At 47.0% G+C, this 71805-nt stretch overlaps 2 protein-coding genes across 6 annotated transcripts; one reads left to right on the top strand and one right to left on the bottom strand.

Annotated features, from left to right (window-relative positions):
* The first annotated feature begins 29021 nt into the window (after positions 1 to 29021).
* Positions 29022 to 34252, top strand: LOC119313060 (nucleolin-like). Of its 2 annotated transcripts, XM_037588880.1 has the most exons (14): positions 29022 to 29168; positions 29299 to 29406; positions 29505 to 29624; positions 29715 to 30661; positions 30780 to 30869; positions 30952 to 31194; positions 31494 to 31718; positions 31815 to 31926; positions 32013 to 32189; positions 32265 to 32449; positions 32538 to 32682; positions 32773 to 32900; positions 32989 to 33071; positions 33160 to 33483. In XM_037588880.1, the coding sequence occupies exons 1-13, from the start codon at positions 29066 to 29068 to the stop codon at positions 33058 to 33060; spliced, it is 2655 nt and encodes an 884-aa protein (XP_037444777.1). In that variant the 5' UTR covers positions 29022 to 29065; the 3' UTR covers positions 33061 to 33071; positions 33160 to 33483. The 2 variants fall into 2 exon arrangements, with proteins under 2 accessions (XP_037444777.1, XP_037444775.1); XM_037588878.1 differs by having other exon boundaries at positions 32989 to 34252.
* A 134-nt stretch (positions 34253 to 34386) lies between these two features.
* Positions 34387 to 38095, bottom strand: LOC119313061 (luc7-like protein 3). 4 transcript variants are annotated; one of them, XR_005151497.1, is made up of 7 exons: positions 37716 to 38095; positions 37521 to 37596; positions 37230 to 37430; positions 36906 to 37115; positions 36446 to 36806; positions 36293 to 36356; positions 34387 to 34557 (listed from the first exon to the last, which is right to left on the bottom strand). XR_005151497.1 is itself a non-coding variant. In XM_037588883.1 (6 exons), exons 1-5 carry the CDS (start codon positions 37925 to 37927, stop codon positions 36474 to 36476), a joined length of 1032 nt encoding a protein of 343 aa, XP_037444780.1. In that variant the 5' UTR covers positions 37928 to 38095; the 3' UTR covers positions 34387 to 34557; positions 36446 to 36473. The 4 variants fall into 4 exon arrangements, 3 of the variants coding, with proteins under 3 accessions (XP_037444780.1, XP_037444779.1, XP_037444778.1); XM_037588883.1 differs by lacking the exon at positions 36293 to 36356; XM_037588882.1 differs by lacking the exon at positions 34387 to 34557 and having other exon boundaries at positions 36160 to 36356.
* Between the last annotated feature and the right edge of the window lie 33710 nt (positions 38096 to 71805).

Here is a 71805-nt window from a genome sequence, read left to right as displayed (position 1 = left end):
CAGGGTGTGGGCCCCCTGGCCTTCATCTTTTGCCAATATTTTTTATATTTTCCAAAAGTTATCTCCGTGGATTTTCAGGTCATTCCGAGAACTTTTGTTTTCTGCACAATAAACAACACCATGGCGGTTTTGCTGAAAACAGCGTCAATCCAGGTTAGTTTCATTCAAATAATGCAAGTTAGAGTCCAAAACAAGGGCAAAAGTGTTTGGAAAAGTAGATATGTTGGAGACGTATCAGTGATGACCAGTCAATGCCATTCAAAGCTTGGAATTCAGCTTCATCATCAATAAGTTCGGACGGGTAAACTTTCAGGAGCAAAGGTGTGCTTACGAATTGGGGGAATGAGATCCAACACTTTATAAGACGGTGTAGGCAGCTTCTGATTTTCCAAGTCATAAGCCGGTTGGTATCTGGAAAGATCCATCTCATTGGCAATTAGACTTGCCAGGGGACGTATTTCCTTTACACAGGCGGCAAAGTCTTTTTTATCAAACGGAGTGCCATCTTATTTCAAGGCGGGGTACCCGGTAGAGATATCGGTCGGGTCTAGCTCTGGTAGCCATGGTTTGGCCCGGCTAAAAGTAGTCACAATGCCGGATCTCGCGGATGATTGCTTCATCTCATTAAACCGCTCAGGCGGAACATAAAGCTTCCTCAAGACATCCACCAAGAGAGTCGGTGCTTGATTAGCTGGAGAAATTGTGGCCAGTGCGCACTGGGTCCCAGTATAGAGCTGCTCAACAAGTGTATAAATGGCCTTCAGCTTCACAAGCATATCTTGGTTAAGATTGGTGCTCCTCGGACCTGAATAATAATCATGGATGGATTAGAGGCGGTTTATATCATCAAGAGGGAAATCTAAAATTAATATTAGCGAGGCGACTTACCAAAGATAGCAGAAACCATCTCAGACACATGGTGTTTTAAGCCGGTAAGTTCAGTGGTCGCCTCCTGAAGAGTCGCCTCCGCTTTCTCACCTTGTTGTGTCAAGTTCGTCTTCTTTTCAGCCCAAACATTTCTTTCCACTTCAAAACTAGTTTTCAGTTTCTCTGCTTCAGTCACGCTAAACTGGAATTTTGAGTCGGCCTTCCGGGTCTCCGATTCTTGCTGCTCCAGCCGAGCTTTCACATCAGTTAATTGTGATGCAAGTTGAGCAGTGGTGGCCTGCACATACACCGGTTCAAAATCATGATTCAGATTTGGATTACAAACATGAAGTCCCAAGCCTTTTGCAAGCAACAATACTTGGCACTTGGGGGCTAATGTCTGTCGAAAAAATTACCCATGCAACGGCTTATGTGAATAAGTCCCAAGTACTTTGCGAGCAAGAGTACTTGGCACTTGGGGGCTAATGCATATTGTTTGTCTTTTTGCTACTTTATGGTGACCTGGTTGTGCCGCAAACGGTCACAGCCGGCTCATGAGGGCTACACAAGTAAGGCTGATGCGTGGCTGCCTTTTAGTTTTCGGTTGGTGTTACGAACCAGGACTAAAGATCCTCCTCCCTAGGCGCCCTACAACGGCCACGTGACACACCTTTAGTCCCGGTTCGTAACACAACCGGGAATAAAAGTGGGTGGCTTTAGTCCCAAGTTGATTAGTCTCGGTTGCAGAACCGGGACTAAAGGCCCTCTGGAACCGAGACTGATGGCCCGTTTCCTACTATGTTGACGGTTCACTAAGGGGCCATCTCAAGGAGGCCCATGCTACATAGAAGCATGTTTCTCGTGACTTGCGCATACTCCAAGGCTTAGAAATCGTTGCTTGCTCCCATAGGAGTGGTTGGGATCCCCAGGTGTAATGGTGATGTAGCCTAGAAGCAAGTACTTTCCTCAATCAGAGAACCAAGATTATTAATCCAGTACGAGTTTCTCCCAACGAAAAAAGTAAGCAGCAAACGTGCACACATCACAAACACGCTTGTCCCCAACACGACAAGAGGATTATCAATCCCCTTGTCTTGCTAGTCACAAGATTAAACACAAATGATATAGATAATTGGTAACAAAAACAAAATAGGGCAACAAGGTGAATAATTGTTTTCAGTAAATGAGAATATACCCAAGGAGTATAAGTTCATTAGTGACATCTCTCTTAAGTACAAAGTTGCCATGAGTGATTGTTAGTTTGTTTTAAAGCAAGAGTGATTGCAAAAAGGTAAATAGTAATAAAGATTTCTAAATTGTCTTTGCTTTGGTGTTGTTGCTCTCCCCACGACGCCTCACCTGATTCGTCTAAAACTCGGTCTTACATTTATTTATAACAAACATTTTTACTTATTTATGATTTATTTCGGCAATATATGGTTTTAGTTAACATTTTTTCTTATACTTAGCACAATCTGCAACATATCGATTTTGATAAAATCTACAATACAATGTTATTTGTTACAACTTTTGTCATGTATTTGCTAATACGTTCGTAACAATTGAAATTATATTTTGTGTTAAGAGCTACATTCGCTTTTTCTTTAGGTCCTTGTCTGAGATATTGCTAAGAAAAACATTTTGACTAAATTGGACCCCTTGGATCTTAAAAACATTTTTTGATAGTTAATATGTATCATCAAATTTGTTATGGTGCATTCCATGTGTTCACAACTATTTTAATATCCTTAAATATCTTTGTATAAAGCTCCGGAACATGCGTGTCAAGCAAATCCCTTGAATAGTAAGCCAACAACATGGTGGTGGTAGGGGCGGGTGATGGGCTAAAGTTGGAGAAGTCACTAGAACATCCATCTCTTCTATGTTGGTTAGTCTTGCCTCTCGGGAAAAGACATGACACCCTCGTCATGTGATCGAAAGTGTGATGATATAGAATAACATGTATAATGATAAAAATATATAATTTTGCAACATTAAAAGCATGCTCTTCTGTGTTATTGTATATGAAATTTTGACCACTCATCTTTGTGATAGTGGTACCATGTTTACAAAAAGTTGCATGATATAAAGTACTACCTAAGAACTTGGAAGGAATCCCTAGCTAAAGCTTGACAAGTTTGACTTGGCATCCAATAAAACCTTCTTTTGAAAAGCATAATGAGTATGTATCATTTGGTTTCACTAAGACTAACATAACAACCATGAGTACCACTAGAAGAAAAAAAGTGGGTTACATGGCCACGAGTATCGTAGAAAGGCACACTAAACTAGCATAAGTGACATAAATTTTATCCCCACACCGACACATCATCGCCATGCTTTGCAGTCTTGTATTAATCCAATAAATTCAATAAGTATAATAAATAATATTGTTAACTGAGCATAGCTCAGATGTGTTAGGCTACTTGTGATGAAAGAAGCCCATCAAGATTCAAGTTACTTATGTTTAGAATCTGGAAGGTGCTCAAGGGTATCTGAGGGAGTCCTGGATTAGGGGGTGTCCGGATGGCCGGACTATGACCTTTGGTCGGACTCCCAGACTCTGAAGATACAAGATTGAAGACTTCGTCCTGTGTCTGGGTAGGACTTTCCTTGGCGTGGAAGGCAAGCTTGGCGATTCGATATGAAGATCTCCTCCGATTGTAACCGACTCTGTGTAACCCTAGCCCTCTCCGGTGTCTATATAAACTGGAGAGTTTTAGTCCGTAGGACAAACAACAATCATACCATAGGCTAGCTTCTAGGGTTTAGCCTCTCTGATCTCGTGGTAGATCAACTCTTGTACTACCCATATCATCAATATTAATCAAGTAGGAGTAGGGTTTTACCTCCATCGAGAGGGCCCGAACCTGGGTAAAAACATCGTGTCCCTTGTCTCCTGTTACCATCCGCCTAGACGCACAGTTCGGGACCCCCTACCCGAGATCCGCCGGTTTTGACACCGACATTGGTGCTTTCACTGAGAGTTCCTCTGTGTCGTCACCATCAGGAAGGATGCCGCACCCCGTCTTTAAAGACGGCGCTGTTGCTAAAGGAGCTTTGGCTGTCGGCCAAACTCCCCGGCTAGGCAGTTTTTTGATGACCGCCTGTTCAGCCGCCGCGCCGACGATGACCTCTCGGGCCATCGAAAGCAATCTCTACATCAGCTCGGAACTTGCCGAGCAGTTAGATCCGATGGAGCTCTCTTCCCTAAACGAGCTCTTGGATTGCATCGCCGCCCTGGGAGTCGCTGCAGATTACGGCCAGGTTGGGCTTAAACCCGATCAGAGAGAGATTGACTCTCCCCAGGTCACCCACCACATTGAAGTGGTGGAAGAACAATGCGGCGAATCTTCGCCCATCCTAAGGACCAGATGTGTCCGGATTCCTGATCCCTCCGAGCCAGACATCCGCGGAGGGGAGGACGTCGCCCAAGCCCTGAACCTAAAGTCACGCAGCGGGCCTGATTTATTGAATAACATCCAAGAAAACAAGATTCCGAATTTGGAAATTTCTTGGCCCCTGAGTCTTAGATCGGGCGAGGTTCCTGATTTAAATCCACCCGCCCACTCAAATACAAGGGATCTATCCCAAATTCGGCAAGAGCCCGGGGAAACAGTACACCATTACTGGGCCAGATTCCTCCTGGTTAGAAACAGGATAAAGGACTGCCGCGAGAGAGATGCAATTTCATTCTTCTGTAACAACTGCACGGACATCGGAATCCTCAACGCCATAAGTCACCGCGATATTACACGCTTCGCCGACTTGACATCCATAGTACGAAAGTACTGTGCGACAGAAAGCATTCGAAAAACCGAAACAAAATTCTGGGACAATCCGACCCTGAATACAATCCCAGTCCGAAACAAAAGGGCGCATTATCGCCAGGCACCTGGGCCAAACAGCAAAAAACAAAAACCCTCTATATGGCACCTGGAACCGTACTGGAGGGATGGCTCAATGGACCCTGCAAAATTCATAGTTCAGGGGAAGTCACACCAAGTCATAGCCTTAGAGCATGTTGGATACTCCGGCAGGTGGCCAGAAGTGGCGAGGAGCTTCTAACTCCAGAATCCGCAGAGCCGGGAGAACCTTCTTGGCGGGGCCGGGGGCTCCGCCTGCGGCAAGCTGTCCGAAGGTTCGGGTCCGACAGGCTCTCCCTCGCCGGGCTCGCTCCTTTCGCAGCGCCGCGAGCCGCTGCGCCTCGGCCGACTTCACGCCCTTCCCCTTGTCGGCTTTCGGAGCCATGGCGGAGGTGGTGGGGGAGATCGACGGCGTTGGTGGCGCCGGTGGCGATGGGGGGCAGAGCGCTGCTCTCTTTTGGCTTTGAGAAGAAGGGGGAACGGCGGAGATTTTCGAGAATGGAGTAACAACCGGCGAAGTGGGCAAACTGCCCCTGTTTCCCCTGCTTATAAAGAGGGAAGGGGCGGACGTTTCGCCCTTTCGAATAAAGAAACCACCCACATTCTCTCCCACGATGTCGCATTCAACGCGTGTCGTTCGGGGAGGGCGCGGTGGATACGGAGTAAGATACGGCGTGACCAAGGCCGCGCGTGCCCGTGCCCTGCTTTGGGCCTGGCCCAACAGCGCTCGGCACCGTGCATGGCCCAGGCCTGGGGGATCCTGTCGGTGTACTAGAATAGGGGTACCCTAGTATCCCGAACTTGTGCACGGGCAGTTGCAGCACCCCGCGGCAAGGCTTGTCGGGCGACCGCCAAGGTCCTCCGTGGTTCCCTTGGAGCCGTTCAAGAACAAAGTATTTAAGCCCAGGAGACAAGGCCCCGGCAAGAGGAGCTTGCCGGGAAGGCCAACCAAGGCATTTCAAGGAACTTGCCGCGACGCGCAGCGCGTCCCGGCAAGACCCGGTAAGCGACAAGCTTCCGGACGCGACAAGACAACGGCCGCGGCAAGGCGCTTGCCGTGGCAAGTTATCACTCTGCACCCACGCTCCAGCGCATCCACCAACGTGTCGCCCTGGGGCCTTCCCCGGCGCGCGTGGCAGGAGGCTGAGCAGCCAGCGACGCGAGGTGGAAAACGACGCTGACAAGATTACCATCGTGGCGAACGGTGGCGTCCCTGACGGTCCTTTTCTGCACTGTTTGGGCGACACAGACGGGCATTTAATGCCTTTGTCCCCTGCCGTCAGGGTTAGGTAGGATGCACTGTGCAGGTAGCTGTACCAACCACAACTCCTTTTCCATTTTTACCCTCGTCTGCGTTGCCACCTGTCGGTGACCCCTTGAGTGTATAAAAGGAGGCCCATGCGCAACGTAGAGGGGGTTCGAACCCAGAAAATCACACACGCTCGGTCTCGTTAGCAGCTAGGGTGTACTGTAGCGCTCAGCGCTCTTGAGCAAGAACACAATACAATCAGACAAGCAGCAGTAGGAGTATTATCTCTCCAGAGAGCTCCGAAGCTGGGTAAACTGCTCGTGTGCTTCGCCTCGATCTGCTCTTCGTGCGATCTCCGCCCCCCGCCGAACCGAAAGGGGCTCGGTCCGCCGGTCCCATAGGTGTTCGTGGATCAGTTTCCCCGACACCTTAAGTGCGTACCAAATTCGTGACTTAAATATTCTCCTCCACGATCTGATCGTAAGAACTTTATTTTTTGGCCACGTTGATTCTCTATCTCATTCTGAAATTCCTTGAACCTTTCAAAGGTCTCAAACTTGTGTTTCATCAAGTAAACATACCCATATCTACTTAAGTCATCAGTGAGGGTGAGAACATAATGATAGTCATAGCGAGCCTCAACGCTCATTGGACCGCACACATCAGTATGTATAATTTCCAATAAGTTGGTTGCTTGCTCCATTGTTCCGGAGAATGGAGTCTTGGTCATCTTACTCGAGGCATGGTTCGCACGTGTCAAATGATTCGAAATCAAAAGACTCCAAAAGTCCATCTGTATGGAGCTTCTTTATGCGTTTGACGCCAATGTGACCAAGGCGGCAGTGCCACAAATATGTGGTACTATCATTATCAATCTTACATCTTTTGGTATTCACACTATGAATATGTGTAACATCACATTCGAGATTCATTAAGAATAAACCATTGACCAGCGGGGCATGACCATAAAACATATCTCTCATATAAATAGAACAACCATTATTCTCGGATTTAAATGAGTAGCCATCTCGTATTAAACGAGATCCAGATACAATGTTCATGCTCAAAGCTGGCACTAAATAACAATTATTGAGGTTTAAAACTAATCCCGTAGGTAAATGTAGAGGTAGCGTGCCGAAGGCGATCACATCGACCTTGGAACCATTCCCGACGCGCATCGTCACCTCGTCCTTCGCCAGTCTCCGCTTATTCTGCAGCTCCTGCTTTGAGTTACAAATATGAGCAACGGCACCGGTATCAAATACCCAGGAGCTACTACGAGTACTGGTAAGGTACACATCAATTACATGTATATCACATATACCTTTAGTGTTGCCGGCCTTCTTGTCCGCTAAGTATTTGGGGCAGTTCCGCTTCCAGTGACCCTTCCCTTTGCAATAAAAGCACTCAGTCTCAGGCTTGGGTCCATTCTTTGGCTTCTTCCCGGCAATTGGCTTACCGGGCGCGGCAACTCCCTTGCCGTCCTTCTTGAAGTTCTTCTTACCCTTGCCTTTCTTGAAACTAGTGGTTTTATTGACCATCAACACTTGATGTTCCTTTTTGATTTCCACCTCCGCTGATTTCAGCATTGAAAATACTTCAGGAATAGTTTTCACCGTCCCCTGCATATTGTAGTTCATCACAAAGCTCTTGTAGCTAGGTGGGAGCGACTGAAGGATTCTGTCAATGACCGCCTCGTCCGGGAGGTTAATGTCCAGCTGGGACAAGCGGTTGTGCAACCCAGACATTTTGAGTATGTGCTCACAGACAGAACTATTTTCCTCCATCTTACAACTATAGAACTTGTCGGAGACTTCATATCTCTCGATCCGGGCATGAGCTTGGAAAACCATTTTCAGCTCTTCGAACATCTCATATGCTCCGTGTTGCTCAAAACGCTTTTGGAGCCCCAGTTCTAAGTTGTAAAGCATGCCGCACTCAACGAGGGAGTAATCATCAGCACATGACTGCCAAGCATTCATAACGTCTTGGTTCTCTGGGATGGGTGCTTCACCTAGCGGTGCTTCTAGGACATATGCTTTCTTGGCAGCTATGAGGATGATCCTCAGGTTCCGGACCCAGTCCGTATAGTTGTTGCCATCATCTTTTATCTTGGTTTTCTCTAGGAACGCGTTGAAGTTGAGGTTGACATGAGCGTTGGCCATTTGATCTACAAGACATTTTGCAAAGGTTTTTAGACTAAGTTCATGATAATTAAGTTCATCTAATCAAATTATTTAATGAACTCCCACTCAGATTAGACATCCCTCTAGTCATCTAAGTGATACATGATCCGAGTCAACTAGGCTGTGTCCGATCATCATGTGAGACGGACTAGTCATCATCGGTGAACATCTCCATGTTGATCGTATCTTCCATACGACTCATGTTTGACCTTTCGGTCTCTTGTGTTCCGAGACCATGTCTGCACATGCTAGGCTCGTCAAGTTAACCTAAGTGTTTTGCATGTGTAAATCTATCTTACACCCGTTGTGTGTGGACGTTGGAATCTATCACACCCGATCATCATGTGGTGCTTCGAAACAACGAACTTTCGCAACGGCGCACAGTTAGGGGGGACACTTTCTTGAAATTATTATGAGGGATCATCTTATTTACTACCGTCGTTCTAAGCAAATAAGATGCAAAAACATGATAAACATCACATGCAATCAAATAGTGACATGATATGGCCAATATCATATGGCTCCTTTGATCTCCATCTTCGGGGCGCCATGATCATCTTCGTCACCGGTCATGACACCATGATCTCCATCATCGTGTCTCCATGAAGTTGCTCGCCAACTATTACTTCTACTACTATGGCTAACGGTTTAGCAATAAAGTAAAGTAATTACATGGCATTAAATCATTGACACGCAGGTCATACAATAATTAAGACAACTCCTATGGCTCCTGCCGGTTGTCATACTCATCGACATGCAAGTCGTGATTCCTATTACAAGAACATGATCTCATACATCACATATATATCATTCATCACAACTTTTGGCCATATCACATCACAAGGCATATGCTGCAAAAACAAGTTAGACGTCCTCTAATTGTTGTTGCATGTTTTTACGTGGCTGCAATAGGGTTCTAGCAAGAACGTTTCTTACCTACGTGAAAGCCACAATGTGATATGCCAATTTCTATTTACCCTTCATAAGGACCCTTTTCATCGAATCCGATCCGACTAAAGTGGGAGAGACAGACACCCGCTAGCCACCTTATGCAACTAGTGCATGTCAGTCGGTGGAACCTGTCTCACGTAAGCGTACGTGTAAGGTCGGTCCGGGCCGCTTCATCCCACGATGCCGCCGAAACAAGATAAGACTAGTAGTGGCAAGAAAATTGACAACATCTACGCCCACAACAAATTTGTGTTCTACCCGTGCATAGAAACTACGCATAGACCTAGCTCATGATGCCACTGTTGGGGAATGTTGCAGAAAATAAAAAAATTCTACGCTTCACCAAGATCAATCTATGGAGTCATCTAGCAACGAGAGAGAGGAGTGCATCTACATACCCTTGTAGATCGCGAGCAGAAGCGTTCAAGAGAACGGGGTTGAGGGAGTCGTACTTGTCGTGATCCAAATCACCGAAGATCCTAGTGCTGAACGGACAGCACCGCCGGATTCAAAACACGTACGGTTGGGGAAGACGTCTCCTCCTTCTTGATCCAGCAAGGGGGAAGGATAGGTTGATGGAGATCCAGCAGCACAACGGCGTGGTGGTAGAAGCAGCGGCGATCTCGGCACGGCTTCGCCAAGCTCGGTGAGAGGGAGAGGTGGTACGGGGGGAGAGGGAGGCGCCAGGAACTAGGGTGTGGCTTCCCTCCCTCCCCCCTCTTTATATAGGGGGCCTAGGGGTGCGACGGCCCCTAGAGATCCCATCTCCAAGGGATGGGCGGCGGCCTAGGGGGGGGGACTTGCCCCCCAAGTCAAGTGGGGCGCCCCCCACCCCTAGGGTTTCCAACCCTAGGCGCAGGGGAGGCCCAAGGTGGGTGCACCAGCCCACCAGGGGCTGGTTCCCTTTCCTCTTCAGTCCATGTGGCCCTCCGGGATAAGTGGCCCCACCCGGTGGGCCCCCGGGACCCTTCTGGTGGTCCTCGTACAATATCGGTGACCCCCGAAACTTTCCCGGTGGCCGAAACTGGACTTCCTATATACAATTCTTTACCTCCGGACCATTCTGGAACTCCTCGTGACGTCCGGGATCTCATCCGGGACTCCGAACAACTTTCGGGTTACCGCATACTAATATCTCTACAACCCTAGCGTCACCGAACCTTAAGTGTGTAGACCCTACGGGTTCGGGAATCACGTAGACATGACCGAGACAGCTCTCCGGCCAATAACCAACAGCAGGATATGGATACCCATGTTGGCTCCCACATGTTCCACGATGATCTCATCGGATGAACCACGATGTCGAGGATTCAAGTAATCCCGTATACAATTCCCTTTGTCAATTAGTACGTTACATGCCCGAGATTCGATCGTCGGTATCCCTCTTCGAAATATGCCCTAGTGGCAATAATAAAATGGTTATTATCGTATTTCCTTGTTCATGATATTTGTCTATTGTTCATGCTATAATTGTATTAACTGGAAACCATAATACATGTGTGAATACATAGACCACAACATGTCCCTGGTGAGCCTCTAGTTGACTAGCTCGTTGATCAATAGATGGTTATGGTTTCCTGACCATGGACATAGGATGTCATTGATAACGGGATCACATCATTAGGAGAATGATGTGATGGACAAGACCCAATCCTAAGCATAGCACAAGATTGTGTAGTTCGTTTGCTAAAGCTTTTCTAATGTCAAGTATCATTTCCTTAGACCATGAGATTGTGCAACTCCCGGATACCGTAGGAATGCTTTGGGTGTACCAAACGTCACAACGTAACTGGGTGGCTATAAAGGTGCACTACAGGTATCTCCTAAAGTGTTTGTTGTGTTGGCACGAATCAAGACTGGGATTTGTCACTCCGTATGACGGAGAGGTATCTCTGGGCCCACTCGATAATGCATCATCATAATGAGCTCAATGTGACTAAGTAGTTAGTCACAGGATCATGCACTATGGAACGAGTAAAGTGACTTGCCGGTAACGAGATTGAACGAGGTATTGGGATGCCGACGATCGAATCTCGGGCAAGTAACGTACCAATTGACAAAGAGAATTGCATACGGGATTGCTTGAATCCCCGACATCGTGGTTCATTCGATGAGATCATCGTGGAACACGTGGGAGCCAACATGGGTATCCAGATCCTGCTGTTGGTTATTGGCCGGAGAACGTCTCGGTCATGTCTGCATGGTTCCCGAACCCGTAGGGTCTACACACTTAAGGTTCGGTGACGCTAGAGTTGTTATGGGAAATAGTATGTGGTTACCGAAGGTAGTTCGGAGTCCCGGATGTGATCCCGAACATCACGAGGAGTTCCGAAATGGTTCGGCGGTGAAGATCGATATATTGGACGAAGGGTATTGGAGTCCGGAAGTGTTCCGGGGGTACCAGGCTATGGCCAGCATGACCGAAAGGTGTTTCGGGAGCCCCGACAAGTGTTGGAGGGCCTCATGGGCCAAAGGGGAAGGGGCAAACCAGCCCACTAAGGGGTGATGCGCCCCCCACACCCTTTCCCGCGTTATTTGGGGAGGTGGGGCGCCTCCACCTGGCTTGGGAGGCAATCCTCCACCTGCTTGGCTTGGGGGGGCAAGTCTCCCTAGGATTTTCCCTAGGGAGATCCAATCTTCTTGGCCGCCGCCCCCTAGGGGAAACCCTAGGGCGCCTTCCCCTCTCCCCTTGCCCCTATATATAGTGGAGGGGTGGGAGGGCAGCCGCACCTCTTCCCTGGCGCAGCCCCTCCCTCCTCCAACACCTCCTCCTCCTCCTCCATAGTGCTTGGCAAAGCCCTGCAGGAGAACCACAAGCTCCACCACCACGCCGTCGTGCTGCCGGAGCTCTCCCTCAACTTCTCCTCTCCCCTTGCTGGATCAATAAGGAGGAGACGTCCCCGGGCTGTACGTGTGTTGAACACGGAGGCGCCGTCCATTCGGCGCTTAGATCGGAATCAACCGCGATCTGAATCGCTGCGTGTACGACTCCACCAACCGCATTCTTGTAATGCTTCCGCTTAGTGATCTTCAAGGGTATGAAGATGCTCATCCTCTCCCTCTCTTGTTGCTAGAATCTCCATAGATTGATCTTGGTGATGCGTAGAAAATTTTGAATTTCTGCTACGTTCCCCAACAGTGGCATCATGAGCTAGGTCTATTGCGTAGATTCTATGCACGAGTAGAACACAAGTAGTTGTGGGCGATGGTTTGTACAATTTGCTTACCGTTACTAGTCCTATCTTGATTCGGTGGCATTGTGGGATGAAGCGGCCCGGACCGACCTTACATGTACGCTTACGTGAGACAGGTTCCACCGACTGACATGCACTTGTTGCATAAGGTGGCTAGCTGGTGCCAGTCTCTCTCACTTTAGTCGGGTCGGATTCGATGAAAAGGGTCCGCATGAAGGGCAAATAGCAATTGTCATATCACCGTTGTGGCTTTGCGTAGGTAAGAAATGTTCTTGCCAGAAACCGTAGCAGCCACGTAAAACATGCAACAACAATTAGAGGACGTCTAACTTGTTTTTGCAGGGTATGCTATGTGATGTGATATGGCCCAAAAGAATGTGACGAATGATATATGTGATGTATGAGATTGATCATGTTCTTGTAATAGGAATCACGACTTGCATGTCGATGAGTATGACAACCGGCAGGAGCCATAGGAGTTGTCTTAATTTATTGTATGACCTGCGTGTCATTGATAACGCCATGTAATTACTTTACTTTATTGCTAAACCATTAGCCATAGTAGTAGAAGTAATAGTTGGCGAGACAACTTCATGGAGACACGATGATGGAGATCATGATGATGGAGATCATGGTGTCATGCCGGTGACGATGATGATCATGGCGCCCCGAAGATGGAGATCAAAAGGAGCAAAATGATATTGGCCATATCATGTCACTATTTGATTGCATGAGATGTTTATCATGTTTTTGTATCTTATTTGCTTAGAACGACGGTAACATAAATAAGATGATCCCTCATAAAATTTCAAGAAAGTGTTCCCCCTAATTGTGCACCGTTGCGAAGGTTCGTTGTTTCGAAGCACCACGTGATGATCGGGTGTGATAGATTCTAACATTCGCATACAACGGGTGTAAGCCAGATTTACACATGCAAAACACTTAGATTGACTTGACGAGCCTAGCATGTACAGACATGGCCTTGGAACACAAGAGACCGAAAGGTCGAGCATGAGTCGTATAGTAGATACGATCAACATGAAGATGTTCACCGATGATGACTAGTCCGTCTCACGTGATGATCGGACACGGCCTAGTTGACTCGGGTCATGTATCACTTAGATGACTAGAGGGATGTCTATCTGAGTGGGAGTTCATTAGATGAACTTAATTATCCTGAACATAGTCAAAAGGTCTTTGCAAATTATGTTGTAGCTCGCGTTTTAGTTCTACTGTTTTCGATATGTTCCTAGAGAAAATTTAGTTGAAAGTTGATAGTAGCAATTATGCGGACTGGGTCCGTAAACTGAGGATTGTCCTCATTACTGCGCAGAAGGCTTATGTCCTTAATGCACCACTCAGTGTGCTGAACCTCGAACGTCGTCTGTGGATGTTGCGAACATCTGACATACACGTTTTGATGACTACGTGATAGTTCAGTAATGTTAAACAGTTTAGAATTGAGGCACCGAAGACGATTTTGAAATGTCGCGGAACATATGAGATGTTCCGAGGGCTGAAACTGGGATTTCAGGCTCGTGCCCACGTCAAAAGGGATGAGACCTCTGACGAGTTTCTTAGCCTACAAACTAAGGGAGAAAAGCTCAATCGTTGAGCTTGTACTCAGATTGTCTGGGTACAACAATCACTTGAATCGAGTGGGAGTTAATCTTCCAGATGAGATAGTGATGTTTCTCCAAAGACATTGCCACCAAGCTACTAGAGCTTCGTGATGAACTATGACATATCAGGGATAGATATGATGATCCTTGAAATATTCGTGATGTTTGACACCGCGAAAGTAGAAATCAAGAAGGAGCATCAATTGTTGATGGTTAGTGAAACCACTAGTTTCAAGAAGGGCAAGGGCAAGAAGGGATACTTCATGAAACGGCAAATCAGTTGCTGCTCCAGTGAAGAAACCCAGGGTTGAACTCAAACCCGAGACTAAGTGCTTCTGTAATGAGGGAACGGTCACTGAAGCAGAACTATCCTAGATACTTGGTAGATGAGAAGGCTGGCAAGGTTGACAGAAGTATATTGGATATACATTGTATTAAATGTGTACTTTACTAGTACTCCTAGTAGCACCAGGGTATTAAGATACTGGTTCGGTTGCTAAGTGTTAGTAACTCGAAATAAAAGAGCTATTGAATAAATGGAGACTAGCTAAAGGTGAGATGGCGATGTGTGTTGGAAGTGTTTCCAAGGTTGATGTGATCAAGCATCGCCTGCTCCCTCTACCATCGATATTGGTGTTAAACCTAAATAATTGTTATTTGGTGTTTGCGTTGAGCATAGACATGATTGGATTATGTCTATCGCAATACGGTTATTCATTTAAGGAGAATAATGGTTACTCTGTTTATTTGAATAATACCTTCAATGGTCTTGCACCTAAAATGAATGGTTTATTGAATCTCGATCATAGTGATACACATGTTCATGCCAGAAGATATAAGATAGTAGTGATAGTACCACCTACTTGTGGCACTGCCATTTGAGTCATATTGGTATAAAACGCATGAAGAAGCTCCATGTTGATGGATCTTTGGACTCACTCATTTTTGAAAAGATTAAGACATGCGAACCATGTCTATTGGTATATACGCATGAAGAAACTCCATGCAGATGGATCGTTTGGACTCACTTGATTTTGAATCAATTGAGTCATGCAAATCATACCACATGGGCAAGATGATTAAAAGGCCTCGTTTTCAGCGAAATGGAACAAGAAAGCAACTTGTTGGAAGTAATACATTTTGATGTGTGCAGTCCAATGAGTGCTGAGGCACGCAGTGGATATTGTTATGTTCTTACTTCACAGATGATTTGAGTAGATGCTGAGTATATTTACTTGATGAAATACAAGTCTGAATTATTGAAAGGTTCAAGTAATTTCAGAGTGAAGTTGAAGATCATCATGACAAGAGGATAAAATGTCTATGATATGATCATAGAGATGAATATCTGAGTTACGAGTTTGGTACACAATTAAGACCTTGTGGACATTGTTTCACAACTAATACCGCCTGGAACACCATAGTGTGATGGTGTGTCCGAACATCATAGCTGCACCCTATTGGATATGGTGCATGCCATGATGTCTCTTATCGAATTACCACTATCGTTTATGGGTTAAGCATTAGAGACAACCGCATTCACTTTAAATAGGGCACCACGTAATTCCATTGAGATGACAGCGTATGAACTATGGTTTAGAGAAACCTAAGTTGTCGTTTCTTAAAAGTTTGGGGTTGTGATGCTTATGTGAAAAGGATTCAGCCAGATAAGCTCGAACCCAAAGCGGATAAATGCATCTTCATAGCACACCCAAAACAGTTGGGTATACCTCCTAATTCAGATCCGGAAGCAAAAATGATTGTTTCTAGAAATGGGTCCTTTCTCGAGGAATAGTTTCTCTCGAAAGAATTGAGTGGGAGGATGGTGGAGACTTGATGAGGTTATTGAACCATCACTTCAACCAATGTGTAGCAGGGCACAGGAAGTTGTTCCTGTGGCACATACACCAATTGAAGTGGAAGCTGATGATAGTGATCATGAAACTTCGGATCAAGTCACTACCAAACCTTGTAGGTCGACAAGGATGCATACTACTTCAAAGTGGTACGGTAATCCTGTCTTGGAAGTCATGTTGCTAGACAACAATGAACCTACAAGCTATGGAGAAGCGATGGTGGGCCCGGATTCCGACAAATGGCTAGAGGCCATAAAATCTGAGAGAGGATCCATGTATGAAAACAAAGTGTGGACTTTGGAAGAACTACTTGATGGTCGTAAGGCTGTTGGGTACAGATGGATTTTAAAAGGAAGACGGACAATGATGGTAAGTGTCACCATTAAGAAAGCTCGACTTGTCGCCAAGATGTTTTTCGACAAGTTCAAGGAGTTGACTACGATGAGACTTTCTCATTCGTAGCGATGCTAAAGAGTCTGTTGGAATTATATTAGCAGTTACTGCATTATTTATGAAATCTTGCAGATAGGATGTCAAAACATTGTTTCCTCGACGATTTTCTTGAGGAAAGGTTGTATGTGATACAACCAGAAGGTTTTGACAATCCTGAAAGATGCTAACAAGTATGCAAAGCTCCAGCAATCCTTCTAAGGACTGGAGTAAGCGTCTCGGAGTTGGAATATACGCTTTGATGAGATGATCAAAGATTTGGGGTTTATACAAAGTTTATGAGAAACTTGTATTTCCAAAGAAGTGAGTGGGAGCACTATAGAATTTCTGATGAGTATATGTTATTAACATATTGTTGATCAAAAATGATGTAGAATTTCTAGACATCATATAGGGTTATTTGAAAAGTGTTTTTCAATGGAAAACCTAGATTAAGCTACTTTGAACATTGAGCATCAAGATCTATAATGATAGATCAAAAATGCTTAATAGTACTTTCAAATAAATACATACCGTGACAAGATTTTGAAGGAGTTCAAAATAGATCGGCAAATAAGGAGTTCTTGGTTGTGTTATAAGGTGTGAATATTGAGTAAGACTCAAGACATTACCATGGCAGAAGAGAGAGAAAGGACGAAGGTCGTCCCCTATGCTTCAGACGTAGGCTCTATAGTATGCTATGTTGTGTACCGTACCTGAAGTGTGCCTTGCCATGAGTCAGTCAAGGGTACAAGAGTGATCTAGGAATGGATCACAAGACAGCGGTCAAACTTATCCTTAGTAACTAGTGGACTAAGGAATTTTCTCGATTATGGAGGTGGTAAAAGAGTTACGCCGATGCAAACTTTGACACTAATCCGGATTATTCTGAGTAGTAAACCGGATTCGTATAGTAGAACAGTTATTTGGAATAGCTCCAAATAGAGCGTGGTAGCTGCATCTAGGAGATGACATAGAGATTTGCAAAGCACACACGGATCTGAAAGGTTCAGATCCGTTGACTAATAACCTCTCTCACAAGCGAGATATGATCAAACCCCATGGGTGTTGATTCATTACAATCACATAGTGATGTGAACTAGATTATTGACTCTAGTGCAAGTGGGAGACTGTTGGAAATATGCCCTAGAGACAATAATAAAATGGTTATTATTGTATTTTCTTGTTCATGATATTTGTCTATTGTTCATGCTATAATTGTATTAACTGGAAACCGTAATACATGTGTGAATACATAGACCACAACATGTCCCTAGTGAGCCTCTAGTTGACTAGCTCGTTGATCAATAGATGGTTATGGTTTCCTGACCATGGACATAGGATGTCATTGATAACGGGATCACATCATTAGGAGAATGATGTGATGGACAAGACCCAATCCTAAGCATAGCACAAGATCGTGTAGTTCGTTTGCTAAAGCTTTTCTAATGTCAAGTATCATTTCCTTAGACCATGATATTGTGCAACTCCCGAATACCGTAGGAATGCTTTGGGTGTACCAAATGTCACAACGTAACTGGGTGGCTATAAAGGTGCACTACAGGTATCTCTGAAAGTGTCTGTTGTGTTGGCACGAATCGAGACTGGGATTTGTCACTCCATATGACAGAGAGGTATCTCTGGGCCCACTCGGTAATGCATCATCATAATGAGCTCAATGTGACTAAGTAGTTAGTCAGGGGATCATGCATTATGGAACGAGTAAAGTGACTTGCCGGTAACGAGATTGAACGAGGTATTGGGATACCAACGATCGAATCTCGGGCAAGTAACGTACCGATTGACAAAGGGAATTGCATACGGGATTGCTTGAATCCCCGACATCGTGGTTCATCCGATGAGATCATCGTGGAACATGTGGGAGCCAACATGGGTATCCAGATCCCGCTGTTGGTTATTGGCCGAAGAACGTCTCGGTCATGTCTGCATGGTTCCCGAACCCGTAGGGTCTACACACTTAAGGTTCGGTGACGCTAGAGTTGTTATGGGAAATAGTATGTGGTTACCGAAGGTAGTTTGGAGTCCCGGATGTGATCCCGGACGTCACGAGGAGTTCCGGAATGGTCCGGCGGTGAAGATCGATATATTGGACGAAGGGTATTGGAGTCCGGAAGTGTTCCGGGGGTACCAGGCTATGACCAGCATGACCGAAAGGTGTTTCGGGAGCCCCAGCAAGTGTTGGAGGGCCTCATGGGCCAAAGGGGAAGGGGCAAACCAGCCCACTAAGGGGTGGTGCGCCCCCCACACCCTTTCCCACGTTATTTGGGGAGGTGGGGCGCCTCCACCTGGCTTGGGAGGCAATCCTCCACCTGCTTGGCTTGGGGGGCAAGTCTCCCTAGGATTTTCCCTAGGGAGATCCAATCTGCTTGGCCGCCGCCCCCTAGGGGAAACCCTAGGGCGCCTTCCCCTCTCCCCTTGCCCCTATATATAGTGGAGGGGTGGGAGGGCAGCCGCACCTCTTCCCTGGCGCAGCGCCTCCCTCCTCCAATACCTCCTCCTCCTCCGTAGTGCTTGGCGAAGCCCTGCAGGAGAACCACAAGCTCCACCACCACGTCGTCGTGCTGCCGGAGCTCTCCCTCAACTTCTCCTCTCCCCTTGCTGGATCAAGAAGGAGGAGACGTCCCTGGGCTGTACGTGTGTTGAACGCGGCGGCGCCGTCCATTCGGTGCTTAGATCGGAATCGACCGTGATCTGAATCGCTGCGTGTACGACTCCACCAACCGCGTTCTTGTAACGCTTCCCCTTAGCGATCTTCAAGGGTATGAAGATGCTCATCCTCTCCCTCTCTTGTTGCTAGAATCTCCATAGATTGATCTTGGTGATGCGTAGAAAATTTTGAATTTCTGCTACGTTCACCAACAATCCCAATACCTCGTTCAATCTCGTTACCGGCATGTCACTTTACTCGTACCGTAATGCATGATCCCGTGACCAACTACTTGGTCACATTGAGATCATTATGATGATGCGTTACCGAGTGGGCCCAGAGATACCTCTCCGTCATACAGAGTGACAAATCCCAGTCTCGATCCGTGTCAACCCAACAGATACTTTCGGGGATACCCGTAGTATACCTTTATAGTCACCCAGTTACGTTGTGACGTTTGGTACACCCAAAGCACTCCTACGGTATCCGGGAGTTACACGATCTCATGGCCTAAGGAAAAGATACTTGACATTGGAAAAGCTCTAGCAAACGAATTACACGATCTTGTGCTATGCTTAGGATTGGGTCTTGTCCATCACATCATTCTCCTAATGATGTGATCTCGTTATCAATGACATCCAATGTCCATAGTCAGGAAACCATGACTATCTGTTGATCAACAAGCTAGTCAACTAGAGGCTCACTAGGGACATGTTGTGGTCTATGTATTCACACATGTATTACGATTTCCGGATAACACAATTATAGCATGAATAATAGACAATTATCATGAACAAGGAAATATAATAATAATCCTTTTATTATTGCCTCTAGGGCATATTTCCAACAGCTAGTTCGTCGGGTCCTGCCGTGCAAACGTCGACCTCTTCGGATGTGGGAGTTCAACCCAGAAGGACCGCGAACTATTCAGCACTTCTTCGGCATGACGCTCGAAGGGATGTATCGGTTATTCTTCGGATCACGAATAAAGTGTCCGGACACCACCGAGGATGTGGGCTTGAACTGCAATTGTCCAGATACGCAAGTAAGTAACTCTGCAACCGAACATGTTGTTCATGTTTATCATAACATTATTCTGAAAACTATCCGCGACCAGGATTGGCTAAGTAAGGCGGAGAGGATCAGGTGTCCGGCCCCTCTTCCCGAAGGCTCGCCGAATCCTGCATTAACCAAGATGCTTAAACGCGCACCATATCAAGTGCCATCGGGGAAGGATGAAGGGAAGAGTAGAGAAGCCAAAAGCGAGCTTCATACATTGCACATCCAAACCGGGGGAATTAACGTCTCCACGAAGGAGGATAATCTGGGAGGTGAATCTAAAATTCCCTCACCCCACGGGAAGAAAAGGGCCGCCTCTGAAGACTTGGAAACATAGGTGCCCAAACAAGGGAAGAAACCCTCGCCAGGGAGTCCTGCCCCAGAGGGCGTCCTCACCGCACAGCGCCCGCAAACGGGTCAGCCCTCCACCGAGCTGTAAGTGAAAAAGTACTGTGATAAATATGTCCTGCTTTATCTCTGAGAATAATAACCGAGACCTATCTTGCAGTCCGAATCATAGCCCTTCTCAACAAAGTTCGTCTTCTGGGGATCTTCTTCCGGAGATGATGGAGAGTGAAACGCCTCCTCCTGCCTCCCCGCCCCATGGGGCGGACGACCCCGAGGTGCCGTCACGGAGGATTTCTCCTGATCCACTAAGGCCAGAAGTTAATGCTTCGGCCGCCTGAAGCCCGGAGTATTCGGCTCCCAGGGAGAGCAACAAGAAGAGTCCGGGATTGTCCGGCACCGAGCCGGATACACTGACGGGCCTTCTGGAGCGAGCGACTATATCGGAGGCGCACCGTACTTTAATGAGTACAGTGTTTGAGAGGATTTCATCTGCCAAAAGTGGTTTGAATGAAGCTTTTACGAGCCTGCTCAAAGGCTTTGAGGTACGCAAAGAAATATGTAAACTTTCAGTTGTACCACACACGCTAGGTTTGCCCTGTATAGATAGTAGCCCCTGAGTTGCCAGCCCGAGGCGGCAAACGGAGGATCATACTCCCAAGTAATGATCGTGTTGTGTTATGTGCAGACGGCTAAGTGTCCGGCGATTGACCGGACTGTTGAATTCGCCAAACTAAGGTGACAGCTTGATGTGGCGGATGCCGACATCGCGCTTGTGAACAAGCGGCTTGACGAGGCATAGGGTATGCCGACATTGACCGGACTGTCCTCCTCTTCGGAGGCAGTTTGATGAGTTCGGCCCTCAGGATCGCTGTGATCGGGTGTCTGCTCCGGGCTATGTTCAGCGTAGCCTGGCTAATCCTGCTCCATCGCTGGGTCCATATGGTCATTGTTGCCTTTGGAGTCGACCGGAGTGTCAACTTTTCTTGCGATGTTATCGCTATTTTTACTGTGACTGGACTTAGAGCGGCGCCTGCGCCGTCGTTTTGGCTTTTGTCCGGGGGGTTTATCCTCCGTTGTGTCCTTTTTGTCGCCGTTGTTCTCCTTAGGTGTGTCCACCATGTATATATCATATGATGAGGTGGCAGTCCAGCGCCCCATGGGCGGTGGTTCCAAGTCGTCCCCTGCATCAACATCCATACCGTCGATGTCATCGGAATCAAAGTCAAGCATGTCTATTAGGTTGTCAACAGTGGCTATTAAGTGGGTGGTGGGCGGGCCGCGATCTTCGTCGTCTGTATCCCACTCGACCCGGACATAGTTCGGTCAAGAGTCTCCTGATAAAGAGAGAGACCTTAAAGAATTTAGCACGTCACCAAAGGGCGAGCGCTGAAAGATATCCGCGGCGGTGAACTCCATGATTGGCGCCCAATCGACTTCGACGGGCATGGACGCGCGCGGTCTGGGACCCACGGCCGGAAACGAGTCCGGGGGTCCGGTGACACGGGTTTCCTTAGAGGTGGAGTCTGTGTTCGGCTCCAACGCCGATGAGTATGCGGCCTCCGTGGCGGGGTCCATCCACCTATCCTCGGACGATGCGATCTGCCCCGGATTTAGGTCCGGAGCTACCGCAGGTGCGATATCCCGAATACTGTCCGACAGCAGATCTAAGTCGTGCTCGTCGTGACTGTTCGGCTCTCCTGGCGTAGGCCCGAATCCATCGAAGATCAAGCCTCTGCGGATATCAGCCGCATAATTCAAGTTTTCAAACCTGACCTGATGGCCAGGGGCGTAGCTATCGATCTGCTCCAGATGGCCAAGCGAATTGGCCCGCAGTGCGAAGCCGTCGAACACGAAGATCTGTCCGGGGAGAAAAGTCTCACCCTGGACCGGTTGTTGTTGATGATTGAAGGAGCCATCGAGCCTTATAGCGACGACACAGAGGAACTCTCAATGAAAGCACCAATGTGAGTGTCAAAACCGAAGGATCTCGGGTAGGGGGTCCCGAACTATGTGTCTTAGGCTAATGGTAACAAGAGGCAGGGGACACGATGTTTACCCAGGTTCGGGCCCTCTCTATGGAGGTAATAGCCTACTTCCTGCTTGATTGATCTTGATGATATGAGTATTACAAGAGTTGATCTACCACGAGATCATAGAGGCTAAACCCTAGAAGCTAGCCTATGATTCTGATTGTCCTTGTCCTACAAACTAAACCCTCCGGTTTATATAGACACCGAAGGGGGCTAGGGTTACACAGAGTCGGTTACAGAGAAGGAGATCTAATATCCGAATCGCCAAGCTTGCCTTCCACGCAAAGGAGAGTCTCATCCGGACACGGGATGAAGTCTTCAATCTTATTATCTTCATAGTCCAACAGTCCGGCCAAAGTATATAGTCCGGCTGTCAGGATACCCCCTAATCCAGGACTCCCTCAGCTGGGTTCTGCTCTGAAGACTCCATGCCTATGGCGGAAGGAGCTTATCAACCTTCCGAACTGGACGCCTCCGCCTCCGCCTCCTCCTCCTCCGGCGAGTCAGGGCACTCCGCCTCCTCCTCCACCTACTCCTCCGGCGAGTGATCAGGGCACTCCGCCTCCTTCTCCGGCGCGTGGCGGCACTCTGCCTTCTTCTCCGCCTGCGCCGACGCGCCTGACCAGCCAGCCTCCTCCTTCTCCGCCTCGTCAGCAAAGGCGGAAAAGACCCGCTGCCGCTCCGGCTGCTCCAGCGCGTCGTAGTCCTTCTCCTCCGCCTCGTAAGCAATGAAAGAAGATAGCCGCAGCCGCTCAGCCTGCTCCAGCGTCTAGCAGTACAGCCAGAGGTGGAGGCAATACAAATTCGGTCCATCTCTCAAGACTCCAGAGAAGTTACCATACGAGATGACCGAACAAGAAAATGCGGATATCTGTCAAGCCCAAGTGAAGGACTACTTTGAAATGCAAAGAGCTAAGAGACATCCATCTTCAGAGGAGAAGATAGATCCAGTGAAAGCGAAGCGCACTTTGGATGCCCTGCAGCAACCACCACCGTCTCCGCCGCAAACCAACTATGAGCACATTACTGAAAGGACATATAAGGAAGCGAAGCAGTCGAGAAGTACTTGCAGTGACAAAAGGTTACAAGAACGAAGAAGTGGAAAAAAATTCCCGAGCGCAGCGAACAAGCGAACCAATCGTGCCCCCCGCTCAAGGTGTATAGCGATATCTTCGCTAATCATGCGGGGATCTTGCCCGGTACCAATCCTGCAGATTACGTGCATGACGACGATGCACATTTTGAGATAATGGAGGTGGACGTATTGAAATATGAGTACGGAAAGCCTCTCTTCAAAGATGGAACTACTCTAACAACGATGATGCGAAGATTCCATGATTGGTACATGGAAACCTGCAGAAAGTCTGCGGAGAAAAAAAATCGATACTTTGACGCTGAAAGTTAAAGAGGATCAACATGACCTCGTTGGAATTGAGGAGTTGTCTGTTCCATTTGAGGAGTTCTTCCAGTTTTTCAATCAAAAGGCCCTCGATAAATTAACGGTCACTTGCTACTGTCTGTAAGTACTACTTCTGTCATTAAGTCTCTCTATATAGCTCAGCTCTTTCATTACATATATATATATATATATATATATATATATATATATATATATATATAATTATCTTCACTATATTATGTAAATTGAAGATCATCGAATGAAGAAAAGCTAAAATGTATGATATTGGGTTCATTAACACAAATCTCATAGATCAATTTACGGTTACATTTCATGCCAAAGAAACCGAGGAGAACTTGCTACGATCGTTGGTAATAAATCAAAACAAAGATACAATACTCTTTCCTTACAACTTCAAGTGAGTGTTACTGTCTTGTGCATATTTGGTTTCCCTTAATTATTACTCGAGGTTATAGTAATTAATGTAATAAATGAGTTATTCATGCGTGCGCAGTTTCCACTATATTCTCCTAGAGATTAAGCTTGAGCAGGGACTAGTAAACGTCTTAGACTCGAGGCGAAAAGATCCCAAGGACTATGCGGACATGTCTAAAATGCTCGAGAAGTAAGTTGAATCGATCATTATCGCACCATATCGGCAACTTTATTCATTTCATGATATCAAGTAATTATTTTCTTTGTCTTGCAGGGTTTGGAAAGTATTCACCGCACAAGTTCCGGGACTGCCCGGGATCTGCGATGGAATTACCCGAAAGTAAGTATTATTAGCTAGCTAGTTCCGTGCATCTCCCGTTGATTCTAGCTACTTTCATCAATGCCATTTATAATACTTCATTATCAGTTTGATTGACCTCTATTTCTCGTAAAGTGCTTGTGGCAGGAAGCCAGGAGTAATTACTATGGATACTACGTCTGCGAGTTCATCTACAACGCGACGGCCAACAATAGGCGGGGCTACTCTAAAAGACAATATGAAGTGCGTAAGCAAAAATATTCACAAGTTTATTTTATTACCATCATTTCTGTTCACTTTCATTCATATGACCCCCTTCTTGAAATTAGATGTGGCAGATGCGGGATGGACTCCTACCACAAGATCGCATGCGAGCAATTCAAGAGGAATTGGCTGGATTCTTTCTTGACCACGTCATCAATAAAGCCAGAGAATACCACCATGCATGTGGAATTTGAGTTCATATGTTAGGGTATTGTAAGAGATCTTACACATTGTATATTTATATATGTAGCCAGTAGCATCGGTAAGATATACAAAAACTTGTTGTTCGACCAATCTCTCGGAGAAAGGTCGATCACTTCTCTCTGTATATGTTCATGACGATCTTCTGTACTTAATAGTTTCCTTCATTTGCTTACTAGCTAGCTAGCGTGTCGAGTCCTCTCTATACGTAGCGTCGACCAAGCACAAAGATAAGAGAGGACACTTCTCTCTATTAGCTAGCTAACACAATATATGAAACCCCTAAATTGACCCTACAAAACCCCCCACCCCACCCCACCCTTCAGAAAAAAACAAAAAATCCAACCCCTGAACTGTTGACGCGTGGAAGCCTTTTGGTCCCGGTTAGTGGCACCAACCGGGACAAAAGGCCCCCCTGCCTGGGCAAGTGGCAGCGGCCACGTGGATCCCCATCTATCCCGGTTCCTGGGCAAATCGGGACTAAAGGTGCAGGGCTTTAGTATCGACCCTTTAGTCCCGGTTCGGGAACCGGGACAAATGGTCCTCACGAACCGGGACGAATGACCCTTTTTTCTACTAGTGGGAGCACTAGCAGATATTCCAATAGAAGAATCTATCTGGAATACATGAGGAACCGACATAATGCGCCAGTACCATATCAATGGATTTGGAAGTCTTGTAGCCTACCTAAACAGAAATTCTTCTTTTGGCTACTCATATAAGATAGGCTAAACACCAGGGATCTTCTAATCAGGAAAAACTTTTCATATTGAGAATGGCAGATGTGAATTCGTGATGTTGAGCCTAATAAACACTTGATGCACCTATTCTTCAGTTGTAATTTCAGCCAAAAATTCTGGCTTGCACTAGGTTTCCAATGGATTACAAATTTTGATCTGATAGAGATGCTGATAGATGGAAAGAAGAGAAGTGACATTGAATTCTACCAGGAATGCTAATTGTTGTATGTTGGAGATTATGGAAGCATATAAAGCAATCTAAATCGATGGCATTTGTAGAAACCCCTCGGTATGTGTATTTTGTGGCAATCATAAAAGATGCCCTAAAAGCTTCATCCATCGGAGCCATTTTCAGATCCGCCTTCTTATATACAGTTTGGAGGCATTTATAGAAACACTCTTACCAAAACGCCTCATATTGACAACCGTGTTATAGTGTTTGGATACAACAGCCAAGTGGGTTTGTGCAGGTTTGATTCTAGTGTTGTCGATTGGATTGAATTGGTATAGAGCGTGAGATAGTTGTACATCGGCGTGGCGTGGGTTTGGTGCTGCTTTATTCCCATTCCCAGGTTGACACCCTGGTTTGTTATGTGAGAAAAAATAGTTGTTGTTTCATGCGTATATTTCTAGCCATGTTTGTATATACCATCATAAGTAGGCTTGTGTAATTTGTAAAGGTGATGTGGCATAGAGAACAAATATGATAATAAATGAAGTAAAGACCGCATAAAAGAAATATAATAATTGTTGTTTTATGATTAAAAATAGGTCCAGGGCAATAAAATGATGCATGAGGAGAAGTTATTGTATTCTTACTTTTCTTCTCTTAACGCGTCGGTGTCACTATTACCACTTGATTGGTTTGTGAGGAAAGTGACTCCTTGATTGATTTCATAAGCAGAAAACAAGTGACCACACATCTGAGTGAGAGGTGTAAATGATTTTGAAAGAGGAGTGGACTTTTCAATTATTCAACATGTAGCCTTTTGAAATGAAGAGGAAGATGAAGATGAAGATAGGGAAAAGGAAAGAAAATGTTGTGGCACCACCTCACCCATCCATCTCCATATAGATAGATGTAGATGTAGGAAGGAAAAAAGAGAAAGAAATCCCCAACTAAACTCAACTCCTTGGTCAGATCATATTTGCTCCCCTCCCCTCCCCACCCAAATCTATCCAAACCCTAACCAAACCCCCAACTCAACTCGACTTCACTCAAGCATGGCTCTGGCGGCCGATCGCGGTCGAGGACGAGGACGGGCTAGGGGACGTGGTCGTGGCCATGGACATGGCCGAGTGGCCAAGACCCCACCGCAGGTTCCTTTCTTCCCCCACTACCTTCATTCATCTCTCTCTCTCTCTCTCTCTCTCTCTCTATGTGTGTGTGTGTTTGTGTGTGTGTGTGTGTGTGTGTCTAACCAACCAATCCCCTCGCTTGCTCCTGCCCGCAGAACCCGCGTCGGAGGAGGCTCCTAACGCCGCCGAGCAGGAGCAGGAGCAACTCACCCACGGTGCCCTTCTTCCTCTTTCCTCCACTCTACTTAAAGTTTTAATTTTCCTTCTTATTAATGGGAAGAAGATGGCTCTAACTAGTGAAGGGGGAGGAAAAGTGAGGAAAAAGATAAAGGGGTTGCATTAATGAAGGTGGTGTAGTTAGCTAGGGGCATTAAAGAGAGAGAAAGAGAGTAACGGGGGGAGAAGAAGTAGTGAGGGAGAGAGGAGGGGGAGGGAAAAGTGAAGGGAGAGAGGGGGAAGGGGGAGAGGGAGATGGGAAAGGTGGCAGTTGCGCTTTAGCAGCATCGCGGGTCAGTAAACGGCGCTACTGCTAAAAGTTAGCAGTAGCGCGGTCCTTCAAGCAGCTGTGCTGATAAGTGGGCCCGCCATGTGGCATAGTACAAACCTAGTTGCAGCAGTGTTCCTGGAAATGTGCTACTGCTACCTTTTTATCGGTAGTGCGACTCCTCGCGGCCACGCTGCTAGTATACGTAGCATCTTGGCTAAGGTGTGGTTCTCATAGCTGTAGGGCCTTTGGGAAAGGCCGCGCTACTGCTAAGGAAATAGCAGGACGCGGTCCAATCAACATGAAAAGGAACGCTACTCGTTTTTTTAGTAGTAGAGAAAATAAATAAATCGACTTTTCATTAAAAAATGCTTGCCCCAAATCTTGGATGTTCCCGCTTGTTGATTTCCTTATGTACCCTTAGGGCATCTCCAACAGCAACCCGCAAATTTCCTGCAGTATCCATCCACGGACAGGGGACCAATCTGCGGACACTGATGCGGGAGGCGGCCATCCAGCGTTGCCCCCATACATTTCAACCTCTTTTTCACAAACCAGATGAGTTTCATACAAACCAGCGGATTTCATATAAACCAGACGAAATTCATTGCATTTTTGGCATATTTTAACTAACACAGGTAAAACTATGGGCATGTTTGCCCCCGCAGAGCTCCATTCCCACTACATGAATACAGTACACTAGTCTGCGGTGGGCCGTAACGGATCCCTTTGTCTTCCCCATGTCCGACAGCCTGCTTATCTGACTGCTAGGAGCCTCGGAGGCATATTCCTCCCCCTTTCCCTATCTCCGGCTGCGTCGCTTGCCAGAGTGGCAAAGAGGGTGCTTCAGCCGTAGGGGAAGGGTTGCGTTCGCTTCCGTGAAGCATGGATCTGTGCTTGTTTTTGGGGCTGGGGGAGGACAATGACCTGCTATAGAGGATGAGACACCGACTGTGGACGCCAGCGACTCGCCTGCAGTGGCCTTATTGGGACCGAAGCGGCGGGTGGCCTCTCATGTTCTACTTTTTCCTCAGTATCGTCGGCGAATGCGAACGCGCTGGCCACTGACTCGTCGAGCTCCACGTAGCCAGCTTCTTTCTTCATTGATTGGGCGTAATTTTGCCAACATTGACAACGGATGGCATGGTGTCTGGCCTCGTTCATGCTAGCCATGATGCCCGCTCTATCGTGCTCCCCTGCGTGCCTCCCTGGAGCAACTCGCCACTCCTCCACGAGCTAGCTTGGAGCGGCGAGTTGCTGAACCACGCGTTGACTTGGAGCAGCAACTTGCTCCGTCGGGCTAGGCGATGGAGGTGGAGCAGCGAGCTGCCTCGCTCATATCCGGTGGGCTCAACGGGCCACCCAGCCAACTTTTATGCTGGAGAACTGCTCTTCCTACTCGATAGATGCCAAAAGGGTGGAGAAAAAAAAAGTAAAAAAAAACGCCTCGAAAGTGTATCCATCACAAGGACTTTTCAACAATTAATGCCTCGCAATCTAATCGATGGTATGTGTATTTTGTGGCAATCTAATATAATCTGTCCCGTCCCCAACCCTAACCCCCAACTCCACTCCTTCATCAGCAAGCAAAGCAAAGGCATGGCGCCGGCGGCCGGTCGCGGGCGAGGACGAGGACGGGCCCGGGGACGCGGCCGCGGCCGCGGGCGAGGACGCGCGGCCAAGACCCCGCCTCCAGCCGCAGGTGCTTCCTTCCTTTCTTTCTTTCTTTCTTTCTTTCTTTCTTTCCCCCACCATCTTCAAGAGAGGACGCGCGCTCTCTTGCAGGTGTCTAACCAACCAACCAACCAAATCCCCTTCCTTTGCTTGCGCAGAACCCGCGCCGGAGGAGGCCCCCGACGCCGCCCACCACCAAGAGCAAGAGCAGGAGCAGGACAAGGACAAGGGGCAGGAAGAGCAGGAGCAGCTCACCCACACCCAAGGTACTTGCCCTTGTTCCTCCGCCCTATCTAAAAAATAAAAAAGTTTTCGACTTTCCTTGTTGTTATTACTGCCCGTCTCCTCTTCTTCTTGTTGCCAGATGCCTCTGCCTCTGCTTTTGCCGGGCGGGAGACGATTGAGATCTCCGACTCGCCGGACGCATCCCCTCAGCATCAACAACAAGGAGGCGCCTCCTCCTCGCCACACATATATACTACTAGTAACTACACTACCTACTCTAACTCTATATATGAGATGTTGCTTCTATCTATTCTAATGGAATGGAATGGAATGTCATATATGATGCCAGGCTCAACCCATCAGATCAAGGAGGAGCCAAGCTCAATCACAGCCGTCCACCACAAACCCCATGAGCCCTCTCCCTCTGCTGCCACCAATATTGACGAGCAGCAGGAGAAAATGGAGGTGGAGGCTGGAGAGCCTCATGATATGTTCTTGTCCGTACAGGAAGAAGAAGCAGCAGCCCCTCCACAAGAAGAACAAGAGGCAGACAAGCAAACGCTACAGAACAAGGCAGCACAGGTGATAGAGCCGGAGGGTGGAAAACCCGATGATGATGATGATGATGATGATGATGATGATGATGATCTAGTCGTAAAGGGTGATGTTGCTGCAACTGATGATGCACAAAATAAGCAAGACAGTCAAGCTCACCAACTCCACCAGGAGGAACAAATGCTTGCTGCAACTCATGATGATGCAGAAAATAAGCAAGGCACCCAAGCTCACCCACTCCACCAGGGAGAAATGGATGCTGAGCGGGAAGAGGAGGAGGAGGAGGATCCCGAAGAGGTCATTTTCGAGGACTCTGTCTCTGTGGGTGACGGGCAGGCCGCAACTGAGGACAAACAAGGAGATGACCCTGCTGCTAGGGCCACGGAGGACGACGACGGGCAGGCTGCAGCTGAGAGCAAACAGGAAGAGCACCGTGCTAGGGCGATGGAGGAGGACGTGCAGGCTGCAGGTGAGATCAAACAGCAAGAGGACGAGCGCAAGGTTATGTCAGACATGGCCAAGAACAGGCAGCGCAAAAAGGAGCTAGAGATCTTTGTGGGAGGGCTGGACCGTGAAGCCGTCGAGGAGGATATCAGGAAGGTGTTTGCGCAGGTCGGTGATGTTGTGGAGGTCCGTCTCCACAAGGATCCCTCCACCAACAAGAACAAGGGGTTTGCGTTCGTCAGGTTTGCAAACAAACAGCAGGTGGCTCGGGCGCTTGCTGAGGTGAAGAATCCTATGGTAATATACCTCAGCTCCCCTGACATTCTCACTTTGAAAAAAAATGTTAAGCCACACTGTTCTGTGATGCGATATCCGATTGTTTACTTATTTATTTATTTAATTTCTTTTGCTGCAGATACATGGCAAACGTTGTGGTGTTGCTGCTAGCGAGGACAACGATACACTCTTCTTGGGCAATATTTGCAATACATGGACAAAGGAAGCTGTATGTTTTCCTGAAATAATATGCGCAACCATGATGAGCCTGTTAATAAGTAATTTGCTGATTTTGCGCCTTTGTTTTTCAGATTAAGAAGAGGCTGCTTGACTATGGGGTAGAAGGAGTTCAAAGTTTAACTCTTGTTCCTGATACTCAAAACGAAGGCCAGAGCCGTGGTTTTGCATTTCTCGAGTTCTCTTGCCACGCGGATGCGATGCTTGCATTCAAAAGGCTGCAGCAACCAGATGCTCTATTTGGTCACCCTGAGAGAACTGCAAAAGTTGCCTTTGCAGAGCCAATAAAAGAAGCAGATGCAGAAGTTATGGCTCAGGTGCGTAACGACCTTACCATGCTTCCGTTCTGTATATACACAGGATTGTTGTATAAGCAAGCTGCCTTCAATTTTTATCCCTATTGGTTAGGTGAATTAAGTGACAAGTATAGAAAGATGTCATTGTACTTGCAATATTGGTCTCAATACTACCTATTGGTTAGTTATTTGTAGTTTATCCAAGAGTTATGATTTACAACGATGCTCATAATTAGCTGCTTGTTAATTGTTTCTCTTTCATGTCCAACCATCGCAAGTATATGATTTGTCATGTCGTTGACTACTTTTTCATGCTGCAGGTCAAATCAGTTTTTATTGATGGACTTCCACCATACTGGGATGAAGAACGTGTTAAAAACCGATTCAGAGCTTATGGTGTGATAGAACGAGTTGTGCTTGCTCGCAATATGTCTAGTGCTAAAAGAAACGATTTTGGATTTGTCAACTTCTCAACCCATGAGGAGGCTCTTGCTTGTATTGAAGCCACCAACAACACCGAGCTGGGTGATGATGGAAAAGCAAAGGTATTTTTCTGGTTTGGAATGGTACCGTACCGTCTTTGTTTTCACATGTCCTTGTGTTGATGCTTATAAGTGATAATTTTGGTGTTTTTAACTTAGCTAAAAGTAAGGGTTAGACTTTCAAACCCTTTACCTAAAAGTCAGGCTGTGAAAGGTGAAATGAGTGGCGGGTTTCGAATTGGACATCCTGGATCTGGTTTTAACAGGCCTGGTAAGTAATTGTGCCCCCTCCCCAACTTCCACGAATGCTTGTGTTGTTATATGAGGATTTGTTTGTTGACTTTTATGGCTGTGCAGGTAGAGGTTTTAATAGGGACAGAGCTGCCCCTCGCCGGGAAGGTTTCCATGGTGATAGGGGTTTCAATAATCACACTCCTGGTCGTGGTGCGAGATTTAATTCTGCATACAGTAACAACAGTTTTGAAGCTTCGCCCTCTGATTTCCGAGCCAGGCAGGCTCCTCCTGCCTTTCGAGGTGGGCTTTCAAAAACACAAATTTACTCCTTCAACCTTTTGAGCGCTTTTTTACACTGCCGACTAATGTTCGCAGGGGGGAGATGGGAACCTTCCTCAGGAAGGCATGATTTCTTTGATAGAGGGCAGGGGAGAGGGTATCATCATCCACCTAGAGGGCCAACATTTGAGCCTGAGGGTGATTTTGGTAGACCCTTTGGTGAAAACCCATATCTCTATGAAGATGTTCGGCATAGTGCTAAGAGGCCATATTCTCACATGGTTTGTTACAATATTTGTATTGCTATGTTAAGTGCTAAGTAATTCTCTGTGCCATCTGCACTGAACTTACTTTTTATTTATATGATAGGAACCCGGCCCTCCTGGATACTTTGAGCATGGTCCTCCTCGTGTGCGCCCTCGCTTTGACCATTACGAGCAGCCACCATTTCCTGGAGGGAACCGTTTTGGTCATTATGACCAGCCACCATTTCCTGGAGGTGACCGCCACAGAGGTTGTAATCCTATGTTGTAACCTAACCATTTTGCTCTGCCCCTTTGATCTTATTTTGTGATAGTTTCTCATTGTATATTTGCAATTGCAGACTCTTTTGGGACGAGGGGTGGTTATTCACGTGATCACTATGGCCCTGGTTCTGGTCCTGGTCATGCCCCGCCCCCCGCCCATGCCCATGCCCCGCCCCCTGCCCATGCCCATGCCCATGCCCCAGCTGTAAGTATAATACCTTTGTGACTTGGTTATCCCTCTTATCTATTTGTCTAATTTTCTGGCTTTTGCTTTTCTCTACCATGTAATGCAGCAATATGGTAGGGGTGCATTCCGACCACACCAAAGAGGCGGGCATTCTGGAGGCGGTTATTACCACCACTAGGTGGTATCACAGTATGTCTCTTGTCACCTGGTGTGACTTCGTGTTACTGGTCCTGTTTGATATTTGCATCGTGGGGCACTAACATGGGTTTACATGCAGACTTCAGGTGGTGCCGCGTTACACTAGTGTTTGTGTTTGGTATGACTAGTGAGAAACATTATGCCGCTTATTAGCTACTAGTACTCACAGGTCGGTTGGTTGTTAGTTATCTTGAGATGATAATTACCGTTGTTGGGGAGCAATAATTAATTTTCCTTGTTAAAGGACATGTTTGGGGTGATGAATGTGTTGTGAGGATATTGGTGGATGATGTTATAGAACTAGAGGCATGAGTGACATGGACCGACCTCTCTGTATTTGATTAGATAACACTGTGGATTATGGATTTTAGACAGTTTATGTGGCTTTGCCTGAGATTGTTGATGTTGGTCTTGAGGTCAAATGGGGATATGAGACTGTTGTTTGGTAAGATATTTGATTCTTGTCTTGGGGATATTTGGTGTAAATGTTGTGATTATATAGTGGATCATGCAGTTTACGGTGTCAGAATTGTTGGAGTTGGTCAAGTAGACTCTTTTCTGGAGGTTCATTGGCTATTTTAGCAGTTGGTCTAAATTTGTTGAGGTGCTCTTTGGGGGACATGATGACGGCATTTGAGCATGGAACAGGAAGTTACTTTGGTGTTATGAGATTGGTTCTGGTTTATAGTCAGTCAATTATGAGTTGGATTTTGGGTTTAAGGAAGATTCGATTCGATGGAACCGTTTAGGCTTTTGTGTTTCCCTTATGTTATATACAAGTTGTCTGTCCTGTGGGTTTCTTTTAACACTTGTAGCTCTTCCTTCTTGTCTTGGTAATTTGCTAACGTAGTAGCTTTAAGCGAAAATTAGTGGAGCACACTAGAAGAAGTCTGCTGAGGCAGGTAAGAAAAGCATGCTCATCTAGAGGTTTGGTTTGCTGCGTTCTTATTCTTGGGGCGATGAAGGCAGGCATTCTTGGTGTATGCATAGCATCATCTGAAGAAGGATTCTTGTCTTCTCATCTTGTGTTTTCATGGACATTTGACCACTCTTGTGTTTTGATGTACATTCCCAGATGTTCTTTTTGTTTTTTCAATTCCATGCACAGAAGTTTTGAATGTGATGATAATTGTAATTCTTGGTGCGAATAAGTCAGGTATGAAATTTTTTTCGTTTCACACCCGGGGCGGGACGGGTTATTCGTTGTTACTGATGGTTGGAACAAAATGGGTTTGTCTCGTGTGGTAGAAACAAGTGCAAAATGGGTTTGTTTCGCCTGCATTTGCGAGAAAATACAACTTGAACATACTCCAAAACGTTTCGAGTCTCAAACAAGTGATGATTTTTACATGCTCAAATTCAACAAGTGATGAACCAAAAGGGTGATTCTGTAATTGATTGAAATCTAGCATTCATCTCTGTCAACAACACTCGCTCGAATTCTTCTGGTTCATGTACCCAAGTTGACGATCCAATCCTGTATGTAAAGATTGATTGATGATGAATACTAATGACCATCATATATCACAAAACAAGATAAGACCATGCTCGTCTCTTGATAAACAACAAGAAGAAACACACAAGATGTGCATTGTATTGGCCATGCAAATTGGCTGGGCATCCAAAAACGGATGCCCCCTATATTATTGTTACCTCTTCTTCTGCCCAAAACGAAAAAAATCACCTGCGGCTAATTCTTCCAGGTTCCCTACCCAGCCAGCCATGTATGTATCTTGTCAATTTCAATTAAACATGCAAGACAGACAGAGGTTACGGGTTACCTGCACTGCACTGCCTAGGATGATAGTGGATATTGCTATCAGTATCATCTCAAGACTTTCACCTCTATCATACAACAATTTTTCAGTTCCTAGACTGAAAGAAATCCCAATGTCGACCATCCTCGTGTTTTATCGATTGAACCATACACCTACTGCAGGTACTGGTCAATGTCATTTCTTAAAATCTGTCGACAAGAAATGCCTGGCGCACTACACACAAAATCTCTACTGGCAGTGCAAATTAAATGGTGGTGTACAAGACTGGGCGTTCAGAAACCCATATCCTATAATGTTAACCTGAATTTCACATGTCCTAAATGAACCTTGCATATATCATCAGTTTAACATGCAAGACAGAGGTTACGTTTCTTCCAGGTCCTGCCCAACCTTGTGCGATAGACACCTAACAATCCTCGTGTTGACAAACCTACTGCAGATACTAGTCAATGTAATTTCTTAAAATCTGTCAAGAAGAAATGCCTGGCGCACTACACAAAATCTGTACAGGCAGTGCAAATTAAATCTTGTACAAGACTAGGCATTCAGAAACCGCTCTCCTATAATGTTACCTGAATTTTCCACATTCCACCCAACCTTCTATACGTCATCAATTTAGCATGCAAGACAGAGATTACGGGTTACCTGCCTACTGTATCTTCCAGGTCCAGCGTACATCATTTTAACATGTAAGACAGACAGACAGAGGTTACGGAATACCTGCTGCCTAGGATGATAGTGCTATCATCATCTCAAGACTTTCAGCTCTATCGCACAACAATTTTCCAGTTCCTAGACTGAAAGAAATACCATCCTCGTGTTTAACGATTGAATGATACACCTACTAATGCAGATACTAGTCAACGTCATTTCTTAAAATCTATATCAAGAAATGTCTGGCGCAGTACACACAAAATATGTACTGGCACTGCAAATTAAATGTGGTACAAGACTGGGCATTCAGAAACCAAATATCCTGTAATGTTAGCTGTATCTCCAATGTCCTACCCAATCTATTCAACATGCAAGATAGAGGTTACGGGTTACCTTCCTACCGTTTCTTCCAGGTCCGGTCCGACCCAACCTTGTATATATACCATCAATCATTTTAACATGTATAAGACGGAGATTACGGGTTACCTTCCTACTGTTTCTTCCAGGTCCGGTCCGACCCAACCTTGTATATATCATCAATCAATTTAACATGTATAAGACGTCTACTGTTTCTTCCAGGTCCTAACCAAACCTTGTATGTCATCAATCAATCATTTTAACATGTAAGACAGAGGTTACGGAATACCTGCCTAGGATGATACGGCTTTCAGCTCTATCATATCAAACAACATTTTTTTCAGTTCCTATACTGGAAAACACAATCTGAGAGTGCACGTGAGATGTAATAAACACAGAAATATTGCCAAGAACAGATGGTACCTTCCTCTGTTTTTTATCCTCTCTATAATAAAAGGAAGACCATAGGTATGGTTTCAACAAAGAGCTGCTAGAGCAGAGTAAGGTTTAAATTTAATCATGACAACACCCAGACATTGCGACTGAATGAATAAACAAAGGAGCATAATGGTCTACCTCACGAGTCTCATATAACTTGAAATGATTAATAACCATGCCTGCCCGGAGACCGGGACCTGCTCCTCATCCTCCCCGGGTCTCCTCTTCTTGAAAAATCACCACCGTTCCTGTCTCTGGGCCTCGCCCTTTCAGAATCCCTCCGGCTGTTATAGGAACCGCCTCTATAGTCCGACCCTCTACCTCCCTGCTCATAGGGCCTCTCTCTGTCACGGCTCCGCTCATAGTAGCGGTCACGGTCGTGCTCCCTGGATCTCTCCCTATAGTCGTCGCGGTGGCCTCTGTTATGGTATCCTCTCTCCCGGTTCTGACGCTCCTCTGCTTCCTTCTCCCTTGCAAGCTTCTCCGCTTCTTTCGCAGCCTGAAAAAGCAAACTATCGTCAGAACTTGGGTGTGTGTGATGAAGCCAAAAAAAAAGGAACATTGTTCTCGTGTAGCACGACAACTAGTTACAACTGACCTTGTATTCTGCGAGGAATTCCCTGACCAGACCATAACCAATGTGCTGCTTGCCAGTGACATGGGACTGCGTCCTCTCAAGGACGTCGTTGGTGACGAGAAAGGAGCCGCACTGCTCGCAGAGCTCCATCTTCTTCTCTTGCGGGACCATGGAGAGCTTGGTCTCAATCTGGTGGGTGAGAGCCGACTTCTCGAGGTTGAGAATGTCCACCTGCAAGCCAGGAACAGAAACTTTGGTTGGGGCATCATGTAATTATCGCCAATGGCTATTAATAATCCTCTAAACAGACCCTAATAAAATTAGTAAACACAAAAAGGAGTCTACCTTCCTCATGAGGGCGGTGGCCTCGTCGATCTTGCCGGTGTCGCCGAGCTGCTCAATCTGCTCGAGCAGCTTCTTGATCTTCTCTTCGAGGATGGAGAGCTGCTCGACCTTTTCGGCGTGGGCAGCAGGGGGCGACAGCTCGACGACGTCCTGAGCCAGCCTGTCGCCGCCGCGCCTGATCTTCTTATCCAGGTCCTGGACCTGCAGCAGCAGCAGCAGCAGAAAGAAAATGTTAAAATCTGGACAATTCAACCAAAATAGCACCAATTCAGTGTGGATGCAAATCTATACCAGCCTCTCGCAGCGGTGGGCGAGGTCGGCCTCAAATTTGGGGAGGGCGGCGGCGTAGCGGGGGGAGGACTCGAAGCTGCATACATCATCGATTTGGTTAGGATTAGGATTTGGTTAGCGGGAGGATGAAGATGAATCGAAAGAAATCGGAAGAAATCGAAATCTGGGAAAGAAAGAAAGAAAGAAAGAAGGAACCTTTGCTTTAGGGCCGGGTCGTGGATCTTTGGGCATACTCCGAGGTTGCTCTTGGTGTTGATGAAGAGGTCGTGGGGGCAGAAGCGGGCCATGTAGGGGGCGCACACGTCGGGGTCGTCCCACGCCACCTCACGGTGCTCCTTCTTCTCCTCCTCCGTCAGGTCCCGCGACGACCCCATCAGCGCGTCCAGCAGAGCACGCTGCGCGTCCATCGAATCTTTTCGATTCGATTCCACCACGCTGCGCCGGCCGCTTCAATCCAATCCAATCCAATCGGGTCTCCGCTCCGGCCGCAAACCCTAACCCTAGGGAGAGATCAGCAGGCGGCGGCGATGGAGGCGGACCAGTTGAGCGAGAGGAGAAAATAAAATAAATAAAAGAGAGAGTTTTGCGGTGCAGATGGAGGAGGAGGGATCAGATCAGATGGATGGATGGATATTTGGGTTGGGTTGGGCCCTTTCTCTCCCACTTCCAAATCTCTCTCTATGAATTTCCAATCCCCCCAAGTCCCTTTTTTCTTTTCTTTGCCGGGAACCCAACTTGTTATTCCGACTAGTAGTGTCAAAAACGTTCTTACATTATGGGGCGGTTGAAGTTTTCGTGTTTAATTTAGTTTTCTGTTTTGTTTGGGTTTCTCTTCTCTCCCCGACACATCGATGTTCAGCCTTTCTCCCCCTTCTCCTGTGACCCTCGTCTATCGTCTCGCTCGAGCTGACAAGGGGTGGCCTGCTACCACTTCCTGGCCATGGCAAACGGCATCAGTGTGTTGGGGAGGTGAGACCTTTTTTCGTATGTGTTCTCAGATCAGATCGGCCCAACCAACCTCATGGCGACTAGGGATCAAGGATCTTCATCCGGGATGTCCGAGAAGCAAGAGCTCGATCCTATCATGCATGACCTTGACCATAATCAGAAGGACCTTGATGATGTGGTTTTTGAGGAGGGACAACCCCTGGCAGAAGAGGATTTGTGGCGTATGATTCTCGTTCGGCTTCATACAGACAGGGGTGGTAAAATACAGATCGGCCCCAACCAACCCCTTGGTGATGTGATGATCAACTATCTTGCTTGGAAGATTGGGAAGTATGTCGCATATGAAACTACTTCATTTGATTTGGGATGTACGTAAACAAAAACCACCTCTCTCGCCAGGGGTGGTAAAAAGAGAGATTTTAGCAGTCAAGTTTGAGGTTGTTGGACTGGTGCCAGGTTTGTAGCCCCCCTCCCCCCCGACCGACTTTGATATACAAAATTATGTGTGGTACTTGGAACACGCGGCGCGGCTCAATGCCTGCAAGAAGGGGATATTGGGGTGGTGGTGCAACTGGTAGTAGTTGTGATGGATGTAGGGGAGATCCTTCTATGCATCGGGTGCGGGAAGAGATGGCTAGGAGAATGAGTACTCTGAGGAGGAGGAAGATCCAATGAATGATGTTGGTCTGACATGATGCGAACATATGAAGATATTATGGCTCCCTCGATGCACCTTGTTTCAGCGGACAATTCAACACTTATTACTGGCACTCAAGGCAAGGCGACTTTGGCGTTATGACTGTCGGCGCTGAACCCTAGCCCACCACCGAAACAAGATCCAAAAAGAGATAAGATCGACAACAATTCAGAGAAGGTAGTGGAAGCCATAACAGTAAGCAAAATGATGCACGATCAGCGGGCTCCCAAGAGGAGTAGCATCAGGCACAATGAGTCTCGTTGTATGGAACTATCATGGGGCTGGCAAGCACACGAAAACTCATATGTTTTGTGAAATTACGAAGCAATTTTGCCCTGACGACGCTTTGATTTTGGAGACAGAGATTGATGGATCACAAATTGAAAATTTGGCGCCACCATTAGGTTTTAATAAAAGTTATGCTGTTAGTAGTATGGTTGTAAGCGGAGGTCTTGGTATTTTTTTGGAATGATTCAATAAAGTTGGAAATTATTGGTTACTCCTAGTATCACATTGATGTAGTGGTCGGTGATCTAGGTGCAGTACCAGCTAGAATTACTTTTGTTTATGGAAAAGCACAAGTGCAGGAAAGGCACAAGACATGGGACATGTTACGCAACATCGCTGGTTCAAGCAATCTTCCTTGGGTTGTAATTCGAGATTTTAATGAAGTATTACATGCACATGAACATTTAGGAATGGGACAATGCAATATGCATGAAGTTGTTGTCGTGAGAGCATGTGTAGAGGAGAAATTGGGGGATTTTGCAAAAAAAAAAACTTGGGCTCTACGATATATTGTGGCGATCTGGCGGCATTGTTGAGTTGTACTGAGTTATGGCGGCGATGGGGCCGGCCCTGGCAAATCCCTGGATTCAGTCGAAGGCAGGGAGAGGAATGGGTCTCTTAGGGTACTAAGAGTGGAGGTGTTTGAGAGAGAGGGGGGAGAGAGCGTCGAGCATCATTGGTTCTTCCCAAGACCAGAGTAGGTGCGTATAGCGGATGAAATGGAGAGCTAGGGAGTTAGTGGAGAGGAATTTGGAAAACAAATTAGTTGATTGGAGAGAGGATAAGGGGGGTCGAGTGTGGGGTAATAGGGATCAAATTGATTGTTCAGGAGAGGAGGAATTTTTGAAGATTCGGGGAGCCATGAAGGAAAGGGGATCTATCAATTGTTGCGCCATGGGATAGGGGAAACTGCCCAATTTGGAGATTAATGCCATTGATGGGGGGTTGAAAATTCATTAGTAAACTAAGGATATCATGGAGGAATTTGGGGGTAAGGCTGGCCTATTTCTCTGCTCAGGCCGTGGGTTCTATCCACTCTATGGCCAGCAGAGACTCGTGTCCTTCCTATTCTTTGGGTATTCTCCTCATGACCAGTCCTCCTTCTACCATGGATGTGGGTGCTAGGAGGAGGGATAGAGGGGGGAAGGGGAGTCGGTAGTGGGAGGTTCATCTCAGGCGGCGGGGATGAACTGGCCAGCAACTAACTTTGGAGGGGTGCTCCTATGGCTCCACCTCCGCTATTGGGTAAGGAAAAGGCCTCTGGTCGTCGGCCCCGTGGTGATGTCCAACCACTTGTCATCAACACGAATGCGACCCGCAAGGCCATCAACAATAGCCTGGTGGTGGGGAGGCTTCTATCGCCTTTCAAAGTTCATCCCAAGATCATCGTACAAGAGCTCTGAATAGCGGCATGGTGGATGTAGGGAATGCTCACCATCCAGGAGGTGGACAACATTGACGGAAGATTCATCCCGAACTTCTCTGTCGAGAGCAATTATGAGTTTTGTGCTGAAGGCACAACCTTGGCATTTCAAGCGGGATGGTGTCTTCTTCGCCTCCTTCGACGGAAGGGGAAATCCAGCGAACGTGGACCACGGCGTCATGGCCATTTGGGTCTAGGTACGAGGTCTCATGTTTTAACTAAAAACAGAGGTGATGGTATAAGGACTCTTGGTGAGAAAATAGGAGAGGTCTTAGTAGTTACCCACCCCCAACAAGATGGCCCATGTTGGGGGTGATTTGGTCGAGGAGGTCTTACGAGCGTTAAGTACTTTACTATCCCTTCTGGATGGAGTGATAACGTGATTCTGATGATTCCCAAAGTTAATTCCCCGAAAAAGTTTACCCAGTTTAGGCCCATAGTTTGTGTAATGTTGTGTTTAAGGTTATTCCAAAGATGGTGGCAACTCATCTGAAGGCTTTTCTTCCATAAATTATTAGTCTGGCCCGGACTGCTTTCGTTCCTAGGAGAATTATTATGGACAATGCCTTAGTGGCCTACGAGTGTTTCCATACAATGAAAAAACAAGGAAAGGAAGGGTTGTGCACAATCAAAGTCGATATGCATAAAGCCTATGATAGGCCCTTTCTTGAAGGAGATAATGCATTGAATGGCTTGGTGGAAAATGTGTGTACCTAATACGTCTCCCTCGTATCTACTTTTCCTAATGCTTTTGCTCTTGTTTTGGACTTTAATTTGCACGATTTGAATGAAACTAACCAAGGCTGACGTTGTTTTCAGCAGAACTACTATGGTGTTGTTTTTGTGCAGAAATAAAAGTTCTCCAAATGGAACAAAACTTTTTAGAGAATTATTTTACAATAAAATAAAAATACTAGAGCCAAGAACCACCGAAGGGGAGCCAGATACGTCTCCAACGTATCTATAATTTTTGATTGCTCCATGCTATTATATTACCTATTTTGGATGTTTATAGGCTTTACTTTACACTTTTATATCATTTTTGGGACTAACCTACTAACTGGAGGCCCAACCCGAATTGTTGTTTTTTTTGCCTATTTCAATATATCGAAGGAAAGGAATATCAAACGGAGTCCAAACGGAATGAAACCTTCGGGAGCGATCTTTTTGGAACAAACGCAATCCAGGAGACTTGGAGTGGACGTCAAGAAGCAGCCGAGGAGGCCACGAGGGTGGCCGGTGCGCCCAGTAAGGGTGGGTGCACCCCCTGCCTCGTGGGCCCCTTGTGGCTCCCCTGACCGACTTCCTTCGCCTATATATATCTACGTACCCCAAAAACATCCAGGAGCACCACGAAAAACTATTTCCACCGCCGCAACCTTCTGTATCCGCGAGATCCCATCTTGGAGCCTTCGTCGGCACTCCTCCGGAGGGGGAATCGACCATGGAGGGCCTCTCCATCACCACCAAGGCCTCTCCGATGAGTTGTGAGTAGTTTACCACAGACCTTCGGGTCCATAGTTATTAGCTAGATGGCTTCTTCCCTCTCTTTGATTCTCAATACAAAGTTCTCCTTCCTCTTTGTCGGTGTTAAAACCGGTGAATCTCGGGTAGGGGGTCCCGAACTGTGCGTCTAGGCGGATGGTAACAGGAGACAAGGGACACGATGTTTTTACCCAGGTTCGGGCCCTCTCGATGGAGGTAAAACCCTACTCCTGCTTGATTAATATTGATGATATGGGTAGTACAAGAGTAGATCTACCATGAGATCAGAGAGGCTAAACCCTAGAAGCTAGCCTATGGTATGATTGTTGTTTGTCCTATGGACTAAAACCCTCCGGTTTATATAGACACCGAAGAGGGCTAGGGTTACACAAAGTCGGTTACAATGGGAGGAGATCTACATATCCGTATCGCCAAGCTTGCCTTCCACGCCAAGGAAACTCCCATCTGGACACGGGATGAAGTCTTCAATCTTGTATCTTCATAGTCCAGGAGTCCGGCCAAAGGTCATAGTCCGGCCATCCGGACACCCCCTAATCCAGGACTCCCTCAGTAGCCCCTGAACCAGGCTTCAATGACGAGTCCGGCATGCAAATTGTCTTCGACATTGCAAGGCAGGTTCCTCCTCCGAATACTTCATAGAAGATGTTGAACACAAGGATAGTGTCCGGCTCTGCAAAATAATTTCCACATACCACTGTAGAGAGAATAATATTCGCACAAATCTAATCTGCTGACGTATTTCGTAGCGTGACATCATGCCATAGCGAAGTTTTTATTTGAATCGTTTTACTGTCCCACCTCAGCGCGTTTAGCGAGGCGGTTTCCTTGGCACGTCTTGTCAAAGCAGAGATCGTGTCCCCTTATTCCGGGATTCTCATCAATACGGGCGTGGGTAACCCAACCGTGCCATTGGTATGACTTCTTAATTGAAAGTGAGTCCCAAACGGTCACGGGGAGGGCTCTCGGTATTCAACCTCTTTATAAAGAGACCAAGGCTCGACTCCTTTCTTTCAATCCAATCAAATCCGCCTCTCGCCTTGAGTTCCAACACCCAAAGCTCCAGATTCAGGCGCTTCGGACCTTCGATGATGTCCGGCTCCAACCTCCAAGGCCGGTGGATGCCTTCCTCCGTTACGGAAGAAGACGTGCGAAAGCTGAGAGATGCCAGGTATCTAACCGGTGAAATCTCGCATAGGCTGCCTGCTCAAGGGCAGGCTATTCCCACTCCCCAGCCCGGTGAGAGCATGGTGTTCGCATCTCACTTCCTTCAGGGGCTAAGCTTCTCAATTGATCCCTTCGTGAGGGGGCTCATGTTTTATTATGGGCTGGAATTTCACGACTTAGCTCCGGAGTCCATCCTCCAAATCTCATCGTTCATTGTCGTGTGTGAGGCCTTCCTCCATATTACTCCTCACTTCGGACTGTGGCTTAAGACCTTCAAGGTAGAACCGAAGATAATCGAGGGGCAGCACGCTGAGTGCGGAGGTGCTATTATAAGCAAGATTGCCGACGCTCCATGGCCCGAGGGCTCTTTTCAAGAGGAGTTCGGCTTATGGCAACGAGAGTGGTTTTACATCACAGCTCCCAGGGGCACCACATGGGTGGCGCCACCTGCTTTTCGCTCGGGTCCCCCACCACGGCTAGCATCATGGGTCAATAAAGGACTTAACTGGGGGCCGTCCAAGGACGTGCCCTTGCTGCAGGGCCGCATTCGAGATCTCCTAGAAAGAGATATCAATTTGGCCGTAGTGGCGCAGGTTATGCTGATTCGCCGCATGCTGCCCTGCAAACGTCGCCCCCTCCGCCTGTGGGAATTTAATCCGGAAGGACCGCGAGTCCTCCAACATTTTATGGGCACGACGCCCATGGAGATGTATAAATTGTTCTTCGGATCACAAGCAATGTGTCCGGACTCGTCCGAGGACGTAGGTCTGAGCTGCAATCGCCCAGACACTCAAGTAAGTAGCCCTGTACCCGGACACGCTACCCGTATGTTTATCATAAAATTGCCCTTAAAAGAGCTATCCTTTGAACAGGAGTGGATAGCGAAAGCAAAGCTTATCAGGTGTCTGGCCCCCCTCCCTGAGACCACGCCGGATCCCATGTTGACCAGGATGCTGGAGATTGCGCCTTTGGAAGAAGGCGAAGAGGGGAACCAAGAAGCTACCACCTCCGCGAAGGAGGCTGTCAGGAAAGGAGGAATCGAGAATTCCCCTAACCAGGGAAAGAAAAGGACCACCTCTGAAGACCCGGAGGCGATGGCCTCAAAGCGGGGGAACAAATCTTTGTCAGAGGGTCTGGCGCCGGAGGGTGCTCCGGCCGCATTGCGCCCCCAAGGGGATCAGCTCTCCACCGAGCCGTAAGTAAAGAGAGGGGTTTTAAAATGAGTGGCATCCCTGTTTTATTTCTGAGGAAGATAACCAAAATTTTACCTTGCAGTTCGGATCTCAACCTTCTCAGAAGAGCTCATCTTTAGGGGATCTTCGTCCGGAGATGATGGAGAGCGGAACGCCTCCCCCAGCTGTACCGTCTTGTGAGGCGGGCGACCCCGAGGTGTCGTCTCGGAGGGTTTCTCCGAATCCGGCCTTCGAAAAAGGTCTTCGGACGAGTCCGGCACCGTCCGGTGCACGGTCGGAGGAGCTGAAGGATCTGCTCGGGCGAGCGTCTATCTTAGAAGAACACCGTGTGTTGATGAACACGGTGATTAGAAGGATTTCATCCGCGGAAAGCGGATTGTACGAGGCCGCCAGGAGTTTACTGACAGGTTTTGAGGTACGCGAAATGATGTACCTTTTGACAGATCCGCATATATAAAATGTGCCCTATATAGATAGTAGCCCCTAAGACTCTGTGTGTTGTCAAAAATGACACCGCGCAGAGGATCATAATCCAAGGTATAATATGTCGCCTTTCCTATGTAGGTGGCAAGGTGTTCGGTGACTAGCCGGACTGATGAATTTGCCGAGCTAAAGCGGCAACTTGACATGGCAGATGCCGACATCACGCTTGTCAATGAGCGGCTGGACGAGGCACAAGGTATGTAATGTCTCCGAAGACATCTGGTAAGAAGAGCTTGATGCTCGTACCTTATAACATGTGTGCTTAATGCAGATGGTGCCGCTGCCATGGAGAACCTTCGGGCGGAACTTGCCCGAGCCAAGGAGCAAGCCAGGAAAAGCGATGTGGCTGTCTTAAAGGCGGTTAAAGAGCTAAGAGCCGAACAGGTTGCTCACTGCCAGAGCAAGAAGGATATGGCCGAGATGGCTGTAAAATTGAAGAATGCTGCTGACCGTTGCAAGCTTCTTGAAAAAGAAGATAGGGTGGCACAGAAGGACCTAGAAAAGGTCACTGCCGAGGCCAAGGACACTCGCTCTACCATGAGAGCTATGAAGGAGGAGCTACGTCAGGCCGGAGATATCACGGCTGGAAAGCCCTATATGCTGCACATGAAGTTCGGGGATCCTAAGTATGCTCCGTTGGACCGGAAGTGGAGTGCGGCGAACACTTATCTGGATTTGGCGGCGAGTGCCGCGGATGCGACCGAACACTTCCGGGGTCTAAAGGACCACGAATTGGAAGAACTTTTTTGGTCGCAGTTCCACAACCCAGAGCGCCCACTTTCGGTATCCGATCGTTTGGCCGCATGGGCGGAGCTGAACAGGTTATCCAGACTCGCCATGAAGCATGTCGTGGGTCATCTGTGGTCGAAAGGGCCCGAGCCGAAGAGTTATTTTAGCTTGGTGCAGAAGTTCCTTGGTGCGGTGCCGCATATTGATGCAATGAAGAGGTCAGCGTGCATAGAGGGTGCACAGATGGCTCTTGCCCGTGTCAAGACATACTGGGCGGAGATGAAGGCCAGTGCTGTCGCATCCCAGGATTCGGACGAAAGCCGAGTACCTGCCGAGCACTATTTTGAGGAAGTTCTGCAGGGCGCTCGTTTAATAGAGACGCAGTGCTCGAAGGATGTTACGTTCGAATAACATGTACTATTGTAAAACAATGTTTTGATGGAATATAAAAGCTTTTTACACTTGTGCTTTCAAGAATTAGAATACCTCCCGTGCGACCGTTAATGTATATGTGTATATAAACCGAAAGATGGCAGTCATTGGCTTCAACCCCCACGCATATAATGCGGGGGTGTTCACAGAAGGCGCATTTTCACACTTGATCCAACGTCTTGATCCTATAAAGGAGGTGATAGCGCAGCGAACTAGGCAACCGGACTATAATGCTTTATCACTTTCACTTAGCCATAAGAGTTTGATAGTGGGGCTACTGAATAGCCCCTAGGGGCACCGTGCTCGCCCGAATTCGGGGCGCGTGTGTGCCTGACCGGGAAACGACCCTTCGTTAATGCGGAGGAATCCTAAAGATTCCGGCAAGCCATCGAGTGGTTGACCAGTCTCTCGCTATATCATGACAGTCAATTTTCGGCTTTCTCTACTGAGGTGCTCGCCTGGCCGAACCAGGGCACAATCACAGTAGTTCTCCTGGTGCCGCCCTAGCTGATAGAGCGGAACATAAGGCAGCAAAACACAGGAGCCGGGCAAACCCAACATTTGACCAAAGACATGATTCGGAGCTGATGCATATAAGGCCAAACTCGCGACGCCGAACACTCCCTAAGGTATTCGGTCTTTATGAAAACGGGCTTGAACAAAAGCCATTGGTAAGAAGCCCCTAGTGTCCAGGTACGCGCAAAATTCTGGCGTGGCCACATGCCAAGACGCCAGCCTCCTCCTCGGTTATAGCAAAAACCGGTGGATGTTATCAACAAGAGACAGTAAAAAAGGTTTACACAGGGTCTTAATCTGAAAAGAATCTTTGAAACGGGTCCCTACTGCACGTCTGCTCCCGTGTCTCCGTTGTGCCGTATCCTGGACGGGTGTAGCACGGTGTTCGTCTGTAGAAGAGAGGAACTTAGTTGAAAACAATCATGCGAGAAATCTATGTTAAAATAAACAAAGTATAATACAGAAAATGGGTAGAATTGAGCTTTATTGTCTCTTGGTGTAAATGCGCGGAGCCCCTTGTATAGGGGTATGCGGCTATTAAGCCTTTGTATGTTTACGCCGGACTCGTCGAGCCATGTCCGGGGTCTTGAACGACCTGTTTAGGTGCTCTAACTAGTAAAGCTGGTTTAGTGTGCGGCTGTCAAGGCAGCCGCACCATCGACCGCGCTCGAGGAACGCTCGATATTTCTCTTTAATGAGATGATGCCTCGTGGACCGGGCATTTTGAGTGTAATGATGCATAATGCGGTATTGCGTTAAAGCGGGCGAAAGCTTCACGTCCCAGTAGTGCTTGATAGCTACTTATGAATGGGGCGATGTGGAAGGTTAGCTTTTCGCTTCGGAAGTTGTCGGGGGAGCCGAACATAACTTCTAACAAGAGGGAACCCATACAATGGGTATCTGGGCCTGGCGTGACCCCTTGAAAGGAAGTGTTGCCATGGCGAATTATTGCTGGGTTTATCCCCATTTTGCGGATTGTGTCCTAATATAGCAGGTTTAGATCACTGCCGCCGTCCATTAAGACTTGTGTAAAGTGGAGTCCGTCAATTATCGGATCTAAGACCAAGGCAGTCCAGCTTGCGTTCCAGATACCTCTAGAGTAATCCTGATGATCGAAGGTGATTGGTTGTAACAACAAGTGGCGGGACTCCTCTGGGACAGGCCGTATGGCGTGTATCTCCATAGGCGCCACTCTGTTTTCCCCTTTTGTCACATGAAGTGAATTTACTGTTTTGACTTCTTGCGGGAACTTCTTTTGTTCTCCGGTGCTCTGCTTGTGGGGTTCGTCGTCATCCTCGCTTGGTATGCCGAGCCCCTTGTGTTCGGCGTTGAGTTTGCCGGATTGCTTGAAGACCCAACAATCTCTGTGGGTGTGGTTTGCAGGCATCCCGGGAGTACTGTGGATTTGGCATATTTTGTCCAAGATTTTGTTGAGGTTAGATAGCTCGTCCCTATTATCTTTGGGGGGCGGCTTTTTCTGATTCTGCCGAGAGCTTTGGAATCCGGCATTGACTGTCGTGCTCTTCGGGCTGTTATCCTTGATCCGGCGCAGTTCCTTGCTACGGCGCGGTTTCCTGTTTCCATCTCTGACTTCGGATGTACTTGGGTCGCTGGTGCTGCTTCTTGCCAACCAGCTATCCTCTCCTGCGCAAAAGCGGGTCATGAGGCTTGTCAATGCGACCATTGTTCTTGGCTTTTCTTGGCCTAGGTGTCTGGCGAGCCATTCGTCTCGAACGCTATGTTTGAAAGCTGCTATGGCTTCAGCGTCCGGACAGTCGACTATCTGATTCTTTTTATTAAGAAATCTGTTCCAGAGTTTCTGGGCCGACTCTCCGGGTTGTTGAGTTATATGACTTAGATCGTCTGCATCCGGAGGTCGGACATAGGTCCCTTGAAAATTTGCCCGAAAAGCATCCTCGAGCTCTTCCCAACTTCCTATGGTGTTTTCGGGAAGGCTTTTAAGCCAATGCCGGGCTGGCCCTTTGAGCTTGAGGGGTAAGTATTTTATGGCGCGGAGGTCATCTCCTCTAGCCATGTGTATGTGGAGGATATAATCCTCAATCCAGACTCTAGGGTTTGTTGTTCCGTCGTATGCCTCTATGTTTACGGGCTTGAATCCCGCTGGAAATTCATGGTCTAGCACCTCGTCGGTGAAACATAGGGGATGTGTGTCGCCCCTGTATTTGGGTGTGGCGCGATGTTCGGATATTTGTTGCGTTGCATTGCTTACTAGAGCTTGCTTTCTTGGCCCGTAGATAGATCTGGTTGGGCCGTATTTTTGATGCGAATCCTTGTGCGGATCGCGTGCCGGATTGAGTGCGGCGCCCTTTGCTGCTCTATTGCGGTCATGGGGTCGTCTATCCGACCTGGTGGCTTCCTTGTTTTTTGACTGTGGGGGCTCTAAGGCCTCCTCATCAAATTCCAGTAGTAATTTTCGCTTCGGATAGCTCTTTGTCTGGTGACTGTCGCCGTACTTGTGTGCGGTGTTGAGTACTTTGCCCCATCTGATTCTGAGTGCATCTTCCGCTGTTTTGAGCTTCAGCTTCTGCTTTTTCAGGCTACACGCAGTGGCGACGAGCCTTTGGTGGAGGTTCTTCTGCTTAAGCAACTTGTCCGGCGTGAGGTCGTCCGGACTATTATCTTCGCCGAGGACGGGTTGTTCGGTTTGTTTATCCAAGTTGCCCTGTTCGGACGGTTGCTCGACGGCATGTTCGTCGTCCGCTGGTTCGCCCTGCTCTATGGCTGGGTCTCTGTCGAGGTGGGATTTGGTGCCGCGCTTACGCCACTGCTTTGATTGCTTTTCGAGGGAACGATCCCTCATTGCGCCCTTTTGATCCTCGTCGCCGTTTCTTTTAGGTGTGTCCACCATGCATACATCATGGGATGAGGTGGTTGTCCAGTGCCCTATAGGCGCTGGTTCTTGTTCGTCTCCTTCATTGGCGTCCATACCACCGATGTCTTCGGAGTCGAAGTCGAGCATGTCGGTTAAATCATCAACAGTGGCTACGAAGTGGGTGGTGGGTGAGTTTCAAATTTCTTCGTCGTCCGCATCCCAACATTGCTGACCATAGTCCGTCCAGGGCTCTCGTGATAAAGAGAGAGACTTTAGTGAACTCAGGATGTCGCCGAAGGGCGAGTGCTGAAAGATGTCCGCGGCGGTGAACTCCATGATCGGAGCCCAATCGGGTTCGATTGGAAGGGGTGCAGAAGATCCGGAGTCCGAAGAGGAGTTCGGCACCTTGGAGTCACGAGCTTCGCAAAGGACAAGGCTGGTATTCGGCTCCATCGCCGTAGAGATTGCAGCCCCCGAGGCGGTGTCCAACCATCCATCCTCGATTGGCGCAGTCGGCTCCGAGCTAAGGGTCGGAGCGGACACCTAAGCGGCCTTCTGGACACTGTCCGGCGGCAGAGCTAGATCATGCCCCTCATGATAGTGCGGCGCGCTCAGCTGCGGCTCGAACCCGCCAAAGATCAAGTCTCCGTGGATGTCAGCCGTGTAGTTCAAACTTCCGAATCTGACCTGATGGCCAGGGGCGTATCTTTCAATCTGCTCCAGATGGCCAAGTGAATTGGCCCGTAGTGCAAAGCCGCCGAATACGAAGATCTGTCTGGGGAGAAAAGTCTCACCCTGGACCGCGTCATTGTTGATGATCGAAGAAGCCATCAGGCCTAAAGGTGACGACACAGAGGAACTCTCAATGAAAGCACCAATGTCGGTGTCAAAACCGGCGGATATCAGGTAGGGGGTCCCGAACTGTGCGTCTAGGCGGATGGTAACATGAGACAAGGGACACGATGTTTTTAATCAGGTTTGGGCCCTCTCGATGGAGGTAAAACCCTACTCCTGCTTGATTAATATTGATGATATGGGTAGTACAAGAGTAGATCTACCACGAGATCAGAGAGGCTAAACCCTAGAAGCTAGCCTATGGTATGATTGTTGTTCGTCCTACGGACTAAAACCCTCTGGTTTATATAGACAACGGAGAGGGCTAGGGTTACACGGAGTCGGTTACAATGGGAGGAGATCTACATATCCGTATCGCCAAGCTTGCCTTCCACGCCAAGGAAACTCCCATCCGGACACGGGACGAAGTCTTCAATCTTGTATCTTCATAGTCCAAGAGTCCGGCCAAAGGTCATAGTCCGGCCATCCGGACACCCCCTAATCCAGGACTCCCTCACTCTTCTTGGAGATCTATTCGATGTAACTCTTTTTGCGGTGTGTTTGTCGAGATCCGATGAATTGTAGGTTTATGATCAAGTTTATCTATGAGAAATATTTGAATCTCTTCTGAATTCTTTTATGCATGATTGGTTATCTTTGCAAGTCTCTTCGAATTATCAGTTTGGTTTGGCCTACTAGATTGATCTTTCTTGCCATGGGAGAAGTGCTTAGCTTTGGGTTCAATCTTGTGGTGTCCTTTCCCAGTGACAGCAGGGGCAGCAAGGCATGTATTGTATTATTGCCATCGAGGATAAAAAGATGGGGTTTATATCATATTGCATGAGTTTATCCCTCTACATCATGTCATCTTGCTTAATGCGTTACTCTGTTCTTATGAACTTAATACTCTAGATGCAGGCAGGACTCGGTCGATGTGTGGAGTAATAGTAGTAGATGCAGGTAGGAGTCGGTCTACTTGTTGCTGACGTGATGCCTATATACATGATCATGCCTAGATATTCTCATAACTATGCACTTTTCTATCAATTGCTCGACAGTAATTTGTTCACCCACCGTAATACTTATGCTATCTTGAGAGAAGCCACTAGTGAAACATATGGCCCCTGGGTCTATCTTTTATCATATAAGTTTTTCATCTACTTTTATTTGCATCTTTTACTTTCCAATTTATATCATAAAAATACCAAAAATATTTATCTTATCATATTATCTCTATCAGATCTCACTTTCGCAAGTTTCCGTGAAGGGATTGGCAACCCCTTTATTGCGTTGGTTGCGAGGTTCTTGTTTGTTTGTGTAGGCGCGTGGGACTTGTGAGGAGCCTCCTACTGGATTGATACCTTGGTTCTCAAAACTGAGGGAAATACTTACGCTACTTTGCTGCATCACCCTTTCCTCTTCAAGGGAAAAACCAACACATGCTCAAGAGGTAGCAGAGCCCCTGGTTGAGCACAACCCACCAGGGCGCGCCACCCCCTCCAGGCGCGCCCAGGTGGGTTGTGCCCACCTGGTGGCCCCGTAGACCCTAATTCCAACACCTTAAAATCTATTTTCGGAGAAAAAAATGAGGGAGGAAGAATTATCGCGTTTCACGAGACAGAGCCGCCACCACCTCCTGTTCTTCATCGGGAGGCCAGATCTGGAGTCCGTTCAGGGCTCTGTAGAGAGAGAAATCTTTGATCTTCATCATCACCAACCTTCCTTCACCGCCAATTCCATGATGCTCCCCATCGGGAGTGAGTAATTCCTTCGTAGGCTCGCTGGTCGGTGAGGGGTTGGATGAGATTCATCATGTAATCGAGTTAGTTTTGTTAGGGCTTGATGGCTATGACTTTGCCATGCTTAATGCTCGTCACTAGGGCCCGAGTGCTGTTATTTCATATCTGAACCATTTATGTTTTCACCATTATATCTATGTTCTAGATCCTATCTTGCAAGTTATATGCACCTGCTACGTGCTATGATCCGTAAACCCCTGGGTGATAATAATCGGGATACTTTCCGGTGATGACTATAGTTTGAGGAGTTATGTATTCACTATATGTTAATGCTTTGTTCCGGTTCTCTATTAAAAGGAGGCCTTAATATCCCTTAGTTTTCTTATGGACCCCGCTGCCATGGGAGGGTAGGACAAAAGATGTCATACAAGTTCTTTTCATAAGCACATACGACTATTTATGAAATACATGCCTACATTATATTTATGAACGGAACTAGTTCTGTATCGCCCTAGGTTATGACTGTTATATGATGAATATCATCCAATGAATTCAGTGATACAATGCCTACGAGTTTTTCACATATTGTTCTTGCTAAGTTACTACTGCTTTTCTACTGTTACGCTTGCTACAAAATCATTGCTATCACTATTACTATTACTACTATTGCTGCCATTGCTAGCAAAACTATCATATTACTGTGCTACTGATCACCTTGCTGCAGATATTTAATCTCCAGTTGTGGTTGAATTGACAACTCAACTGCTAATACTTGCAAATATTCTTTGGCTCCCCTTGTGTCGAATCTATAAATTTGGGTTGAATACTCTACCCTCAAAAACTGTTGCGACCCCCTATACTTGTGGGTTATCAAGACCCTTTTCTGGCGCCGTTGCCGGGGAGCATAGCTATATTTGTTGAGTCACTTGGGATTATTATTTATTTATCATTATGAAGAATCTGAAGGATACTAAAACCAAGTTTTTTCCCTCTAAGACAAGGAGAGGTAAGGAACTACCATCTAGCTCTGCACTTGATTCGCCTACTATTTTGAGTAAACTTGCAACACCACCACATGCTATCAATCCTAATATGTCACAAGTTCTTGATGATGCTGCTTATGCTATGAATGCTACTCATGATGATGCTAGTACCTTGCTTGATGATGATTTGCCATTAGGAGAATTTCTTGATGAACAAATTGCTAGAGATAAAGAAATTGAGCATTCTGAAACTGATGAAGTCACTGAACTGATGAAGTACTTGAAACTAAAAATCTTGAAACACCCGTTAGACCTAGCGCTCCTAAATATGAATTTCCTATGATACGTGAAGGTTATGTTATGGATGAGGAGATAGTTAGAGACTTTTTTGCTTGCAATGATAGAGATGATCTTAAGAAATCACTATACAAATTGAAAGAAAAATCTTTGAATGCTAGAATGAAATGCGATCCAAAGTTTGCTACTTCACCTATCTTTGTTATTGATAAGGATTATGAATTCTCTATGGACCCAGAGTTAATTACTTTGGTTGAATCTGACACTTTCCATGGCTATGAAACTAAAACTGTTGTGGCACATCTTACTAAGTTAAATGTTATAGCCACCCTTTTTGCTCTTGATGAGAAAATTCACTACTATTATATCCTAAAGTTATTTCCGTTCTAATTAAAGGGTGATGCTAAGATATGGTACAATACTCTTGCTCCTAGTTGTGTGTGTAGTCCCCAGGATATGATTTACTACTTCTCTGAAAAATATTTTCCTGCTCATAAGAAACAAGCTACCTTATAGGAAATATTTAACTTTGTGCAAATTGAAGAAGAGAGTCTCCCACAAGCTTGGGGGAGGCTTCTCCAATTACTTAGTGCTTTGCATGATCATCCGCTTAATAAAAATGAAATACTTGATATCTTTTATAATGGTCTAAATGATGCTTCTAGGGACTTCCTAGATAGTTGTGCTAGTTGTGTTTTCAGGGAATGAACCGTTGAACAAGTTGAGGAATTATTGAATAATATATTGAAATATGATGATTGGACTCTTCCTGAACCACCGCCTAAACCCACTCCGAAGAAGAGGGGTATCTTATATCCCAATCATGAAGATATGCAAGAGACAAAGAAATGTATGAAGGAAAAGGTATTAAATCATAGGATGTTAAGAATTTACCGCCTATTGAAGAAATACATGACTTGATACACCATCCCCACGGGTGGTAGAGGTAAACTCTTTAATGAAATTTGATGAAAGTGACATCCGTTATAATAAGCATCCTAGTCAATACCTTTATGAATTTGATAACTACATCAGAAAACAAGATCACTTCAATGCAAATGTTATGAAACAATTGAAATATAATTCTGATATGATTGCCCGCTTGAGTGACTTGTTATTTATAATCTCCAATGATGTTAGAGGTGTAGGAAAACATGCCTCTATGGTTCAAACCCAGTTAGAACAATTTGCTAAATCTCAAAGAGAATTGCTTGATGAAATGAATAATAATATGAATGATCATGCTATTAGAGTAGTGACTAGAGGAGGTAGAATGACTAGTATCCACTTTATCCTGAAGGACACCCCAAAAGAATTGAACAAGATTCTCAAAGAATTAATACTGATGCACCTAGTCCTTCTAAAAAGAAAAAGAAGAAGAGAAATGATAGGACTTTGCATACCTCTAGTGAACCTGAGATAGAAAAACCTTTTGAAAATAACAATGATGGCTCTATTTCTGATGCTAAAACTCAATATGGTAATGAACATTCACCTAGTGATAATGAAAATGAAAATGATGATGTTCATGAAGATACTCAACCAGACAATGATAAAGAACCAGATAATGATGTTGAAATAGAACCAACTGTTGATCTTGATAACCTACAACCTAAAAAATAAAAGATATGATAAAAGAGACTTTGTTGCTAGAAAACATGGTAAAGAAAGAGAGCCATGGGTTCAAAAACCCATGCCCTTTCCACCTAAACCTTCTAAGAAGAAGGATGATGAAGAATTTGAACGCTTTGCTGAAATGCTTAGGCCAATCTTTTTGCGCACTCGCTTGACTGATATTTTAAAGATGGACCCTTATGCAAAATATATGAAGGACATCATCACTAATAAGAGAAAGATACTCGAAGCTGAAATCTCCAGCATGCTTGCTAATTATTCTTTAAAGGATGGAGTACCTAAAAAACATGGAGATCCGGGAATACCAACTATACCTTGGTCCATCAAAAGTAATTATGTTAAAACTGCTTTATGCGATCTAGGAGCTGGTGTTAGTGTTATGCCTTTCTCTTTATATAAAAGACTTGATTTAAATAAACTCACACCCACTAAAATATCTTTGCAAATGGCTGGCAAATCAACTGTCATACCTATTGGTATTTGTGAGGATGTGCACGTTGTTATTGCAAATGTTACTATCTTAACTGACTTTGTTATACTTGAGATGCCTGAGGACGACAACATGTCAATTATCCTTGGTAGACCCTTCTTGAATTCCGCAGGGGCTGTTATTGGTTGCAATTAAAGCAAGGTCACTTTTCATATCAATGGTAATGAACATAAGGTGCACTTTTCGAAGAAACAATTCCAAGTGAATTGCATTAATGTTATTGAATAATCTACGACACTCACTATTGGAAGTTTGAAACTACCTTTACCTACTGCCAAAAAGAAATATGAAATTCTTATTTTTGTGGACATGCATATCCCCATTGAGGTAACTTAGTGTTTCGGTTTCATGCTAATCAGAAGTGGTTGTTAATAAGACTTGATCAACCTTATTAATGGATCATTTTTAAGATGTATGAAGTTGATGAATTTAGTGAGCACAACCTTCTGCTACCAACTTTTGTTTTCTATTTTTCTTAGTTAAATAAAATTAAATGCCATGTTTTGTCTGTTTTTTGAATTTCCCGTGCAATAAAAAAATGACCCAAAAATAAAAGTTCTCACAATGCCCTGAAAATTTAATATGATTTTTTCTGAATATCTCTGAAGTTTTAGTGCAAATAACGTCAGAGGGGGGGGGGTGCACCTGGTGACCACAAGACACCAGGGCGCGCTAGGAACCCCAGGTGTGCCCTAGTGGGTTGTGGTCCCCATGTGGGTCCCCTCACTTACTTCTTTAGCCCATGTCATCTCCTACCTCCAGAAAAAATGACCATAGCCCTCTCTCTCTCTCTCTCTCTCTCTCTCTCTCTCTCTCTCTCTCTCTCTCTCGTGTTTTTGCTCTCAAACCCGCGGATTTCAATCTCTTTGCTCGAAGCTCCATTTTCAAAACTGTATTGGGGGACTGCTACTTGGTATGTGATTCCTCCATTTCTCTAATTAGTTTTGCTTTACTGGTTTATATTTTGAATAATTAGCTACATTTGGTGATGTTGTAGATGAGCTTGCATGTTGAATTCTTAGAGTTCTAAGTAGTTTGAATGCTTAATATAGCCTCTATGCACCCTTATGAGTAGTTGCTATCAATCTTGTGAAGTTTTGTTGACAAAATTTTGTGGACTAAAATTTTCAGAATTTTTATCTATAGGAATAAGATGAGTTTCTTTAGGAAGTTTGCCTCCAAGAAAAATTCTAAAGGAGTCATTGGGGAATCCTCTAACACTGACCTGAACACCCCGAGAAGGGCGGAGGTGCGGTCCTGCGAATGGCTGCATATTCCCTTCATGGATAGGGTCGGGATCCGTCAAGAGTTTGCACAATTTGCAGCTAATATTGGGCTGACCGACTTTACCACAACTGAGTGTGATCAATACCACCTCCTTACAATTTCCTTTGTGCAAAATTTCCATTTTCTAAGTAGGGATAATCCTCCTGAGGTGCAGTTTAATTTATATGTTGAAACCTGTCAGATAGCACTTACTGACTTTTGTGATATATGCTTGATCCCTTCTGACGGGGATATAAGAGAGCCTAGACCTGCAGAGTTTGAGGACTTTTATCGTACTCTGTCAGTGGGAGATGAGAGAGGCGTATCGAGTGTCACCGCCACTAGTTTGCAGTTTCCTTCTATGCATTACTTTGCCTTATTCATCACTAAGTGTTTAACTGCTAGAGAGAAGGTCAGTGTGTTGGAAATATGCCCTAGAGGCAATAATAAAATGGTTATTATTGTATTTCCTTGTTCATGATAATTGTCTATTGTTCATGTTATAATTGTATTAACTGGAAAGCGTAATACATGTGTGAATACATAGACCACACCATGTCCCTAGTGAGCCTCTAGTTGACTAGCTCGTTGATCAATAGATGGTTATGGTTTCCTGACCATGGACATTAGATGTCATTGATAATGGGATCACATCATTAGGAGAATGATGTGATGGACAAAACCCAATCCTAAGCATAGCACAAGATCGTGTAGTTCATTTGCTAAGAGCTTTTCTAATGTCAAGTATCATTTCCTTAGACCATGAGATTGTGCAACTCCCGGATAATGTAGGAATGCTTTGGGTGTACCAAACGTCACAACGTAACTGGGTGGCTATAAAGGTGCACTACAGGTATCTCCGAAAGTTCTGTTGGGTTGGCACGAATCGAGACTGGGATTTGTCACTCCGTATGACGGAGAGGTATCTCTGGGTCCACTCGGTAATGCATCATCATAATGAGCTCAATGTGACTAAGTAGTTGGTGACGGGATCATGCATTACGGAATGAGTAAAGTGACTTGCCGGTAACGAGATTGAACGAGGTATTGGGATACCGACGATCGAATCTCGGGCAAGTAACGTACCGATTGACAAAGGGAATTGTATACGTGATTGCTTGAATCCTTGACATCGTGGTTCATCCGATGAGATCATCGTGGAACATGTGGGAGCCAATATGGGTATCCAGATCCCGCTATTGGTTATTGGCCGGAGAGGTGTCTCGGTCATGTCTGCATGTTTCCCGAACCCGTAGGGTCTACACACTTAAGGTTCGGTGACGCTAGAGTTGTTATGGGAAATAGTATGTGGTTACCGAAGGTTGTTCGGAGTCCCAGATGAGACCTCGGACGTCACGAGGAGTTCTGAAATGGTCCAGAGGTGAAGATTTATATATGGGAAGTCCAGTTTCAGTCACCGGAATGGTTTCGGGGGTTATCGGTATTGTACCGGGACCACCGAAAGGTGTCCGGGGGTCCACCGGGTGGGGCCACCTGCCCCCAAGGACTCAATGGGCTGAATATGGGAGGGAACCAGCCCCCTAGTGGGCTGGTGCGCCCCCAAGGGCCCAAGGGGCCTAGGGTTTGGAAACCCTAGGGGAGGGGGCGCCTCCACCTTGCTTGGGGGGCAAGTCTCCCCCTCCTGGCCGCCCCCCCTCTAGATGGGATCTAGAGGGGCGGGCCCCCTCTCCCCTTCACCCTATAAATAGAGGGGGTTGCGAGGGATGCAACACCCTTGCTTTTGGCGGAGCCCCTCCCTCCTCCAACTCTTCCTCCTCCTCCGTAGTGCTTGGGGAAGCCCTGCATAAAGACCACAAGCTCCACCACCACCATGCCGTTGTGCTGTCGGAGTTCTCCCTCAACTTCTCCTCTCCCCTTGCTGGATCAAGAAGGAGGATCCGTCCCCGGGCTGTACTTGTGTTGAACGCGGAGTGAGGGAGTCCCGGACTAGGGGGTGTCCGGATAGCCGAACTATCATCATCGGCCGGACTCCAAGACTATGAAGATACAAGATTGAAGACTTCGTCACGTGTCCGGATGGGACTTTCCTTGGCGTGGAAGGCAAGCTTGGCGATACGGATATGTAGATCTCCTACCCTTGTAACCGACTCTGTGTAACCCTAGCCCTCTCCGGTGTCTATATAAACCGGATGGCTTTAGTCCATAGGACGAACAACAATCATACCATAGGCTACCTTCTAGGGTTTAGCCTCCTTGATCTCGTGGTAGATCCACTCTTGTAACACACATCATCAATATTAATCAAGCATGACGTAGGGTTTTACCTCCATCAAGAGGGCCCGAACCTGGGTAAAACATCGTGTCCCTTGTCTCATGTTACCATACGCCTAGACGCACAGTTTGGGACCCCCTACTCGAGATCCGCCGGTTTTGACACCGACATTGGTGCTTTCATTGAGATTTCCTCTGTGTCGTCGCCATCAGGAAGGATGCCTTTTCCCGTCTTTAAAGATGGCGCCGTCGTCAAGGGAGCTTTGGCCGCCGGCCAGACTATCCGGCTAGGCGGTTTTCTTATGACCGCTGTTCGGCCACCGCTCCGACAATGACCTCTCAGGTCATTAAAAGCGATCTTCACGTCAGCTCGGAATTCGCCGAGCAGCTAGATCCGATTGAGCTCTCCTCCGTAAACGGGCTCTTGGATCGCATCGCCACCCTGGGAGTCGCTACCGACTACGATCAGATTGGGCTTAAAACCGATCTGAGAGAAATTAATTCTCCCCAGGTTACCCACCACGTGGTTGTGGTAGAGGAACAATGCGGCGACTCTTCTTCTATGTTAAAAACCAACTATGTCCGGATTCCCGATCCCTCCATGCCGGATTCCCGCGGAGGGACGGACGCCAATCAAATACTGAACCTAAAGTCAGGCACCGGACCAGATTTGTTGGAAAGCATCCAACAAACCAAGCTTCCAAATTCGGAAGCCTCTTGGCCTTTGAGCCTCAGATCGGGCGGGGTTCCAAACTTAATTACACCCGCCCACCCAAACATAAGCGATCTATCTCAAATACGGCAAGAGCCCGATGAAATAGTACATCATTACTGGGCCAGATTCCTCCTGGTTATGAACAGGATAATGGACTGCCGTGAAGAAAGCGTGATTTCAATTTTCTGCAACAATTGCACGGACAAGGGAATCATAAACGCCACCAGTCGTCGCGAAGTTACACGCTTCGCCGACCTAGCGACCGTTGTACAAAAATACTGCACGATGGAGAGTGCTTGGAAAACCGAAACTAGGTTTTGGGACAATCCGGCCCTGAATACAGCCCCAGTCCGAAATAAAAGGGTGCATCATACTCAAGCACTCGGGTTAAAAACCAAGAAGCAAAAACCCCCTAAAGGGTACGGAACCGTACTGGAGGGATGGCTCAACGGACCCTGCAAAATCCATAGTACAGAGGGCGCCACTCCAACACATAGCCTCCGAGCATGTTGGATACTACGGCAGGTGGCCAAAAGTGGCAAAGGCTTTTTAGCCCCAGGCAACCAGCCCAGCAGTACTAGTACGGTATTAACAGTCTTTGAGACTTTCGCATCAAATAACATGCGGAAACGAACAATCCGCAGCCTCGCCGAAGTCTACCAAGTAGCAACAGCAAATCCATGGAGCGACACGGCTATCACCTTCAACGCCAGCGACGAACCTAAATTCCTAACAGCTAGAGCACCAGCCGCATTGGTCCTCAGTCTGATAGTGGACGACTTTCGTCTTACCAAGGTACTCATGGATGGCGGCAGCGGATTAAACCTCATCTACGAAGAAACCCTTCAAAAAATGGAAATTGACTGGAGCCGCATTGAGCGAAGCAGCACAACCTTCAGGGGAATAATCCCTAGTCGAGAAGTACGCTGTGCAGGAAAAATCACTCTAGATGTAGTGTTTGGCTCGCCGGACAATTACAGGTCCGAAGAGGTCACATTCCAAGTGGCCCCATTCGGCAGCGGCTATCACGCCTTGTTGGGGCGAGAGGCATTCACAATCTTCCAAGCTATACCCCATTACGGGTACATGAAGCTCAAAATGCCCGGACCCAATGGAATAATCACTCTCGTCAGTGATCCAGATACAACACTACGTGCTGAAAATAAGACAGTCGCACTGGCCCTAGAGGCATTATCCAAAGCCCTAGCGGCAGAGGAACTAATTGCGCTGCGCTCCATGGTGGATAGGGACGATGTGATACTCGATAAGAGGTCCAAGTCCACCTCTTTTAAACCAGCAGATGAAATAGTCAAATTCCAGGTCCATCCAATGGACCCCACAAAGATGGCCTCCATTGGGGCATAACTAAATCCTGATGTAGAAGCCGCACTACGAGAATTCCTTCGGGAAAATTGGGACATTTTTTCCTGGCACCCTTCAGACATGCCAGGAATCCCACGTAGGCTGGCAGATCACAGCCTAAATATCCTAAAAGGATTCAGGCCAGTCAAACAAGCTCTTCGGTGATTTTCCGAACCCAAAAGACAGGCAATGGGAGAGGAGCTAGCCAAACTCTTAGAAACCGGATTCATCAGAGATATAAAACATCCGGACTAGCTAGCCGACCTAGTAATGGTACCAAAAAAGGACAAATCCTGGTGCCTTTGCATCGATTTCAAAGACCTTAACAAGGCCTGTCCAAAGGACCCTTTCCCTCTCCCTCGCATCGACCAAATCATCGATGCTACCGCAGGGCACGATTCATTGTGCTTCCTCGATGCATACTCCGGATACCATCAAATCAAGATGGCGGAAAAAGACCAGGCCGCAACGGCATTCATTACTCCATATGGGCCATTCTGCTTCAACACAATGCCCTTCGGACTCAAAAACGCCGGCGCAACATATCAGCGCATGATTCAGACATGTCTGGCTACCCAGATAGGCAAAACAGTAGAGGCATACATAGACGATGTGGTCGTCAAGACCAAACACGTCGAAACTCTAGTAGACGACTTGAGGGTGACATTCGACAACCTCCGAGCATATGACATTAAGCTCAACCCGGAAAAATGCGTTTTCGGCGTACCAGCCGGAAAGCTCTTGGGCTTCATTGTATCCGGTAGAGGAATTGAAGCAAACCCAGCCAAGATCCGAGCTCTGTCACAATTGGATATCCCAAAAGACCTCAAGCAAATACAAAAACTAACTGGATGCGTGGCGGCTCTAAGCCGCTTCATCTCCCGTTTGGGAGAAAAGGCACTGCCCCTCTATCGCCTCCTCCGGCGCACCGAACATTTTGAATGGACGGATGCTGCCACGGACGGACTCGAAGAAATAAAGGCCGTATGGGCAACAAATCCGGTCCTGGCCGCGCCCACCTGGGCGAACCAATGCTGTTATATATCGCAGCAACACATCAAGTTGTCAGTGCGGTACTCGTCGTCGAACGAGAAACGGAAGGGCACAGATTCCCTCTTCAAAAACTAGTGTACTACGTATCCACTGTCTTAACCCCATGCAAGTCCCGGTACCCACATTATCAAAAGATAGCGTATGCGGTGTTCATGGCATCCCGGAAGCCGCGACACTACTTTCAAGAGTGTTCCATAATGGTGGCCTCCGAAGTACCTCTCAACAATATTATAAACAATCGCGACGCAATGGGCAGGATTGCAAAATGGGCCATTGAGCTCTTACCATTTGACATAACCTACAAACCACGGCGAGCTATAAAGTTGCAAGTTCTGGCTGACTTCGTCGCCGAATGGACCGAAGCTGAACTCCCTAAAGAGTACGGCGCGTACTCCAATTGGATCATGCATTTCGACGGATCCAAAATGTTGGCTGGCTTGGGGGCTGGCGTCGTCTTAACGTCCCCAACCGGAGACACAGTCCAATACGTACTTCAAATAATGTACATGGACTCCAACAACGCAGCCGAATACGAGGCCCTTCTACATGGCCTCCGAATGGCAATATCCATGGGAATTCAACGCCTAGAGGTGCGCGGGGATTCAAACCTCGCAATATCCCAAGTAAATGGAGACTTTGACGCCAAAGATCCGAAAATGGCAGCCTACCGCAACGCCGTCCTAAAAATGTCAGCTCGGTTCGAAGGACTCGAATTCCACCATGTAGCCCGGGATAACAACCAGGCAGCAGACATGTTGGCGCGCATCGGCGCAAAACGTGACGCTGTCCCTCGAAACATCTTCCTAGAACAGCTCTTTAAGCCATCCGTATTATGGGAAGAGGAGTCCGAAAATAACAATCCGGAACCAGCTGCATCACCTAACTCAGACCATTCTGACACAATCGGCGGCTCAGCCAACGAAATAACACCTTCAGCCCACGAAATAATGGCAGTAATTACCCCGTGGACGGAACCATTCCTAGCCTACTTAATCAGGCAGGAACTTCCCGAAGACCAAAATGAGGCCCGCTGCATAGTTCGGCGATCTAAAGCCTACAAGGTCCACGAGGGAGAACTTTATAAGAAAAGCACAACCGGAGTCCTTCAAAGGTGTATCTTCGAAGAGGAAGGGCGAAATCTCCTGGCTGAAATTCACGCCGGACTCGGCGGGCACCACGCTGCAGCCCGGGCCCTTGTAGGCAAGGCCTTCCGTACATGATTTTATTGGCCAACAGCCCGGGCAGATGCTCAGGACTTAGTCCAACGATGCGTCGGTTGCCAGCTCTTTGCTAATCAGACCCACATGCCACCCATCGCCCTCAAAACTATACCCATCACCTGGCCGTTCGCGGTCTGGGGGCTTGACATGGTTGGACCCCTTAAAGGGGGAACCCACAAGCACAAATACTTATTGGTCATGGTGGACAAATTCACCAAATGGATAGAGGCCAAGCCTGTTAAAACGGCAGAATCCGGACTGGTGATAGACTTCATATCCGGGGTAGTACACCGTTTTGGCGTCCCCCACAGCATCATCACTGATAAGGGCACGAATTTCACGGCCGACGAGGTTAAACTCTGGTGCAAAAACATGGGCATCAGCTCGACTACACTTCAGTCTATCACCCCCAAACTAACGGTCAAGTCGAGCGAGCAAATGGTTTAATCATGAGCGGCATTAAACCCAGACTAGTGCGGTCCCTAAAGGAATCTAACACGCACTGGGTAGAGGAGCTCGACTCCGTACTCTGGGGGCTGCGGACCACGCCAAACCACACTACCGGATTCACACCATTTTTTATGGTGTACGGCGCAGAGGCAGTTCTGCCCTGCGATATAATTCATGACTCACCTCGCGTGCGCATGTACGAAGAAAGAGAAGCCGAGTTGGATCGGCAGAACAGTTTGGACGCCTTAGAGGAGGAGCGGGACGTGGCAAAAGCTCGTTCCACATTCTATCAGCAGCAGGCTCGAAGATATCAAAGCAGAGAAGTACGGGCCAAAACCTACAATGTTGGCGAACTTGTTCTACGCCTGCCGGACAAGAAAAAGGACAAACTTAAGCCCAAGTGGGAAGGTCCCTTCATCATCGACCAAGTCCTGACCGGTGGAGCATACCGTCTACGTAACCCATCCGACAACCGACTCGAGCCGAACCCATGGAACGCAGTCCATCTCCGAAGATTCTACGCCTAACGCGGACTCAGAGTTCATCTCACTCCTCCGTCCACCTTTTTACATTTTCACTGTCTCTTGTCCCCCTCCTTCTTCCCACATTTTTTTCAATACCTTTGATAGGCTGCTTTGCGCATTGTTCGCACACACTTGATGTGCTCCTAGCACTCATTATACCTGGGGGCTTCTTTAACAGAAGCTTATTTATATGGGCTTCATGCCCACCACATGTGTCACACTTCCGCATGTACCTTTTGATCACCATTATATGCATCGATATGACTTAAGTTTTGGCCAAGCCGGGTTGACTGGCTCCTGTGCTTACCCCTACGTTCCCGATTGTTCGGTTAGGAGGTAAAGGGAGCACCTCTGCGATTGTTACTGCCGGGTCAGCCGGATGTGTACCTCAGACTAGGTGAAGCCGAAGGCTTGCGTTCTTAAGGGAATATTCGGTCGGTGACCTGAAAGATGATTTATTACTTACTTATTTATCTGCCCCCAGATGCTTTTTCTGCTATTTTCGCAGTCCGAACATGCACTTTAGGGCAATGCCTCCCAGGGAAAGGAACCCTTAACGGAACTATTCTCCCTGGAAGATGTTTCTTACTAACCATGTAATATAACATAGCTAGTTGGGCACTTGTCTGATAAAGCAATTATGACCCCTACGCCTTGTCTTCATGCATGCCCCGGTTCTTTTATAACCATCAGGGTATTCGGACACACTCCGGACTATTGGGTCCCGAGGTTGAAGCGAAAAGGTCCGCAAAGGCAAACGATCTACAATCCGGCTAGAAGGCATTTTACATGTCATTTTAAAATTACATCGTCAAACTGACTGATTGTACTCCTCTTCAATCCCATCTAACAGGCTGTCTAATTTACAGTCCTGTTGGGAATATTTGGCGGCCAGCTCTACTTGGCTGTACATCAAGCTCACAGGGATCTCCTTCTCATCAGGCCCCGCAGGTCCGACCTCGGCCATGTGGTTTGGGTCAGCCTTCGGGTACCGCGTCTTCACCATGGCCTAGGCCTTCCTGGCACCTTGACGGCAGGCCGATATCTTCCACAGACGGAGACGTCACCATACTCCCTGAAGCTTCTCAGCAAGCCCTCCAAGACCCTCAGGCAGGGAGACGGAAGGCCATAAGGCCTGAACGACGCCACTCATCGCCTGCCGAACACGTTCAAGCAGTTGCACCAGCTCGGGAAGTTGGTCACCCGTTGAACCGGGCATTTCCTCCATAGGGTGACCTGTGAGCACACCTACAGACATATTTCTGTCAACCGACTTCCTCGCCGAACTCTTCTTTTCAAAAGAGTTTGCTCACGCACTTACTATAGATGCCGCGACGAAGCCGCTGATTCTCCTTCAAGGAGCTAGACAGCTGGGCCCGAACACCTTTTAGCTCTTCTCCAAGCTGGGTGTAGGCATCTTGGAGTTTGTTCCTCTCCTGCTGCACCTTCATAAGCACCCTCTCGCCAGCCTTCAACTGGCGCAGTAGCTGTTGCTTGTCCGGATATAGTCCAGTGCCCTCTGCAATATTATTTTCAGATTTACGCACACGCCGCACTTTGTTAACTACTTATCTTTTCGAAGTACGTATTACCAGCGGGGGTCTCTGTGGCTTCCCCTGTGGCGGCCAGTGCGGCCTCAAGTTGGGCCTTGCACTCTTGAAGTTCCTGGGACAGGTGGATATTCTTCTCCGTAAGATCTTGCATAATAAATGATCCTTAAATCAGTTATTTTAACTATTTTAAGTCTCGGGGGCTACTGGCATATATAACTATTAAAATTACTTACCCGTATGTCCTTCACATACTGCTCCGTGGCTCTGGTTAAACCATCTTGAGCGGCACGGAGGTGCGCGTCTCCCGCATCAAAGGCATTCAACGCCTCCGGGGAGAAGCACGCTTCACGAAGAACTGTCCGGCGACGCCTGTGATTCATGGCGCTCTCCACCTCAGAACGGGTGCGGACAGTCTGTCGGCATCTTCCGTTGGAGGAGCATCCAGCTCATGCCCTGTGTTCACCTCCCCTTCCGGACCATGCGTTGGAGCATGGCTGGTGGAGGCTTGATTGGCAACCTCTCCGGACACTATCCGGCAAGCGCTCTTTCTCCTGGAAAAGTTATGAGCATTAATATACCTCCTAGGGATCCTTCCCTTAAAAACAGCGGTGCGCCGTACCGTTGCGGCGACGTTTCAATTCGCGTCGCACTCCTTTTCCGCCTGCTGGGCCGAACTGACCCTTGCTGGTCAGCCGCCGCGGGTTCGGCTTCTCACCTTGAAGGCACCTCCTACAAGACACCGTTGGTATACGGTGATCTGAAATACGCAGGGACGAAGTAATGGTGTCAGAACTCCGGTCATAATTACCTGAGAAGCCGGACATAATCCGGGGTAGTCAGCCGTAATGGCGACTAAAGCATTGTCCATGCTGAGTTGGTGGAACACCCCGTCAATTAGCTTCACCTTTATGTCCGAATCCTCTTCGGAGGCCGGATCAAGGGATCTTCCTGGATCCTCGGGTTGTGGAGCCGAACTGTGTATGCCCTCCACATCCCAATGCAGTTCCTGCGTCAAAATCATAAAGTAAGGCATTTAACTTCGAAAGCACTGGTCGGATGAATAAACGTTCGCTTACCCAGCTCCGAGGGTTATTCATGGAGAACCCATTCAATGGGCTCGTCTGGAGAAAGTCCTCCTTCTCCCCCTTGTACAAGCCGGACAGGATCTTCACCAGATTCGCGACCGATCCCGGCCCCTTGCGGCCATGACGGGTGGCGTCGTTCTCCCTGTTGAAATCCCACATGGGGTGGCCCCTATATTGGAGCGGCTGCACCCCTCGCATAATGCACGTGGCCATGGTTCCAATCATGGTCAATCCGGAGTGGGCCAGTAACCTAATCCGGCCCATCAGATAATGGACGCTCCCATCATCCTCCCGTTGAGGGCTCCGCGGGCGCCAACTCAGGCGTTTCTTCAAGGGAGCATTGCTGAACTCCGGGAGGCCGATCCGAACTGGATCCGGTAGAGGGGCGTCCTCCATATAGAACCATTCCGAAGGCCAATCTTCGGACGCCTTCTTCGGGGTGCCGGATGGATATCCGGTCCCGGCGATGCACCATATTTCGGCTCCGCCCACTTGATATATCGACCCCTCATGAGAACGGGGTACGAGGCAAAACAATCTCTTCCACAGCGCAAAGTGGGGCTCGATGCCCAAGAACAGTTCGCAAAGAGCTACAAAGCCCGCGATGTGCAAAATGGAGGCAGGTGTAAGGTGGTGAAGCTGGAGTCCGTAGAACTCCAGGAGCCCCCGGAGAAACGGATGTATGGGAAATCCGAGTCCCCTTATTAAATAAGGGACAAAGCATACCCGCTCTCCTTTGGAGGGGTTGGGAACGCTCTCCGCCTGCTTTCCACCCCGGAAGGTGGCCAGTCCGGCTCGAACTGGAACCATGAAGGCTGGGGGAAGATATCCCTCGGTTTGGAGCGCCACTAGCTCGCTGTGTGGAACTAAGCATCTCCCCCAATCTCCTGGCTTAGGGCTGGGAGCGCGAGAGGAGGAGCCGCGTCGACTATCCATGATAGAATGGATTTTTGTCAGAGGCGCTTCGATGAGTACTTGCGGAAGGAGGATGGTGTGAGTTGGATCTAGATCCTCGCCTCTCTTATAGGCAGCTCATTCGCACGGCTAGGGGGGAAAATGTAAAAATACCCTAGCTTTTCGCATTCATACGACACGTGGAAGAAGGCCATTATTGGGCGTAGAAGCCAAGGAGCGCAACATTTATAAGGAAGCCGGACATTATTCGACAGGAACATGAAGTTTGAAGGAGAACCCGCCTTGCAACGCCGAAGACAACATGCACGCCGGACTCGTCGTCATTGAAGCCTGGTTCGGGGGCTACTGAGGGAGTCCCGGACTAGGGGGTGTACGGATAGCCAAACTATCATCATCGGCCGGACTCCAAGACTATGAAGATACAAGATTGAAGACTTCGTCACGTGTCCGGATGGGACTTTCCTTGGCGTGGAAGGCAAGCTTGGCGATACGGATATGTAGATCTCCTACCCTTGTAACCGACTCTGTGTAACCCTAGCCCTCTCCGGTGTCTATATAAACCGGATGGCTTTAGTCCATAGGACGAACAACAATCATACCATAGGCTACCTTCTAGGGTTTAGCCTCCTTGATCTCGTGGTAGATCCACTCTTGTAACACACATCATCAATATTAATCAAGCAGGACGTAGGGTTTTACCTCCATCAAGGGGGCCCGAACCTGGGTAAAACATCGTGTCCCTTGTCTCCTGTTACCATCCACCTAGACGCACAGTTCGGGACCCCCTACCCGAGATCCGCCGGTTTTGACACCGACACGGAGGCACCATCCGTTCGGTGCTAGATCGGATCCTCCGCGATTTGAATCGCCGCGAGTACGACTCCATCAACAGTGTTCTTGTAACGCTTCCGCTTAGCGATCTTCAAAGGTATGAAGATGCTCATCCTCTCCCTCTCTTGTTCCTAGAATCTCCATAGATTGATCTTGGTATTGCGTAGAAAATTTTGAATTTGTGCTACGTTCCACAACAGTGGCATCATGAGCTAGGTCTATTGCGTAGATTCTATGCACGAGTAGAACACAAGTTGTTGTGGGGGTTGATTTTGTTCAATATGCTTACCGTTACTAGTCCTATCTTGTTTCGACGATATTGTGGGATGAAGCGGCCCGGACCGACCTTACATGTACACTTACGTGAGACAGGTTCCACCGACTGACATGCACTTGTTGTATAAGGTGGCTAGCGGGTGCCAGTCTCTCCCACTTTAGTCGGATCAGATTCGATGAAAAGGGTCCTTATGAAGGGTAAATAGCAATTGGCATATCACCATTGTGGCTTTGCATAGGTAAGAAAGGTTCTTGCTAGAAATCCATAGCAGCCATGTAAAACATGCAACAACAATTAGAGGACGTCTAACTTGTTTTTGCAGGGTATGCTATGTGATGTGATATGGCCAAAAGAATGTGATGAATGATATGTGATGTATGAGATTGATCATGTTCTTGTAATAGGAATCACGACTTGCATGTCGATGAGTATGACAACTGGCATGAGCCATATGAGTTGTCTTAATTTATTGTATGACCTGCGTGTCATTGAACAATGCCATGTAATTACTTTACTTTATTGCTAACCGTTAGCCGTAGTGGTAGAAGTAATAGTTTGCGAGACAACTTCATGGAGACACGATGATGGAGATCATGGTGTCATGCCGGTGACGAAGGTGATCATGCCGCGCTGCAAAGATGGAGATCAAAGGCGCAAGATGATAATGGCCATACCATGTCACTTTGTGATTTGCATGTGATGTTTATCACATTTACATCTTATTTGCTTAGAACGACGGCAGCATAAATAAGATGAACCCTCACTAAAATTTCAAAAAAGTGTTCCCCCTAACTGTGCACCGTTGCGAAAGTTTGTTGTTTCGAAGAACCACGTGATGATCGGGTGTGATAGATTCTAATGTTCACATACAACGGGTGTAAGCCAGATTTACACATGCAAAACACTTAGGTTGACTTGACGAGCCTAACATGTACAGACATGGCCTCGGAACATGAGAGACCGAAAGGTCAAACATGAGTCGTATAGTAGATACGATCAACATGAAGATGTTCACCGATGATGACTAGTCCGTCTCACGTGATGATCGGACACGGCCTAGTTGACTCGGATCATGTATCACTTAGATGACTAGAGGGATGTGTATCTGAGTGGGAGTTCATTAGATGAACTTAATTATCCTGAACATAGTCAAAAGGTCTTTGCAAATTATGTCGTAGCTCGCGTTTTAGTTCTACTGTTTTAGATATGTTCCTAGAGAAAATTTAGTTGAAAGTTAATAGTAGCAATTATGCGGACTGGGTCCATAAACTGAGGATTGTCCTCATTGTTGCGTAGAAGGCTTATGTCCTTAATGCACCGCTTGGTGTGCTGAACCTCGAACGTCGTCTGTGGATGTTGCGGACATCTGACATACACGTTTTGATGACTACGTGATAGTTCAGTAATGTTAAATGGTTTAGAATTGAGGCGCCGAAGACGATTTTGAAACATCGCGAAACATAGGGGATGTTCCAAGGTCTGAAATTGGGATTATAGGCTAGTGCCCACGTCAAGAGGTATGATACCTCTGACGAGTTTCTTAGCCTACAAACTAAGGGAGAAAAGCTCAATCGTTGAGCTTGTACTCAGATTGTCTGGGTACAACAATCACTTGAATTGAGTGGGAGTTAATCTTCAGATGAGATAGTGATGTTTCTCCAAAGTCATTGCCACCAAGCTACTAGAGCTTCGTGGTGAACTATAACATATCAGGGATAGAAATGACGATCCTTGAAATATTCGCGATGTTTGACACCGCGAAAGTAGAAATCAAGAAGGAGCATCAATTGTTGATGGTTAGTGAAACCACTAGTTTCAAGAAGGGCAAGGGCAAGAAGGGATACTTCATGAAATGGCAAATCAGTTGCTGCTCTAGTGAAGAAACCCAAGGTTGAACCCAAAACCGAGACTAAGTGCTTCTGTAATGAGGGGAACAGTCACTGAAGCAGAACTACCCTAGATACTTGGTAGATGAGAAGGCTGGCAAGGTCGACAAAAGTATATTGGATATACATTATATTAATATGTACTTTACTAGAACTCCTAGTAGCACCATGGTAATAGATATCGATTCAGTTGCTAAGTGTTAGTAACTCGAAATAAAAGGCTACAGAATAAACGGAGACTAGCTAAAGGCGAGGTGACAATATGTGTTGGAAGTATTTCCAAGGTTGATGTGATCAAACATCGCATGCTCCCTCTACCATCGGGATCGGTGTTAAACCTAAATAATTGTTATTTAGTGTTTGCGTTGAGCATAGACATGATTGGATTATGTCTATCGCAATACGGTTATTCATTTAAGGAGAATAATGGTTACTCTGTTTATTTGAATAATACCTTCAATGGTCTTGCACCTAAAATGAATGGTTTATTGAATCTCGATCATAGCGATACACATGTTCATGCCAAAAGATATAAGATAGTGATGATAGTACCACCTGCTTGTGGCACTGCCATTTGAGTCATATTGGTATAAAATGCATGAAGAAGCTCCATGTTGATGGATCTTTGGACTCACTCGTTTTTGAAAAGTTTGAGACATGCGAACCATCTCTATTGGTATGTGCGCATGAAGAAACTCCATGCAGATGGGTTGGACTCACTTGATT

Source organism: Triticum dicoccoides, chromosome 5B (genome assembly GCF_002162155.2).
Source record: "Triticum dicoccoides isolate Atlit2015 ecotype Zavitan chromosome 5B, WEW_v2.0, whole genome shotgun sequence".
Taxonomy (NCBI): Eukaryota; Viridiplantae; Streptophyta; class Magnoliopsida; order Poales; family Poaceae; genus Triticum; species Triticum dicoccoides.
This window is presented reverse-complemented; position numbering and strand designations above follow the sequence as displayed.

Bases quoted from the DNA above. Each gene is read 5' to 3' on its own strand.
- LOC119313060 (XM_037588878.1), top strand. From the start codon at position 29,066: ATGGCGCCGGCGGCCGGTCGCGGGCGAGGACGAGGACGGGCCCGGGGA. The intron at 30,662-30,779 runs GTAATATACCTC...CTTTTGCTGCAG, and splicing joins CTGAGGTGAAGAATCCTATG to ATACATGGCAAACGTTGTGG. The intron at 31,719-31,814 runs GTATTTTTCTGG...TTTTTAACTTAG, and splicing joins GTGATGATGGAAAAGCAAAG to CTAAAAGTAAGGGTTAGACT.
- LOC119313061 (XM_037588883.1), bottom strand. From the start codon at position 37,927: ATGGACGCGCAGCGTGCTCTGCTGGACGCGCTGATGGGGTCGTCGCGG. The intron at 37,431-37,520 runs GTATAGATTTGC...CTGCTGCTGCAG, and splicing joins CCCACCGCTGCGAGAGGCTG to GTCCAGGACCTGGATAAGAA. The intron at 36,807-36,905 runs GTCAGTTGTAAC...TTGCTTTTTCAG, and splicing joins AATTCCTCGCAGAATACAAG to GCTGCGAAAGAAGCGGAGAA.